This window comes from Lygodium microphyllum, chromosome 8 (genome assembly GCF_053477565.2).
Source record: "Lygodium microphyllum isolate KBCC chromosome 8, Lygodium_microphyllum_v1.1.10, whole genome shotgun sequence".
NCBI classification, from domain to species: Eukaryota; Viridiplantae; Streptophyta; class Polypodiopsida; order Schizaeales; family Lygodiaceae; genus Lygodium; species Lygodium microphyllum.
In genome coordinates, this window is record NC_141142.1 from 114,195,689 (window position 1) to 114,267,777 (window position 72,089).

Sequence of the window (72,089 nt, forward strand, 5' to 3'; positions counted from 1 at the left end):
TCATTATTGATAGCAATATCCAAACTAGGACCACAGTTGAAGAAAAGATATTCTTCATAAGCAAGATTTGCTAGTGAATCTACAAACTAATTCCAGTAATGTGGAATCAGCTGAAAAGACACTCTCTCAAACTCCTCAAGTAGGGTCATCGCGCAGTTCGATGATATAAATAAAGGATGGGATTCTGCACTATGTATATCCCATCTAGCTGATTCAGGATCAACTGGGAATCCCCTTTTACTAACAACCACTGAATACTACCTTGCTTGGCAATATACAGTCCCATAATCAAGGCTTTATACTCTTCCATATTGTTACTGAATCCTACCCCGAGATAAGCAGCTAACTTCATCGTAACTCTACGTCCGGGATCTCGGATTACTACTCCAACACTCCCTTTTTTATTAGGGCCCCTGGATGCTCTGTCAAAATATAATGTGTACATCCACAATGGGTTTACACAACCTGCCATCATGAACTCCTCTGTTCGTAATCATGATAGTTAAAATTTAACATGTTTAGAGGATGAACTGACGGCTCCATCCCACCTTCTTCATTAAACTCAACAGGGATACTCGTCAACACTCGTAAGCAGTGATGGCAGAAGACTTTGATTTTCCACACAAAGGTTCCGTCTTCTTGCTCAATCACTTTGTATCCTTTGCTCCACCAGATAAGTTTCCCTTGATGGTATCTCTGCTCCAAATATGGGTGCTCCAAATATGGGTGCTCCAAATAAGGAATTAACCGCCCCATCAACCAACTTAAGCTCTTTTGCAAGTCTCAAATCAGCCCCAGCATGGACCTGCAATGCATGTTCTGTGTTAGCATACTTAGAAATAATAAGGTTTAATCTTATTAAGATTAACCTTATTATTGAATTCTACTCCCTGCAGATCAGCTAGTAGAGCCGTAGACCTATTTTTCCCTATCCTGACAATCTTATAGGGGCCATCCCATCTAGGTTCCAACTTCCCTGGAAACAGCTCCCTACGCACATTGTAGTACAGAACTAATTGCCCTTTTTTAAAGGTATGCTTCTTTGCTTGAAGGTCATGCAATTGCTTCATCCGATGTTTAGCTACCTCCTGGTGTAACAAGCTCTGCAATTTCAGTTCATCCAGGTTGGCTATGGTCGTGAAACGTTCAAAGAGTGAATCCTCATCTCCCAAAGAGTGGTTAATTGCAAACCGCATGGTTGGCAACTCGATTTCGAGGGGTAACATACACTCTTCCCTATAAACTAATTTAAATGGAGTATGGCTTGTAGCTCGCTTGAACGTTATATTGTATGCCCATATTGCCACATAAAACTTCATGTCCCAGTCTCGTTTCTTCTCAGAGACTATTTTAGACAAGATATCCACAAGTTGCTTATTAGTACTTTTGACTTGCCCGTTGGCTTGCGGATTATAGGGGGTCATTTTATTGTGCTTGATTTGCCAAGGCTTTTGATCACCTTATTCAAAAAATGGGTTCCATGGTCCAACACTAGTTCCTTCGGTGGACCGAAACGGCAAATAATCTGCTCTAAAAGAAAACTTGTAGTCTCTTTTGCATTGTCCTGCCTCTTCGCCCTCGCTTCTGACCATTTTGTAAAATAATCAGTTGCTACTATAATGTACCTCTTCTGAGTAGGTGACAGGGTGATAGGACCCACAAAGTCAATTCCCCACTTCTCAAATGGAAGGATAGCCATGATAGGTGTAAGTGGGCATTTCCTATTCTCTCTACTATCATGTCTTTGATAGAAATCACATCTCTTAACATACTCAAAGGAATCTTGGAAGATGGACGGCCACTAATATCCAGCTCTTAAAGCTTTCTGCACCGTCAACCGTCCAGCGAAGTGCCCTCCACATGTAGAGTCATGGCACTCTTCCAAGATGAAACGAACCTCATCAGGCATCACACATGGGTGGAAAATATCATCGACACCCTGCCAATATAGTGTTCCTGCGATCAAGGAAAACTTCAAAGCCTGTTGTCTGATTTTCCTCTTTTCAGATTTTGATAAACCAGCTCTAGTCTCTCTCGTTGATAGATAATGTGTGATAGCAGCATACCAAGATGGGATAGAAGCTGTATCAATTTTAAACATCTCTTCAATATCACTTCCTCCAACTGACGTCTCTTTCAGCTCCCCGAAATCCACAAGGCATTCCACAATACCCTGCAACCTCGGTGGCTTACTCTTAATATCATAATCGAACTCGTGCAAAGTGATTAACCATTTTGCCAGACGATCAGACGGTTGTAGCTTGTTCATAAGCAATCTAAACCCTTCTGCCTTCGTATAGAATACTACCTTCTCATAGAGGATGTAGTGCCTAAATTTTCTAGTCGCAAAGACCATCGCCAGGCACAACTTCTCCATATAGGTGTAGTTAATTTTTGAAATGCCCAATTTTCGACTAGCAAAAGCTATCGGATGACACCACTTTTCCTCCCAGATTTGGGCTAAACGGCAGCTGTTACTATGCATGGTGGTTGTGCTAAAAATATGTAAAATGCCTCGCCTCTTTTAGGTGCTTTTAAAACTGGTGCTTTTACTAGCTCCTTTTTCACATCCTCAAAAGCTACCTTACAAGGGTCGCTCCATACAAATAGACAGCTAAAGGATAATAAGTTCGTCAATGGCAATGTCCTTTCTGCCAAGGCATTTATGAACCTCCGATAGTACCCTATCGATGACAGAAAGCTATGTACCTCCTTCGGAGTGCATGGTGGACTCATAGCAACTATAGCCTTGATCTTTTCAGGGTTAGTTACGATCCCTACTGAACTGACCACATGGCCTAGCATTAGCCCATAAGGCACTCCAAAGACACACTTCCGTGGGTTAAGAGCGATACAAAATTATCTGCAGCACTCAAAGCACTTTCTTAAGATAATCAACATCCTTTCCCTTACAATGGCTATCCCCAAGTCATCGATAAATACTTTCAAGTCATCTGGGGAGATGTCACCAAAGGTCTTTTCTGCTGTTTGTTGCCATGATCTAGGTGCATTGCATAAACCAAAGGCCATCACATGGTATGCAAAAGTACCAAAGACAGTAATGAAAGTTGTTTTCAACTTGTCCTCTTCTGCAATTGCCATCTGGTTGTATCCCGTAAAGCAATCCATAAATGAATATATTTTCCTACCCGCTAATTGATCCAAAATCTGGTCAATAAATGGCAACGGGTAGTAATCCTTAACCGTCTACTTATTCAGCTCTCTAAAATCTACACATAGTCAGATCTGGTTATTTTTCTTCTTCCTAATAACAACTGGTGAACACCATTCTGTGTGCCGTACAGGGAAGATTAAACCAGCTTTCCGTAACTTCTGTAACTCCTCAAACAGCCCGTCCCACAATTCAAAAGACATACATCTTACCTTCTAATGCATAGGACAACTGCCTTCTTTTACGGGAATAGTATGAACAGCCAGGCTGGGAGGAATATCTCTCAGCTCGTCATAACTCCAAGCAAAGATATCACGGAATTCTTGAATCAAGGACACATAGTCCTCCCTTTTTTCTGAACTAAGCATGGAACCTAATTTAATTGGTCGTGAATCATTCAACATGCCAAGGTCCAACCCAATCACATCCACGTCTCTTATCCTATCTTGCGGCTCTATCGGCTCGTTTAGAGTTATCTGATAAATATCATCTATAGTGGACCCCTCTCTAGATTCATCACTGGATGATGTCTCACTACCAGATGGAACATCTGATGTCTCTAATTTAGTAGAGGATAAAGGAGCTCTCTCACTCTGAGGAGACTCAAGGTAAGCATCGACTATTACTCGATTAGCACCTCTACCTAGAACCACTCGACCGGTGGATATATCAACTTGACAATCTGTTCGTAAGATCCAAGGCCTACCTAGCAAGACTCGATAGCTAGGACATCTTGCAAATCTTATCACCCTAAAGTCCAAGAAGCGTTCTACACTTGTAACTGTAACATGGACCTTAGTAACGCAACCTTCTAGTTGTCTTAGACTATCATCAACCATTCTAAGAAGGGTGGAGCTATCTTTTTGGATGCCTAGACCCAACCGCTCCATCAACTCTAAACTCATGATATTGACGGAGAACCCAGTGTCTACGATAGCATGCCCTACTAATATTCCATCCACGTATGTTGGAACCCTAGGGCAATTCTTTTTAGCATGCTCAAACCAATCTTCCCTTACTTGTGCTATGCCCAAAGGTTCTACAATGTACCCAATACGCAGGATCTTCTTGAATTCCTTGCGTACTCTTGGCGATAATTTAATCAACTACAAGATGTTTACATCTAGTTTGACTTCGCAAAGAGAACTTGCTAAATCAAAATCATGATAGGTAGCCAAAACTCTCTTTTCCCGCCAAACCATCCTTTCTTTTGGTCTCGTGACCGGCTTTGGTGCTTCTTTTTTAGCTCTTGCCTTCTTTCTTGGCACTTCCTCATCCTTCTTAGGATCGACTTTTTTGTCAACAGGCCTTAGAGGTCCACCTTCCATGCCAAGATTCAGGACTTGCATCCCCTTATCCCCTTGCTTAGGGTTTTCCTCGACCGGTTTTGCATTATCTCTATCACCCTCTTTAGCCCTTTGGCCTCTTGTCACGGCTCGTAGGTTACAGGTTTCAGCACCATTGACACATACAGCCTCGATAAAGCTAACTCCATTGCCTGGTGGCAACTCTTCTATAGTGGGCTTTCCCCTTTGCAATATTTGTCTTGGTCCATCATTTTGCTGGAGGTTACTATCTTGCGCTCTATGATTAACTGGACCTGGCTGTTTACTCCCTTGTTGGAGGAAACTAATCTTACTCCAACAAGTAGCGGCTAAGTGGCCCAACTTCCCATAAATATCACATTTAAAATTTGGACAGTTTCTAGGGAAATGTTGTCTGCCACACCACTTACAACTGAATCTTGAGGGACCACCCTCTTCAGGGCGTCGACTCCCTATCAGATTCTGTTGTTTCTTCAGGAAATTCACATCAACAGCTATCTGTCGATACTGTTCAGAAATCATGTCAGTGTAGTGCTTCATCATATCCTTAACTTCGCCAAGGACATTAGATGCACTCGACTCATAGCCTTGATCGTGTATCCATCATTCCATTGGGCTAACAGTTTCATTGGGCATTGGTTGTTGACTCACAGGAACAACATTAGGGTTCGAAACTTAGCCTCCCACATTTGGTGGAGCCACCTGACTAGCCATAGGCATAGTCACATTGGGAGGAGCTGGCAACAAAGATACATTTTGATCCATGCTTCCTCTCCCACTAGGGTTATTCATAGGCATCCCTTGACTTCCATTTATCAGTGGTAAATTGCCTCCAAGTACTAAACCCACATTAAGATTTATTCGAGAGGAGTAGGCCATTTGTAACCATGACTCTACTCCTTCTGCCCGCGTGATGGCGGTGTTTATATCAGCCAAAGCCACACTGCTCAATTGCACCTGAATATTGAAGTCCAATCCATGCAAGAAATATTGCAATTGGGCAGCCGGTGGAATAGGAATGTAAGTTTGTAACTTACGAAACACTTTCTTAAGCTTCTTGGCATAGGCTTGTTCTCATGGGGATCTTGGTGTGTTACATTCAAAACACGCAACCAATGTTGGCCACCTCTTTCAAGGGCATATTCTCTTTAGAAATGTGTATAAAATTGGTCGAATGTGGTTATGGTTCTAGTCTCTATGCTATGATATCATACTGCAGCCCTTCCTTTTAACGTCATGTTAAAGAACATCATAAGATGTCACTCATCTTGGATACGGTAATTAAACATTAGTCTTTGGAATTCACAAATGTGAAACTCCGCATCTTCTTCAGCTAACCCATTAAAAATGAGCAAAGGAACTCCTAAACCTGGCAAACCCAATGTCCCTGCAGGAATTGCAATGGGTTGTGCCATGGCGACAATCGGATTGACAATAGGAGTTTGAACTGGTGGAATCACACCCCCACTTGAAGTGGGTTGACTTGGTGGAAGAGAGGAAGAACTTGTGCTTCCTCCTGCACCTAAAGGACTATGTGCAGTAGTTGGGTTACTAAGACCACTGCCTCTTATGTGTATCGGGCTACTCCTTTGAGGAGAATAGCGACTTACAATCTCCAACCACCGTCTAGCCCTCTCAGCACGTTCTGCTTTTTGTATTTCGGCTTGACGGTCCTTGTCAGAGGACATAAACCAAGTTTTTGGTCCCTAAAAACCCTAAATTCGAGAACCACCACTTGTTGGCAACTCCCAGCAGACGCACCACTAATGGGACCTAAAATGGGCCAGCATTGGCCATGGCACTAGCCGGACCTCATGCTCATGACAGACAAACACACCTTCACGGCCTCGCAGACCAGGAGCGTCAATCTACTGCTAAAGGACAAACTGTCCTAAAGCCTAATCTATGCGTTTATAGTTTTGTAGTTTTGTAGTTTTGTAGTCCAACGTTTCCCTTTCTATAAAAACCTCATATGGATACCCCTTACACATTGGCAATAAATACCACGATAATCACATACATAGGAGGCAACCTCTCAGTAGAAACACCGCGGCCCCACTACAGCTCTCCTACATCACAGGGATTAGCCCCTATGTTGATACGCTGCTCAACATATAAAACAAACGAACAAACTCCACTCTTCATTTCAAACGTCTCCAAGAGATATACCATGTTTCCTCACCAAATAATCCCCCAAGAAATGAACGTATATCCTACGGCTTAGGACACTCAACGTGGGTCATTGTCATTGAAAACAGGTGCTATGCATCCAGGTTTTTATTCCAATACCATGATCGTCATGCACATGCAAAGGTGAATGATTCTAAAGTGCTCAAACATCATTTTCAAATCAGCAACACGTGCTTGTGCACAATCAGGCTTTCCATTCATTTCACTAACCCGTTGCGGCAATGCAAGGATAGCACCGAAATAACACTCGTGCTACTATCCTCTTAATTAACATGCATGAACTCCATGATATGATGTGCATCAGAAAATCAACCACAATCAGCATGCAAATCACACCATTCAAACATCCCAACCCCCTACGTTTAGGTATTGCTTTCGTTGCATAGGTGTAGAGGTTCATTTTGCCATGTTTTCATGTATGGAAAGCAATAAATCACAAACTTTGACAAGGAGATATGGAAAACTGAGGCTAAACCTCATGCTTTACCACTACCATACATCCACAAACAATCATTATATTTTTTCTTATTTTTCCAAGACGTATTTCTACTTTTCCCCTTATTTTTCACATTTTTTGATTCATTTAGCAATAAAATATACTATTTTCTAATTTTAATTATTCTAATCACTTCAGCATACTAACATTCAATAAATATTCCATATTCCCCCCATGGGAACATCTTTTACCCACCCGAAACGGAAAAAACTACCAATTTGCCACTTAAAAACCGCATTTTGGGTTTATGAGAATTAAATAAAGCATGTAAATCATTGCAAAACCAAGATTTTTTTATGAATAGCAATTACTCATAATGCAAACAGCACACAAATAATTTTTCATCCAATAAGAACATAATTATCATCATAAACTATCAAAAATCCTTCATTTTCTTCATAAAAATGATCATACCATGTTTTTTCGTAACCCGAGACGCCTTGAATGACTTCATAACCAGCAGATGGAGCCTTCATTGCTCTCAATCCAATGCTCTGCTTCAATCTTCACCATCTCCATCAATTTCCTTCACCATTCTCTTCATTCTCCTTCCCCGGTTCCTCAATCAAGAGGGTACACATGAACAGTCCATAGAGAAGAGAGAGAGGGAGGAGAGAGAAAGACTAGAATCTATTCTCTTCATCCACACAGCCATTCCACGCGCGAAGGGTGGCGAAATGATCAGCCAAGAGGGAGAAATTGAGGGGCAATGTCTGTCAGATGGGTTGCTTGCAACCCCCATGCATCATCATGAGGAATCTTGGCACATTCTTTGACGCATCTTGGCACCATGGCTTCACACTTCATCTCCATGATTTGTTCCTTCTTTTTCATCGAAAGTTAAAGGGGGGTTTAAATTCCAAAGGGCACCCCTTTTGGTCCTCTAAAATATCCACCTTTTCATATCTTGCCCATCTTATGGCCTTTTCCTTGTCCGGACTCTGATTCGAGCTCTGAAAAATCCTGGGTGTCCGGCTTAACATCCTGCATTGACTAGCAACTCCTGACATCCCACACGGCAGTCTGAAAATGTCAGAGAGAGAACCAGGGAGAGAGAAAGAGGAGAGAGAAAGACTGCAAAGGAGAGAGAAAGACTGCAAGAAGAGAGAGAATAAGAGTGACGAGGAGAGAGAAAGACTAGATTTAGAGAGAGAAAGACAAGAAAGATGAAGAAGCCATAGAAGCTGTGAGAAAGAAGGGAGAGAAAGATTGTAATTGTATTGATATGTCAAAAAAAGATGTGAAAAATTACAACTTTTCTCCTTATATACCAATCTCTGTGTGACATGGCATATTATCAACATTCTAACTATTCCCAACTTCTTACAATCCATCCCTTCCCAAAAGTTTTTGTCCTCAAAAACAAACCTAGAAAGAGCTAAAGAAGAGATGGATAGAACAGAGTACTACTCTGTTTTACAGCTTTACAAATGGGCTGAATTTGAAGAATGGAAAGAGGACCCAACTATATACATGACTTGAAGTACTTCAGAAGCAAATGGAGCCATAGAGTCTTCAACAAATAGTTCCAGAAGAAAGTAGACAGCTTGCTGAATAAACAGTCCCTGTTGGACCAAATCTGCCATAACTTTTGATAGAAGTGTCCAAATAAGATGTACCACATATCAAAATGAAGCTCTTGAAGAGTACTTTAAGCTCATGTAGATAGCTTAATTCTGAAAATGAGGTACGATAAAAACTGTTCTAAAACAGCGTGCTGTCCTGACCCAGTCAGCATCAATACTAGCTCCATAAGCAATAGGCTTCAGCCACCAATGTATCCCTCAAGTATGGATACTCATCCAATACTGAATTAGGTCTCCAAGAAGCCTCTTCAGAGGGTAAACCTCTCCATTTAATCAAATTTTCCACAATAGAATGTGATCAAAACTTCTTTTTGTGCTGACCTATAACAGCCTCTGGGATGTACTGAATAAGACCATCTTCATCAATAGGTGGCAGCTCATCAACTATATCCACTGGATCACCATAATAGGGCTTGAGCTGACTAACATGGAAGACGTTATGAATCTTTGTAGAAGAGGGAAGTGTTGAGATATCGAGCTCCACTCGTGATATGCCAGGGTGACCGTTGTGTATTTATGTTACCGACTTGTCGGTTGCAGACGCGGTTGGTACACTGCCCATGAATAATAGCTACATGATAGCTATCCTTATCTACTCTAGTTCGTGGCTCAGTTAGTATGCCACCTTAGTTAGTTGAGTTTGGTTTGAGACCCATATATAGGGTTCTTCTATTTCTTTGTACTTTAGTTCTTTTTGGCTTACACAACTAAGAAGAGGAAAACTGTTTTCAGCCTCCACCCTTGTGTGTCTTCCCCCATTGTGCAAGCAAGAAAGCTTCAAGCGAGACTCCTTCCTTCTCTCCCACAATCTTGACATGGTATCAGAGCCTTGTTCGTGGTAAGGAGCTCAAGAAAGCAAGCCAAGCTCGCGGTGTTCTGGTAAGAGGAGCAGTGTTGCTTTCATTTTCTGTTTTGGGAGCAGATCTCTGCAGGTAGCACAGCCGGAAAGTGCAGGAGTGCATTGTCTCAGGTTGAGACGCCCTTCGCGGTGAAGCAAGAGGGCAGTATATGCTGCGGGTAAGGGCTTTAGCCCTTGGCGACCTTGTTTTTTTTATTTGAGGCCATTTCGAGGCCTGTTTTGGAGGCGGAAGTTTTCTGTACGCACTCAGGAAAAGGCCCAGTTTTATGCTGTGCAGCCACTGTTCTACAGGTCGGTGAATAGTTACTGTAAAAATTGCATTGTATGCTTCTGCGCAGAGACATTGGGAGTTACATAATCATCCCTGTTCCCTGTTGATGCAAAATCGTCACTAGGAAGTGACTGTGTGGTCAAATACCACTTTCGCCACTTTTGCAGATTTTCCCTTGTGAGGGTGAAGCTGTGGTTTTTGCAGTGACAGAATTTTTTGCAGTCTTCTGTAATGGCATCTGATTCTCTTTCACAGATTGTCACTGAAAAGCTTGACAAGAACAACTTCCAAGCATGGAAGTTTAGAATGACGAATTTCCTTATGGGAAAAGGATATTGGGAATTTGTTGCAGGAAATGAAGAAGAACCAGTTCTTCCTGATGTTCCCAATCAACAGCAAATGCAAGCATTTAAAGCATGGCATGAGAGAGCCAGGAAAGTTATGTATTGGCTGTCTATCAACATTTCAGACTCTATGATTGTGCATATTCAGGATGCAAGTACGCCAAAGGAGGCATGGGATACTTTGTCAAAAATGTATAGCACAAATACGCAAGCCAGGAAAATGCAGCTCAAGCAAGAGTTGCACAATGTGCAAAGAGAAAATATGAGCATCAACAACTACCACATGAAGGTGAAGAAGATTGCAGATGCACTTGCTTCCATTGGGTCACCAGTGGAAGATGATGATTTAGTTTCTGTGACCTTGAATGGTCTAGGAAAGGATTATGCACAGTTTTGGACATCCATTTCAGTTCGTGAAAGATTTCCTGATTTTGAGGAGCTGATTGCTCTTCTAATTTCTAAGGAGCAAAGAAATGGTGGTGCATCTTCTTCAGGAGGAACTTCAAAAGAAGCTGTCTTCTACTCAAATGCTGGAAGAGGTAGAGGCAGAGGTAGAGGAGGCCGATATGGAGGCCGTGGTAGAAATCAGAATATGCAGCAAACTCAAGAAAACCAGTCCTATGGAGGAGGACGTGGTAACTCTAGAGGCAGGGGGAGCCAAAGAGGTCGTGGTGGATGGCAAAGAGGCCAAAATGCAAACAGTAATGTTGAATGCTACTATTGTGGTAAAATGGGTCATATGGCTAAAGACTGCTATAAAAAGCAGAATGACATCATGAATGAAAAACTACAACAAGAAAATTATGCATCCTCTAGTAGACAGGGTGATGACAGAAATGAGCATCTGTTTATGGTGCAGCACATGAACAATTCTGTGACAAGTGTAGAAGAAAGCAACGATGTATGGTATGTTGACTCAGGTGCATCAAACCATATGACAGGTCATGCAGAATGGATGGAGGATGCAAGGAAAATGGAAAAACTAGGATTTGTGGAGACTGGTGATGATACTGCACATCCTATTGTGCAGATTGGAAAAATTCATTTGTCTATGCAGGATGGGAAAAAGAAATACTTGTCCGATGTATTTCATGTCCCGAATATCACCAAGAATCTGGTTTGTTGAGCAGGGCTTGCAGGTCAGATTTAATCCTCATGGATGCTTTGTTGAGGATATGAAAAATAAAGGTTGCTTGATAGCAAAAGGAAAGAAGAAGGGCAGAATGTTTACATTGGATGCAGACATGTCTGAATTGAGTGCAGCAATGTTTGCACATGGGACCGGTGTAGTTGCAGATATTGATATCTGGCATAAACTCATTGGTCATGTTAATGTACAGCGACTTAAATCAATGCAGGCCCAAAATATTGTTGCAGGTTTGCCGAAATTCAAGGTTGCAAAAATGCATAAGGTATGTGAAGCCTGTCAGTTTGGAAAACAGGCAAGGAAACCATTTCCTAGACATGTTCAAGAGAGTAAGAAGCCATTGGAATTAATCCACTCTGATGTGTGGACAACTAAAGCTGCATCTCTTGGAGGCTGTCATTATTTTGTCAGTTTTATTGATGACTATAGCAGAAAAGTTTGGGTGTATTTTATGAAAAAGAAAAGTGAAGTTTTTGGGCATTTCAAAACTCTTAAAGCTATGGTTGAAAAAGAAACAGTCTTGCAGATAAAATGCCTAAGGTCAGATGGAGGGGGAGAGTACCTCTCAAATGAGTTTGCAAGGTTCCTGCAGGAGCATGGCATAAAGCAGCAATATTCATGCAGTCATTGTTGAGTGTTGAAATGACTTGTTTTTTGGCTGATTTTTGTTGTTTTTGAGAGCTGAATGGTTGATTTTAAGGGATGATTGATTGATTTGGAAGTGGTTTGAGAGGGTTTTGGATGATATTGATTGTGTTTTGGAAGATCATGATGTTTGTTGATGATTCTGTGATGTTCTGATAGGTTCTGAATGGTTCTGTATACCTTCTGTTTTGTTCTGTTTTGGTCTGTTTTGTTCTGATTGTCTTCTGTAAGGAGGGATGGAGTATTGATTGATGAAGAATGAGATATTGTGAAAGCTTAGTGAATGGTTTGTGAGAGTTTTGAATGGTTTGAGAGTAAGTTATGTGGTTTGGATAACCTTCTGTAGGTCTTCTGTAGAGCTTCTGTAGACTGTTCTGTTTCTGTTCTGTCTCTGTTCTGGTACTGTTCTGTAGACTGTTCTGTATGCTTCTGTAAGTGTTCTATGGAATGTATGTGTGATTTTGGGGAAATTTTTCTAGCCTTGGAAAGAGGTGAATACAAGTGCAAAAGATCTGAAAGAAGTGGAAGAAGTAGCTGCTGAAGACTCAAGAGAAGACTAGAGTGAAGTGACAGTAGTGAGCTGTGAAGAGACACTGTAGTGGCTCTGGTGACCTTTCATATCAGACATACCTCTTGGGAGGGGTATCCACGACCTAAGAGTGATTTTTTGAGAGTAATTTTTGAGAGATTGTAGTGAGGATATGATGTATTATTGATGGAGTGTGTGAGAGAGAGTCAGAGATAGCCAATTCTACTAAAACAGAGTGATTGTATATGAGAGATTGAGAGAGAAGACTATGAAGATATTGAAGATGAATACTATGTGATGTATTTCCATTCCAATATGGTGTATTTCTTTGCTTTCTTTGTTCTATTGATGGATTTTGTGAAGATGTTGAAGAATATGGTTGATTCTATTAAAACCGTGGGAGATTTACATGATGCTGCATGAAGATTTGTTGTGCCTGGTGTTCTTTTCTTCGTTGTGATGATATGAAACATGATAAACAAGCTTGTTGATGTTACAAGATAGATTTTCTTGCAAGAGAATTCCCTTTTCCTTGGTGTTCCTCTCGGGGCTCCATGTTTTTGGTGCGCAGCCGGGGAAACTTGCCATTAACAAGCACCAAAAAGAGGCTGAAAATGAAGGAATTGGCATTGCCAAGAAGAGAAGAATTCAATGGATGTTTGTAAAGTTCCTTCTTCTACTGAAGAATTGGAATTCCTCATAATCAAAGCCACTTTTCACAAAAAGTTCATCCCACAATGGCGGAAACACATCACCATCATGATGCATGCTCTATGTGGTGGACAGTTTCCTCTTCCTATTGAAGCAGCAGAAACTTGCATCTTGGTGGCAAACTGTTTGGGAACAAACTGAAGAGCAGAAACAGAGAGAATGAACATCCATGGAAGATTTGGCATTCATTGAGAAGTTTCCAGACAACATCAAGTGGGAGATTGTGAAGAAGCTTCAGGAGTCTTGGTCTGTAGAGGTTCACAAGGACAAGAAGGAAAAGAGTTGGAATTTGTTCGTGGATGCTCAACAGCAAGATACATGGGATGCTTGGTGTACTGATAATCTTCTGTTTGTTCAATTAGCAACCCACTGGAAGTTGGTAGACAGAGTGTTTTTCACAACATACACTGTTGAAACCATCAGAAGCTGGCATTACTATGATGATGGCACCACCACAATGCTCAGACGTATGCATTTTGACACCTTCAGAACCGAATACCTTCCTCTGTGTAGTGGCATGAAAGCAGAATTCAGGGACGTTGAGAGGAAAGAAGTAGAAGAAATGTTGGCAAGAGAGTCCTCCAGAGACTGAAGCCTTCTGTTAACCCTCTGTGGAGCACTAACAACATAGTGGAGTCAACCCCCTGATGAATGACGCAATAAAAAGGCAAGCGTTGGAACGAGTCCAGAGGTACGTGAGAAGAGAGAAAGCAAGAATCAGAGCCGAGAGCGAGCTCGCAGCAGAAGCCGCCTTTGATGCCCTTGCGGAACTCTTTACAGAAGTCCCAATGGCACATCAAGCCCTTCCTCCTCCTGCTGGAGGTCCACTTCCAAGCCAGATCCGTCCTGGAAATATTGATGACAGGCCAGCGAATGTAGTCCCATTGCCAGTTTTTAAGGGAGAGTACAATGAAGACCCTGATCTTCATGTAGCAAAGTTTATGGTAGCGTGTGTGGCTAACAATGCCAGAACCCCTGAGCATTGGTTAGCGATATTCCCCGCCACTTTCAAGGGCGCGGCGTTTCAGTGGTATGAGAGACAAGCAGCAGGAACTTTTGGCACATGGGACGACCTGAAGTTGGCCTTCCTCACTAAATTCAGGCGTGAAGGTTTTGAAGAGCGGATGAGAGAGGAATTCATGAACCTAAGTCAGTCCTCTGGAGAAAGAGTAGAAGCCTATGTCTCACGAATGGAATCCATCCTGAAAAGATGGACTAACCATAATCTAGATGATGGCATTCAAAAGGGGGTATTTCTCAGAGGATTACAACCAGAAGTCCGTAAGTTTGTGGAGCTACAAAGACCAGCCACCCTGCAAGCTGCAACAGAAGGTGCAAGACTGTACGATGAAGTGGAAGCTAGACTAGCAATGAATACAGGAAGAGGAGTCCTACCTCCTCTGGTGCCAGGAATGATGTACCCACCAAATGCAGTCCCAGGGACTGTTCCCTATCCCTACCAACAGATGCCCCCGGTATCACAGTACAGTGCACCAAATCCACAGTGGCCACAATCCATACCTCAAATGGTGGTTCCACCACAACAACCATGGTCTCAACCAATTTCCTCAATGCCAAATCAGCAGCAACAGTGGAACCCTACCAACTGGAGTCAACAGCCAACAGTTCAAACAGGAGCTCTGAATCAGAACCAGAACAGAGACCCCTCTGTACCAGCCCAACCCGTTTATGCAGTGATTACAGAAACTCCTCAAAACCCTCCTACCAGTACGTCCGGAGGAGAAAGCTTGAAGGATTATTTATCCAACTCAGTTGCAAACATCAAAAAGGAGTTGATGGATGTGATTATAGAGCAACTACAGACGCTGAAAGTGAACACAGCGAGCATATCCAATGTTGCAGGAGCAGGAAGAGATGTGATGCGGTCAAATACTTGGTGTGGTAAGTGTCATCAAGCAGGCCATTTAGCCACTGAATGTACACAGAAACCAACCATTCCTGGGGCCTTCTGTTCCTACTGTTTGCGGAAGAACCATACAGAGGACATTTGCTCTCTGAAGGAGATGCATGATAGGAGAAGAAAGGAAGAAGACGCAAGATTTAACTTGCTGGAATCCAAAATGACAACACAAGATATTGGACCCAAGCCTAGAGAGTTTGGTCCTAATTTCGGACCCAGAAGATTTCCTTCTCAAAGTTACAGAGGAAGACAGTCTGGCGGTGGTCAGAGATCAAAAGTGGAGTGTTACAAATGCGGGGAAAAGGGACACATCTCACCAAACTGTCCAAATCCTCGAAGGTCAGTGGATTACAAGCCTTTATGCAGTCGATGCAAAGGAGAAGGCCACACTGCAAAAGACTGTCCAAGCCCAGCCCCAGTGAAAAACAGTGCTACTGATAGTCCGTCCAAGGTCCAAGAGCCTACCTCCAATTTGGTAGAATTGGAAGTTGCTGCCATCACGCGTGCAAAGCAGAAGGAACCACCTACCTAGAAAGAAAATAACCCTCCGGCCAGAACAGTGAAGTTCAATCTTCCACCAGAAGAACAGAACAGAACAGAGCTTAACAGTGCCGTACAGAGCCCTACAGAGCCACAGAGAGTTACAAAGACAGTTACAGAGATAGGACCAGAGGTCCAGGATACAGAAGAGGAGGAAGTGCCACAAGTGGCAGAAGAAGTTCCTGTAATTCCTCTGTTGGAAGAAAGAGGGAAAATGAAAATGGGTGTTGCCCCATTCCCTAATCGATTAGAAAAGCCAGTGGATCCTATTAAGGAATACGATCTAGTTAGAGATCTAGATACCTTTAAACCAAACCTCACATTCCGACAATTATTGTTGTTGTCTCCCAGTTGCCGAAAAAGGTTCAAAAGTATACTGACGAAAAGACGTGGTTTAAGGATTGCTCCCTCAACAGTGACAAAGTCCAACAAGGCTCCAGAGCCTGTAAAAGAAGTGGATGTGGCTAATGCTTTTTTAGATCCGGGTACCCCAGAGACTGGCGTGTGGATAGAAGGCTGCTTCATTGCAAATGCACTGATTGATGGTGGTTCATCAGTGAACATTATGACGGATGTGACGATGAAGGATCTAGGCCTACAAGGTGTGCAACCAACCCAATGGCTCATCAGACTGGCGGATCAGAGTAGAATCAAGCCTTTGGGAATTCTTCCATATGTGAAGACTACAGTGGCTAGAAAAGATTATTGGCTGACCTATTTGGTGGTGAAGCCAAACTCTTATGGTACATCCTATCCTCTGTTACTGGGTAGACCATGGCTTTTTGAAGCCCGAGCAAGGACGGATTGGTTCAAAGGAACTTTGACCTTGGGCAGAGGACCCAACAAAGTGGTGCTGAAACTGTATGGTTCTCAAAAAGGACATGGATCCACCTCCTTGGAATTATCTTCTGATTCCCCTAACGAGGCTACAGATGGAACATCAGCAGACAAAGATGCTGTCAAACAAATCCTTCCTAAGAAAACAGTGGCACATTCCTTAACAGTGGATACAGTAAGCCGACTTCCAAAAGATGCAAAGCCATTATCAATGGGTAAATACTTTTTGCCTGAACCAGAAATGACTTCGGAAATCACTTCTGACAGTGAGATAGAAGCATGGATGTACTGTTCTCCCTGTTACATGGCCATAGCAGAGCCAGAGACAGAGACAGAAGAGGAACCAGAGAATCTGTTCTTCTGTTATAGAGCTCCTACAGAGACAGAAGCAGAAGCAGAAGCAGCAACAGGAACAGAAACAGAGACAGAAGCAGAAGCAGACGCAGAGACAAAGACAGAGACAGTAGAGGATGAATATGATATGGACGAAGAGAATGATGAAAGTGAGCCAGAAGAATCTATCCCACTTGAAGAGGATACATTTGAAGAAGAAGTTCCAGAAGTATCAGAAGCCGATGAGCTCATGCTATGGGACAGAATGATGATGATACCATTTGGTCTGGTAAATGGATCTTCTCATATGCAAAACCTTTATAAGAAATGGATTAAGAGGAGCAAGCCGTCTTTTAAGTGTGGCTCCTGCCGTCCTAACCCATCCTTGCCAAAGAAAGATGATGATGATACACCGTGCCAACAAGTTCCAATCCCACAAATCCAACAAGCATTAGAGGGTCCCTGTTATGTGACGTTTCTGGATGTGTCATCATCAGAAGATGAGTCTTCAAGCCACGAGGTAATTAATCTTGAGACCAAATCCGAAACGGCGCTTATCCCATTCCAACGTCTTAAGGAGCAACCTAAGTCTCCACCGAAAGAAGAAGTTGGTTCTAGTGGGACATCAGAAGAGGACACCACTCCCTTGAAGGAGTCGGATCTGTATCCAGAAGCAGTCCGCGGGACCTTCATCCGTGAAGTAGAAGGTGAAAGGCAGTTAACCTTTGTGGATGCAGAAGGCACTGAACGCCACTTGAAGGTGGGTAGCAGTCTCCCAGAAGAGGAGCTGTCAACCTTGTACCACTTGTTGAAAGAAAATTTGGACGTGTTTGCGTGGTCTTACAAAGACCTAAAGGGGATTGATCCCACAATATGTCAACATCATATTGACTTGGAGCCTGATGCCAAGCCAGTACGGCAACGACAGAGGCGAATGAACCCGAATTATTCCACATTGGTGAAAGCGGAGCTGCTGAAGCTTCTGGAAGCCGAGTTCATTTATCCAGTGGCAAATAGTGAATGGGTTTCACCCATCGTGGTTGTACCCAAGAAGAATGGCAAATTGCGAATATGTGTGGATTTCCGAAAGCTTAATTCCAAGACAAAGAAGGATCACTTTCCAATCCCTTTCACAGACCAACTGTTGGACACAGTGGCAGGACATGAGCTTTATTCTCTTCTGGATGGATTCAGCGGATACAATCAAGTCCAAATCGCAGAAGAAGACCAATCCAAAACAACCTTCACCACAGAATGGGGGACCTACGCTTACCGAGTGATGCCATTTGGGCTCTGCAATGCCCCTGCTACTTTCCAATGAGTCATGATGGCTGCATTTCAAAATCATCTGCATGACTTTATTGAGGTATATTTGGATGACTTCTGTGTCTACAGTTTGATCAGTGAACACTGGGACCACCTGGAGCAATGCTTTGATCGATGCCGGGAGTACGGGATTTCCCTCAACCCCGACAAATGCATCTTTGGGGTCTCTTCTGGAGTTCTGTTGGGCCACATTGTCTCAGCACAAGGGATATCAACAGACCCTGCAAAGATCGAAAAGATTGCAGCTCTGAAAGCACCCACCAACCTCAAACAGTTGAGGGGATTCCTAGGCCATGTGGGTTACTACAGAAGGTTCATAGTCCATTTTGCGACAAAGGCAACCTCCTTGCACAAGCTCCTGAGGAAAGATGCAGAGTTCACTTGGACGGAAGAATGTGACAAAGCCTTCCACACTCTGAAGCAGTGTCTGATAGAGGCACCCATTCTGCAACCTCCTGATTGGACGAAAGAGTTCCACGTACACACTGATGCATCAATTGAAGGTTTAGGTGCTGTCCTTTGCCAAAAGGGCTCCTCGAAGTTGGATCAACCGATCTATTACGCAAGCCGAAAAGTCACTGATAGGGAACGAAACTATACAGTGACCGAGCTGGAGTGCTTGGCAATGGTGTTTGCCTTGGAAAAGTTTCGCCATTACCTCCTATCCACCCACTTTAAATTTTATGTGGATCATGAGGCCCTGTCCTTCTTAATGAACAAAGCAGATGTGAAAGGACGAATGATGAGATGGCTCCTTTTATTCCAAGAGTTCGACTTTGAGGTGATTACTAAGCCTACTCGTTCCCATGTTCTGGCTGATCATCTGTCGCGTATCCCACAAACTGCAGACGAGGAGCGGGATGATCCAGACCTCCCTGATGCTTCCCTATTCTTGGTGGAAACTGTAACTCCCTGGTATGCGGACATTGCCAATCTGCTAGCAACCCAGCAGTACCCTCCTGGTATTTCTAGTCGGGAAAGGAAGAAGCTCATGCTAGAATCAACCCCATACACCCTGCTAGGCGGTGCACTGTACAAGAAAGGCAAAGATGAAGTGCTCAGAAGATGTGTTGCAGGAGATGAGATTGGGATTGTTTTGAAGGCTTGCCACGACGAGCCATGTGGAGGTCACTTTGCAGGAGAAGCTACGGCCAGGAAGGCTCTGCTAGCGGGATATTGGTGGCCTACCATTCATAAGGATGCCTATGATTACTGTAAAAGATGTGATGCTTGTCAAAGAATGGGGAAACCCACCAAGACAAGTGCCATGCCACTGCAACCTATCCTTCCCTTGAAGCCATTTGAGAAGTGGGGCATCGACTTCGTAGGTCCAATCGATCCTCCTACCAGAAGGAAACAGAACCGATACATCCTCGTATGTACGGATTATGTCACAAAGTGGTGTGAAGCTAAAGCCCTAAAGCGGGACGATGGTAACAGCGTGGCCCTGTTCATGTACGAGAATATCATCACCCGTTTTGGTAGTCCCTTAGAGCTGGTAAGTGACAGAGGCACTCATTTCCTTAACAAAGTCATGGAAGAGTTGACAGAGTTGTATAAGATCCGCCATCGCAAGTCCACTCCTTATTACCCCAGAGCCAACGGCCAAGTCGAAGTCACCAATCGCATCCTCTGCTCGATTCTGACAAGAACAATTGCCGCACATCGTCGTGATTGGGACAATCGACTTACAGAGGCCCTCTGGGCGTACAGAACCTCCCATAAAGCAGCAACAGGACAGACACCCTTCCAGTTGGTGTATGGAACAGAAGCTGTTTTTCCTATTGAACTAGAATTACCCTCTTTGAGAGTGGCGATCAAAGAGCGTTTGGGGGATGACGATTCACTGCAACGCCGTCTCTTGCACTTGGAATGTTTGGACGAAATTCGTAGGATGGCTCTACAGTGCATGGAAGCCACACAAACTCGACGCAAGGCTTACCATGACAGTTTCATCAAGCACGAAGAGTTCAAAGAAGGTGATCTGGTCCTAGCCTATGATTCACGCTTTGGCAAGTTTCCTGGCAAGCTCCAACAGCGGTGGATGGGCCCCTATAAGGTACTTGCCGTCAACCCTAATGGTTCTGTCCAAGTGCAGACCGTTGATGCCTCTGATGATCCCTTTCTGATCAATGGATATCGCCTGAAGAAGTACTTTCCTCCTTGGGGATCTTGACAATTACGGACACTTGATCTTTTCCCTCGTTGGCGCGGCACTGTACTTCTTATGATGCTACTTCTGATAGCCGTTCTTCAATCACTCCTGCTGAAGTGGATGCAACCCTCTGTTCCCTCAAAACCTCCTTTCAGCCTTGATCTCTTATCTTCTATTTTCCACCAGCGACAATACAGAGGTTGGTTCTGACACATGGTCTTTCTACCATTCCCTTGCTCACTTTGAAAAAAAAAAAAGAAAAAAAAAAAACAAAACATATCGGTCATGGGAGAAAATGACTTAGGTCCCTGTCATGCCGACCTATTCTTCGAGAAAAGGTGGAAACACCCTCGGGAATAGGGGAAAATAAGAAAAAGAAAAAAAAAACAAAAGAAAAGAAAAACAAAAAAAAACAAATAAACAAATCTGTTATGAGAGAAAAGGAAGCAATTCCCTGTCATAGCAGGCCTCGTTCCAAGAAAAGGTGATAAACACCCTTGGGCGGGAAGCTGGCTGTGGAAAAGGTGGTAACACCCAGCAGTCCAGAAAGTGGATTCATTGATTGATATCCCTCGGATCCAATTCCGAAGCTGCCTCCCTTGGTACGCTGTGTCATGGGTCTCTTTGCAAAGTAACTAACTGTCCTCTAGTAGACGACATATTCCTATCCAACACAATATTCGATTTGATGGCTACCTCCCTGGGTACGCCTCTTCAACAACTGATGACGCGATCTTCATCGACAACCCCTTGAGTGATGTGAGCTTTCATCCTAACCGGATGGGGAAGTGAGTATGGTTGCCCTCTGTATCTATCAACAGAGAGTGAGACAGAGGGTGGGGCGAGAGACCAATCTTTTCCCTTCAAATCAAATGAGAGGTGAGAAGTGTGAATGAAGTGTTGCACGCACGGGATGGGCCTCTCAAAGTACAAAGCACAATTTGTTTCTGTGCACTGCACTATAAGGCTCCCTGGCCTTCATTCTCGCACCGTATGCCGGCACAGGGCGGGATGCACTGTTGCACCATCAAATGCGCACAAGGCATACACCCTTTGCACAAGTGATTGTGAGGATTACATCAACGGGTTTTAGGAAAAGGCTGCCCTCCTGTATCCATCAACGGAGAGTGAGACAGAGGGTGGGTTGAGTGTGACTGGAGTTTCTTCAATCAAATACCGAGAGGCGAGATTGAGGGACGTTACGACACTTGGAGTCAGGTATGTTCCCGTTTCCCTATGCACCCACGGGATGGGTCTTTACCGTCAACACAAGACACATCACCCTGTTCTGTGCAATGCACCATAAGGCTCCCTTGCCTTCCTCCTTGCACTTATGCCAGACGGGTTGGACGCACTAATGCACCATCAACTGTGCACCCTGGCATACTCTTTCTGCACCAATTCCCCTTTGACGATTCCTCAACCGGGTATGAGATATGGGTTTTAATCATGCTTCCTCAAGTGATATTAGTCATGGGGCGAGTGACTGATCTTTCATTCCAATTGAGTGACTGTGAGTTGAGTGTAGTATCCCTCAGCATCGATGAATTTCCTACGATTCCTTCCATCAGCTACCTCCCTGGGTGCTGCTGCGTGGTCCCTTCCATGACGGACGTGTGCCAAGAAGATGCCTTGGTTCCTCCAGCGCCGACAACCACACTGGACGTGCCATCGACACTCAACCTTGATTCTTGACGAAACGGGCCAAGTTTTTCTAACCCTACAACTTCTGTTTCTTAGTGATGGTCATGTTTTAAGTGTGGGGACGTTGGTGGATGGTCTGTGGCGTGGTCCTAGGTCCCTATTGTTCGGTTAACCCTATCCGTTAAGGTCTTAAGTGTGGGGACGCGTCCCTGCGTGTCTACATTGCATACCCATCTGCCTATGCCTTATTTTGCTCATGCATGAATGCCTTGCCTTGCTTTTACCCTCCTGGGGTCCCTTCCCACCCGACCGGTTATGTTCCACCCACCCTTGGGGCTGTTCCCTTGCAGTTTTCCTTCATTCCCTGATTTTGAGGTTTTGCCATGTGAATGCATCCTACGTTCACTTAAATCCAAATCCAACCTTATAGCCCTGTTTCTCCCATTGAACGGTCCATTTTTCCTTTTTACCTACCCCTATTCCGGTGCACGGTTTTTGAGTTATTAATTTTTGAAGCATTTTACGCAATTTAGCTGGTTTCCCATGTGAACGCGCCTTTCTTGCTTCGAAACCATGATTTGACATCATAGCCCTGACCAAAGCTTTTCCCCTGATGGTTTTCCTTTTTATTTCCCATCATTCCGATGAATGGTTTGTCCGTTATTAATTTTCCGGGGTTTTCACGACTTTTTCGTGCGTATTTTTGACATTTTTCCATGTGAACCTGCCCTATTTGTATCGGAATTCCAATTTGATTTGATAGCTGTGTCCCCTGTGCCTTCCCCTACCTTTTTCCTTTTTCCTCTACCCTTTTTCGACTTCTGGATTTTTACTTTTTAAATTTTAAATGACTTTTCGGGAGTATTTTTGGAGTTTTTCACATGTAAACCCCTCCTACTTCTACCGAAACTGCGGTTTAACATGATAACCCTGTGCCACTCCTTCCTACGGACATTTTTCCTTCTTACTGCATGTTATTCCGATGAACGGTTTGTTCGATATTAATTTCCGATCCCATTTTCGGGTTTGTTTTTTGGGTTTTTCCCATGTGAACGCGTCTTATCTTAGTCGGAATTATGTTTTGACAAGATAGGATTGTCGGGCACATCTTTCTGCCTAGTTTTCCTTTTTGCTGCACCTCATTCTGATGCACGGATCTTTCGATATTAATTTTTCAATTGCGTTTTTGGTTCGTTTTTTGTGTTTTTTGCACGTAACTACCCTTTACTCCTCCCGGAACCCCCGTCCCATATTTTTCTTGTTTCCCCCCTGTCGTCCTGCCCACTTTTCATTTTTACGGTATTTCGGTTTGACATCCGGATTGGGAATTATTAATTTTTCTTTATTTTTATGTTTTTTCTCGCGCCCGTTTTGCGCGTCAACGCGCCCGTTTTCGATTTAACGCGTCTCCACGCGCCCCGGTCGTGTCCGCGTACCCCGTACCGTCATCCCTGCGTCGTTTCAATCCCGTCACGACAAATTTTTTTACCCCGCCCCGCGCACGAGCGCGGGACGGGGATCCGCCCTCTTTTGACCCCGCCCATCCTCCCTTACCCCTGCCCGCCCACCTTTTATTGAAAAAAAAACAATTCAAAAAAAAAAAAAAAAACCCAACCAACGGACATCCTTCCCCCCCGACTCTCAACCACCTCTCCTCTCTTCTCTTTCTTCTTCTTTCTCTCTCTCTCTCTCTCTGCGTAATTTCTCCTCTCTCTCTCTTCCATTCCTTCTCCTCTCTTCTCCACTTCTTCTCCCTCTCCCTCCTTCTCTCCTCCCTCCCGACGGCCTGCTCCTCTCCCTCCCACTGTCTTCCTTCCCCTCCCTCACTCCTTCTCCTTTCCCTCTCCTCCTTCCTCCCCCCACTCCTTCTCTTCCCCCAGCCCCTTCTTCTCCTCCTTCTCCCGCGCCTTCCCTCCCTCCCTTCCTCCCCCCGCCACCGCTGTCTCCTCCCCAGCCCGCCGTCCCCTCCTTCCCCTCCCTCCAGTGGCCGCTGTCCTCCCTCGGCCATCCTGCTGGAGACTGCCGTCGATTCCGCCGCCGCCAGCAGCCGCCACGCTGCCAGAAGCCGCTGTCGCCACCCGGTGGTCGAGTCGCCCGCCGCTTGGCCTGTGGCCTGCGTCTCCTCCCCGTCGACAGGCAGCGCGGCCCTGTCTCCTGCGCCTCCCTCGCCCTCCCTAGCCCTCGCCTCGTCGCCGCCCGGTTCGCCGCGTCGCTGCCACCTCGCCGCCGTAGCGCCGTCGCCCGCCAGGCCGCCGCCGCCGCCGGCTCGCCCACCTCCACCTTCCCTCGCCTCCCTCCCACCCTCCACCTCCTACCACACCTCCTCCTTAGGTTAGTAACTTAACTAAACTAACCTAAGTTGTAACTTAACTAAACTAACCTAAGTTGTAACTTAACTAAACTAACCTAAGTTGTAACTGAACTAACTAACCTAAGTTACACCTTAACTTGACTAACTTAGTTAGACCCTGACTAACTTAGTTAGACTTAACTAACTTAGGAAGACCTAACTTAACTAACCTAGGTTGACTTACCAGACTAACCTAGGTAGATTTACCTGACTAACATGACTAACCTGACTTAAGTGACTTATGACTAATATGACTAATGTGATTAATGTGACTTAATTAATCACAACATTAATTTTTCCCTAAAAAAATTTCTAAAAATTTCTAAAAATTCCTTCTGTCTTTTGCCAATTTTTGGACCTTTGTCTGCTAGGAATTGCCTTTCCTAAAATTTCAGAAAAATCCATCTTTCCTAAATTACCCATAAATTGCCAAAAAAATATGAAAAATCATTTTAAAAATTGTAAAAAAATTCTAAAAAATTATCAAAATCTTCTAAAAAATTTCCCTCACCTCCCTTGCTCATTTTCCATTTATTCCACCATAAAAAATCACACCTAAAAATAAAATAAAATAAATAAAAATAAAAAAACCAACATCAATCAAATTAACACATCTGCTAAGGTGTTGTTTGTTGTTTCATCAGTGCTTTTTGCTTTTCCTTTACTGGGACTCTTCTGTGCGCATTCCTGCATTTCATACACACCCTTCCAGGTATTTATTTTATGTTATGTTATTTATTTTCCCCCTTAATCACAATTAATTGTTAAAATAAACCCTTTAATCCACCCACAGTTTCCATGTGCATTCGCGCTAAACACATATTTTTTTTAAAATTAAAATCAACCAGCCGTTCACTTCGCACGCGCTACGTGCGCTAAAGAGGCACTCTAAAATTTTAAATTAAAATCAACCAGCCGTCACATGAGCACGCGCTGGCAAAAAAGCGCTCCACATCACCTTAAATTATAATCAATGAATTGCATTTAGAGACCCCGTCGGGAATCGAAGTCCGGGAATCGAATAACTGCACCGTTTAACCTAATAATTGGTAAATAAATTTATAATAAGGAACCGTCGTTTTCTTATTAAGGTTTATCACCTAATAAAACTTCACCCATTTTTAATAATTGATTAAAATCAACCCTTCATTAAATTAATTCCCCCCTCACTGCACTTAATTCCCCTTTTCAATGAACCGTTTCGTGGGATGGGTATACGCAGTCATTAGTGTTATTTTCCATGGTCCAGTCTTGGTTCTATCACAGATGTCGTACAGATGATATATTGCTATGGTATGGTTTTGGTTTCCTGTTTTAGTTACGGTTACGGTTACGAGTACGGTATGTAGTTTTTTTCTTTTATTGCCTGATACGGGGTTCAGGGTGTTTGTCTGATGCATCGCATGAAGCTTTCGGTCGCATTTGTCTCGCGGTCATGTCAAATTTTTTCTAGGATGTGGTTTGCTTGGGGTTAGTAGGTCGGGTCATGTCTTATTTGGTAATCATCTTATCCTTGGTTTTTGTCTGTTGGTTTGCAGGCATTCACCTTGATTGTCTGTGTTTGTGGTGTGTGTGTAACCATCTGAATGCCGCCTTCTCATGCTCCTCCCCCTATCCAATATGTCCCATTAGTTAGTAGGGATTACTCGTCCCTACTTACTTTTGAGCCCCTCACGAAGGCAGGACTTGCTGCTTTTGTGGCCACTCCTTTTCCATTACTTCCAGAGGATCCGTCCGTATGTGATGAGTTCCTGGCCTCTTACAGCAAGAAGACAGGAGTAGTCCAAGGCATGTCTATGACATTGACGTCTCGCGGCTTAGGGAAGGCTCTGTCTTTACCCTTCAAAGGAGAACCTTTTGTGACCACTCGACAGCTCTTCTCTAATGAAGAGATTCTCAAACTGTTGCAGAAGCAGACAAGGGAGGTCCTTGATGTTAAGAAAGTGATAAACTCTTCAGGAGTTTCGTTTTCTATGATCACTGATCCCGTCTGGAAGACGATGTGCCAGTTCCTTCAGGACAGGTTCATGCCTGCCAAAACACCATCACACTATTTGTTCAAAGAGCTTTTCACAGCTTCCAGGATGGTGCTAAAAGGAGTTGCCATTGATTGGAGCACATACCTCCTTACTAAGATGGATTAGCATTTCGTTAAAGTCACGAGGGGTAATGTTACCAATGTTACCTATGGATCCTATTTGTCTGCCTTCTTGACCTATTCAGGTTTACAAAAGACTGTGCCTCCACCTCCTCCATCAGATCCAGTACCTCCTCCTCCACCTTCAGAAGAGTCAGCACCTATTGACATTGAGGATGATGATTCTCCGCCTCCCCTGGTCATACAGCGCAAACGCTTGAAGCGGGTAGCGGATAAAGCCCCTGCTGTACTTCCCTCAGTGCCTATCCCTACTACTTCTGGCAGTGACCTCCCTGGGTTTCTCACTTGCAATAACCTATTCAAGGCACATAGAGAAGGATCCTTGGAGATCTCAGTTCCTTCCCTGAACAGTCTCGTCTCAGGAGATGCCATTCCTTTCCTCTGCAAGGATATTCAAAGTTCCATTGAGTTGTCAGTGACAGCCTGTGTTCAACAGCTGTACGCGTCTTTCTATGAGGAGCTCATGCAGTCCAAAGACCAGTTGCATAAGGCAACATCTGAGTTAGCATCTGCTAAGGATACCCTAGCAGATCTATTTAAGCAAATGGAACAGCAAACCCAACTGGTTGCCACCCAAAGCGATGAGATTTCTTCATTAAAGACCCAGTTATTCGAGGCTCAGTCACAGGTTACTAGCCTTTCAGCAGAGAAGGAGAGGATATCCAGTGAAGCGAAAGAATTCCAAGTTCTTTTAGATGACAAGCTTTCAGCTTTACAGATGGCTAATGACACAGTGACCAACCAAGCCTCCCAAATCCAGCAGTTGCAAGATCAGCTTGCAAAGTCCCGCTCTGTTCCTCCAAGCCCTCCTGTTCCATTAATTCCCTTTCTTTCACAGCAGGACTTGGCTGCCCTACAGAGACAGGCTACTTTGTGCCCTCTATTCCAAGACAAAGTGGAAAGATTGCAGTCCCGAATGGACTTGTTATGGTCTACCTTTGAACAGTTTCAGGAATATGTCTTACCTGACCATTCTTTCTTTGTCCACTACCACTTACAGAAGTTGGTCTTCTATATGAAGCTTTCCACGATGGATTTACCTTTTCCCGAGGATGGCTGGAGTGGGGCTTGGTCTGCTGAGTTGTTGACAGAGGTAGTCCGCATGCTCTTTGAAGATTCTGTCACGCCAGACACCATGCTGATGTCATACATGTATCTCCGAGGAGATTTGTTAATTCCAGATGAGGTAGATATGGCATGGTATGTGGGGGATGTGGTCTTACAGGCTGTTCTCTATGTCAATCATTTGGAGTTGCGCATAGCTGATATGTTCCAAAGTTATTCCTCCAAAGTGGCTGATTGTCAGGATAATTCGTGGCATCCTATGATTGATTTGGTGGTCCTCAATCAAAGACAAAACACAGCTCCTACCTTTGTACAGAGTACTAACCAACTGAGGATGGATCTCTTAACCTATCTTTCCAAACATAATCCGTTTGATGCTACTTTCTTTGATGCCTATCATAGACGATCTCTCTTAGGACCTTCTGTTCCTACTCTCCTCTATTATCAACAATTGGCTCACCGCTATGCTATATATTTTTCCCTTTGTCAAACAAATTCCACAGTAATTTTACCCCTTCTTTTCCAACCTTCCAATTTCCCTCAAATTCCTATTTTCACTTACTGTTCCTTTATTGAGGATAGGGTATTTTCCCCTTCTCCACCATGTCCTTCACCCCTCATAAATGTACCTTCTACATTTCCTATTTATCAGTTAACACCGTTTCTTAGTGATTCCTTACAAATTTCTGCCACTCCTTCTTTAACCTTTTCTTCCTTTTATGATTTTTCCTATCCTTCCCTACATCCACTTTCTCTTATTCCATTACCCTCTCCTAACACTTCCATATCTCAACCACCTCAGTTGGTTAGTGACTGTGCCGGTTTTGATACTCAGATTTCCAGAAGAAGGGGATGGAGTTCGGATGATTGCCTTACAGGACCGCAGATTAATTGGCCAGTAATTCCAGGGGAATGGACAGTTTCCAGTCAAGCTTATCAAAACTATGTTCATTTTTCCCAACAATATTCACAGTCTGCAGATCCCTCAGTGAGATTAACTGCTCACTTTGCTTGGTACCTGGCGTATATGCATAGGCATTCCCATACTGATTCAAAGCCTATCCCAAAGTTGTGCATGAATGTCAATGTTAGCATTGATTCCCAACAGTTGGAGATACTGTATTTTCATGCCCTCTGTTTGCCTAGCAGATACTTGGTCCTGTTGGAAAGGATGTGCTGTCTCCAATTTTTTCAAAATCCTCCTAAAAACTTTGTAGATGAATCCTTATCTATGGATCGATTCAGACAACATCAATCTTTTAAGAGGGATCATCTTCATTGATACCTTTCCAATGTATGGTGCAAGCTTTTTAATGCCAACCTCTTCTTTTTGAGGAAGTCATTCAGATGGTTGTGTTGTGTATTAGTGTTTATGTTGTGAGTTCATGTATGTCAAACGACTGTGGTGGTTTCCTATTGGATTTTGTGTACGAGCTATGTTTTGGAGATTTGTAGAGATGGGGTCGTGGTTGGAAAGTTGAAGCAGATGATGCTGATGAAGAAGAAGCAAACTCTTATATCCTTTACAAATTTGTGGTGATTTTTAGTTTGATAAGAGGTGTTAATGTCAAAAGAGTTTTCCTTTCTTTGTATTTTTATATCAGAAACAGGTTATAAGATGGGGTCGTGGTGGATGGATTCTTTGTAAGAAGCTATTGAAGATCAAAAGTGAAGCTTTTAAATGAACTTGTATTACCTTTTTTCTAGGTCGCGAGGACGCTTCCTTATTAAGTGTGGGGATATGTTGAGTGTTGAAATGACTTGTTTTTTGGCTGATTTTTGTTGTTTTTGAGAGCTGAATGGTTGATTTTAAGGGATGATTGATTGATTTGGAAGTGGTTTGAGAGGGTTTTGGATGATATTGATTGTGTTTTGGAAGATCATGATGTTTGTTGATGATTCTGTGATGTTCTGATAGGTTCTGAATGGTTCTGTATACCTTCTGTTTTGTTTTGTTTTGGTCTGTTTTGTTCTGATTGTCTTCTGTAAGGAGGGATGGAGTATTGATTGATGAAGAATGAGATATTGTGAAAGCTTAGTGAATGGTTTGTGAGAGTTTGGAATGGTTTGAGAGTAAGTTATGTGGTTTGGATAACCTTCTGTAGGTCTTCTGTAGAGCTTCTGTAGACTGTTCTGTTTCTGTTCTGTCTCTGTTCTGGTACTGTTCTGTAGACTGTTCTGTATGCTTCTGTAAGTGTTCCGTGGAATGTATGTGTGATTTTGGGGAAAGTTTTCTAGCCTTGGAAAGAGGTGAATACAAGTGCAAAAGAGCTGAAAGAAGTGGAAGAAGTAGCTGCTGAAGACTCAAGAGAAGACTAGAGTGAAGTGACAGTAGTGAGCTGTGAAGAGACACTGTAGTGGCTCTGGTGACCTTTCAGATCAGACATACCTCTTGGGAGGGGTATCCACGACCTAAGAGTGATTTTTTGAGAGTAATTTTTGAGAGATTGTAGTGAGGATATGATGTATTATTGATGGAGTGTGTGAGAGAGAGTCAGAGATAGCCAATTCTACTGAAACAGAGTGATTGTATATGAGAGATTGAGAGAGAAGACTATGAAGATATTGAAGATGAATACTATGTGATGTATTTCCATTCCAAGATGGTGTATTTCTTTGCTTTCTTTGTTCTATTGATGGATTTTGTGAAGATGTTGAAGAATATGGTTGATTCTATTAAAACCGTGGGAGATTTACATGATGCTGCATGAAGATTTGTTGTGCCTGGTGTTCTTTTCTTCGTTGTGATGATATGAAACATGATAAACAAGCTTGTTGATGTTACAAGATAGATTTTCTTGCAAGAGAATTCCCTTTTCCTTGGTGTTCCTCTCGGGGCTCCAGTCATACCCCACAACAAAATGGAATTGCAGAAAGAAAAAACAGGCATATTGGAGAGGTATCTCGTGCCATGCTCAATGAAAAAGACTTGCCAGATTTTTATTGGGCTGAAGCAGTTGCTACAGCAGTCTACATAATGAACAGGACTCCCACTGCAGCAATACATGGAATGACTCCAGAGGAGAGGTATACTGGTAGGAAACCAGATATTTCTCATTTGAAATTTTTTTGTTGCATTGCCTATGTACATGTGCAAGATGAGTTGAGATCCAAGTTGGATCCAAAAGCTGAGAAGTGCATCTTTATTGGTTACTCTTTGCAGCAAAAAGGGTATAGATGCTATAACCCTTCTAGTCGTAAGTTTACAGTGAGCAGAGATGTTGTTTTTTATGAGATGAGTAGCTGGTATAAACCAGTAAATGTGATTGATGATGTAGATGCACAAAATGGTAATGCTGCACAAAATTCACAGCAGCAGTCACAAAATATTAGTGGACCTGGAGCGTTCTCTAGTAGTGGTTCACATTCTTCACCATGGACAGGCAGATTGAGATCAGGAGAATCTTCTCAAAGTAATGCAAATAGTGGTATGCAGGTATCACGAAAAGGAAAAGAGAAGGTTGATCAGCCCATGTTTGATGTGAATGCAGGTCGCTCTTATGTGGATGGTGAATCCAGTGGCTCAGAATAGAGCATTGATGATGAGTTGGGTATTCCTTCTATTGTTACACCTAGAGTAAGGAAGACCAGGGATGTTTTGAGAGCACCTGGGAGTGAACCTACTTTGCGCAGGTCTACGAGAGCTAGGTATCCTGTGGATAGGCTGAAATATGATGGATTTACAGCCATTCACTATGCATATATGGTTAAAGTGATACAGTAACCAGAACCCACTTTTTTTTAGGAAGCCATGGGAAAAGAAAAATGGGAGAAAGCCATGGATGAAGAAATGGATGCCTTGGAACCAAATGCTACATGGGAATTGGTACCTTTGCCTAAAGGTAAAAATGCAATTGGCTGTAAGTGGGTTTATAAGGTGAAGCACAATGCAGATGGTTCTGTGAATAGATACAAGGCAAGATTAGTAGTCAAGGGCTATGCACAAACATATGGCATTGACTATGAAGAAACATTCAGTCCGGTTGCAAGGATGGCAACCGTAAGAGCAGTCATTGCTATGGCTGCATCAAAGGGATGGTCTTTACATTAGATGGATGTAAAGAATGCCTTCTTGCATGGTGATTTGCAAGAAGAGGTCTATATGGAGCAGCCACCAGGTTATGTGCATGTTGTTCATCCTGAGTTTGTTTGCAGGTTGAAGAAAGCCTTGTATGGCTTGAAGCAAGCACCTAGAGCATGGTCTGACAAGATAGGACAGTATCTTGTCACTATTGGCTTTCAGATTTCCAAGGCAGATTTCTCACTTTATGTGAGAAAAACAGAGAAAGGTATTATGCTACTTGTCATTTATGTTGATGATTTGATTATGACAGGTGACAGTGATGAAGATATCCTTCATGTGAAAATGCTATTGAAGCAAAAGTTTGAGATGAAGGATTTGGGAGAGCTGCGTTATTTCTTGGGCATTGAGGTGATTAGATCACCAAGTGGGATACAGCTCTTGCAGAGGCAGTATGGATTGGACATGCTGTCCAAATATGGGATGACAGGTTGTAAGCCTATTTCAGTTCCTTTGGAGCAGAATGTGAAGCTGAGCACAGATGTAGGTGAGCTTCTAGAAGACCCTACTATGTACAGACGCATAGTAGGAAGTTTGATTTATATGACTATTACCAGGCCAGATTTGAGCTATGCTGTTGGATTGGTAAGTCAGTTTATGCAGGCTCCAAGGAAACCACATTTGGATGCGGCTAGACGCATACTCAGGTATGTGAAGTCCACATTACAGTATGGACTATTTTATGAGACTGGGGTTCAGATACAGTTGCATGGATACACTGATGGTGATTGGGCTCGTAGTATTTCTGATAGACGATCTACCAGTGGATATGTGTTCTCTTTTGGGAGTGCTGCAGTCACTTGGAGCAGCAAGAAACAGCCTACAGTTGCCTTGTCGAGCACAGAGGCTGAGTATAGGGGTGCAGCAATGGCTGCATGTGAGGTAGCTTGGTTGCATAAGCTACTTTATGATATGCATCAGTCTACAGATGGACCAGTTGTCATTTATTGTGACAACATGAGTAGTATACACTTGGCAAATAACCCAGTCTATCATGCTAGAACAAAGCACATTGAGGTGCATTATCACTATGTGCGAGAGAGGGTTTTACTAGGTCTTATTGATCTAGTTTATGTCAGCACAGAGGATCAGGTAGCTGACATATTCACGAAGGCATTGGGCGCAGAGAAGCTGCGCAAGTTCAGAGACCTGCTTGTGTGCAGGAATTGGGATTGAGCTCGAGGGGGAGTGTTGAGATATTGAGCTCCACTCGTGATACGCCAGGGTGACCGTTGTGTATTTATGTCACCAACTTGTCAGTTGCAGACGCGGTTGGTACACCGCCCATGAATAATAGCTACATGATAGCTATCCTTATCTACTCTAGTTCGTGGCTCAGTTAGTATGCCACCTTAGTTAGTTGAGTTTGGTTTGAGACCCATATATAGGGTTCTTCTATTTCTTTGTACTTTAGTTCTTTTTGGCTTACACAACTAAGAAGAGGAAAACTGTTTTCAGCCTCCACCCTTGTGTGTCTTCCCCCATTGTGCAAGCAAGAAAGCTTCAAGCGAGACTCCTTCCTTCTCTCCCACAATCTTGACAGGAAGCTCTAGTCTGTATGCCAAATCTCCAATCCGCTTAAGGATCCTGTAAGGGCCATAAAATCTGTGGGCAAGCTTATTACTGGATCCATCTTTCAATGTAGAGTACTTGGATTTGGGCACCTTCAACAAAACCAGCTCTCCTTCTTGAAACTCTAAAGGCCTCCTCTTCTCATCGGCATACATCTTTATCTGATCTTGAGCCTTCCTTAGATTCACCTTGCATTGCTGAAGAAGGATCTACATTCTTTCCAACTCTTCCTTCCCATGAGGGTTGATCTTTTCATTAAAGATGACTGTGGGTAAGGGCATCTTGTAACCATACAAAGCCTCAAAGGGTGAAACTCCTATACTCGCATGAGTGGAATTGTTATAAGCAAACTCAGTCAAGTGTAACCAAGAATCCCATGAGGTTTTGACATCATAGCAAAAATGGCGAAGATAAGTCTCCAACCATTTATTAACTCTCTCTGTCTGTCCATCAGTTTGGGGATGATAAGCCGTAGATGGAGCCAACTTAGTGCCCATAGATGTAAATACCGCTTGCCAAAAGTTACTCATAAACTTTGAGTCCCTATCATGGACAATCACCTGCGGTAATCCATGTAATCTGAAAATATGCTCCATAAACTGGTTGGCCACTTGAGAAGCAGTAAACTGAATCTTTGTTGGGATAAAATGAGCTGCTTTGGTGAGTCTGTCAACCACCACATAAATACTATTCCACCCCTTCTTGGTAGTAGGTAAGCCAATGATAAAGTCCATAGTAATATGAGTCCATTTACCCGTAGGAATAGGCAATGGCTGCAACAAACCTCCTGGCTTATGGGTGCTATCCTTATTTTGTTAACAAGGCATACACTTCATAACGAAGTCCTTGACATCTTTCCACAGTCCTTTCCAATAAAAGCTCTTGTTGATCCTGTCATAAGTCTGGAAAACTCCCAAATGTCCAGCTAAAGGCAAAGAATGTAACTCCTCCATAATTTTCCGCTTGAAAGAAGAAGTAAAGGGAATAACAATCTTGCCCTTCCACCAAATAAGACCATTTTTAAGCTAGTAATGTGAGTTTTCTTCTATAAGACCTTGCTATAATTTCTGAAAGATTTGGCTGAATTCCTCATCTAAGAGATAGGCCTCTTGTAGTTCTTCAATCCAATCACTATGTAGTTCTGTCATGGCTAACACTTTGCAAGCCCACATACGAGAAAGAGAATCAGCCACTATGTTATCTTTGCCCCTTGTATGAGTGATGTCAAAGTCATAATTTTGTAATGTTGCTACCCATCGTCGTTGCTTTGGAGTGAGATTTGATTGAGTAAGGAAATACTTGAGTACCCGATGATCACTATGTACTCTGAATCGGCTGCCATATAAGTAATGGTGCCATTTCTTGATTGCATGCAGGATAGCCAACATTTCCTAGTCATAAACATTCATGGCCATCTCCTTATCTGTAAGCTTACGGCTTTCAAATGCAATTACTCCATGCTTCTGAAGCAAAACAGCCCCAATTCCACGTCCACTAGCATCACACTGTATAGTAAACTCTTTAGAGAAATCTGGGCATACAAGGATAGGAGCAAAAGTAAGTAATTCCTTTAACTGTTTAAAGTTGCTATCTGCAAGAGAATCCCAAAAGAAAGCCTCTTTCTTCAACCTGTCAGTCAAAGGAGCTGCAATTGCTGCATAATGATTTATAAATCGGCGATAGAATGAAGATAGACCAAGAAATCCTCTAAGAGAGATAGTAGTAGGCGTTGGCCAATCTCTTATGCATTGCACCTTCTTGGGATCAGCCTGTATTCCTTTTTCACTGACTATATGTCCCAAGTATTCCACTTCAGTCTGCATGAAAGAACACTTCTTCTCCTTAGCAAAAAGCCTATGATGTCTCAACACATCAAAAACCTTCCTCATATGTGACAAATGATCCTGTAAAGTCTTGCTATAGATCAAAATGTCGTCAAAGAACACCAAGACAAACTGAAATAGGAAAGGTTGCAAAATCTTATTTATCAGGCTTTGAAAGGTAGCTGGAGCGTTTGTAAGCCCAAATGGCATCACCAAGAAATGGTAGAGCCCACCATCAGTCCTAAAAGCAGTCTTGACTTCATCACCCTCTCTCATGCGAATCTGATGATACCCTGATCTCAAATCAATCTTCGTGAAGAATCGAGCCCCCTTAAGCTCATCAAGCAAATCATCAATCCTGGGTATAGGATACCTGTTCTTCACTGTTATCTTATTGAGATCCCTGTAGTCAATGCACATTCTGAAAGATCCATCTTTCTTTTTTACTAACAGGACTGGGGATGCATAAGGTGAAGAACTTGGTTCAATGAATCCCATTTCAAGAAGCTCTTTGATTTGCTTGGCTACTTCCTCTCGTTCACATTTTGATAGTCTGTAAGGTGGCTTATTGATTGTCTTTGAGTTGGGTTCCAAATCAATGGGGTGATCCACCGCTCTCTTAGGAGGCAATGAAGTAGGTACTTCAAATAAATCTCTATACTCCTCAAGAAGAGCTGTCAAGGCTGGATGGTTTGCTGAATTATTGGGTTGATCATGTGTTTCTTTGTTCAAATGCAAAACAAATATCTGTGAGCGCTTCTTGTACTCTTTCTTGAGTTGTTGAATGGTGATAAGCTGAAAATCAGATCTACTAGGGATTCCCTGTAAATGGATGAGCTGTCCATTGGAGAAAAACTCCATATATAACTGTGAGAAATCCATAGTAATCTTGCCTAAAGTCATCAACCAATCACAACCAAGTACAATATCTATGGGCCCCATTTCCAAAGTGATCAGCTTTACTTTGACTTCAAAATTTTCAGCCATTTGCAAAGAAACCTGTGGGCAAATCTGTGTGCTGATTTCCTCTTCACCATTAGCCACTTGTACTCGAATGGGCTGCTGTAAGTCGGTGGGAACACAATTCAACTTGTACATAATAGATTTATTGACAAAACTGTGAGTACTGCCACTATCTATCAAGATGAACACTGGCTTTCCACATATGCTTCCCTTCATACGAAGTGTATTAGGGCTCTTAGATCCCGTCCAAGTATCCATAGAGATAGAACAATTAGTGGCAGCAGGCAACTCATTACAAAATCCACTAGGATCAAATGGAGCATCTCCGCCTGGATCAAAAGGAAAAGAGTCAAATGGATCATAAAAGTACTCCTGTCCACCATCATCCTCGAAATCTTCATTTTCAGCATTGATTGTCACTGCATTAGCTTCATCTATGTCATTTTCAAAGTCCTCAAGAACTAGCATACTCTGAAACTTTGGCTTGGCATTTTTGTATACACACTTTGAAGCATGGTCAGGAGTATACTTTTCTCCACACTTGAAGCATAAGCCTTTGTCCTTTCTTTCCTTGTAAAGATCCATGGGAATATTTTTGGAATTTGTATTGGCTGAAGTAGACTTAGGCTTATTGTCACCCTGCTTAAATTCAACCTTTGGAATGTTTGCTGTCCTAAAATTGCTTTGAAGCCTAGAAGCATTAAATGGAGGATAAGTTGGTACTCGTAAGCTCCCACTAGGCATATGATTGCTGCCATAAATGTTACCAACTTGCCCTTGCTTTAAAACAGTCCTTGGCTGTCCATAACTTGGCTGAAATGAAGATTCTTTCTTATACTTTCTTCCATAGCGCTCTGCAAGCTCAATAGCCTTGAAAAGTGAAGTAGGATTCTGCGCCATAACATCAGCTGACAAGGATGGTTCTAAACCATACATAAACTTGTGTAACTTGGCCTCATCACTAATGCTTTCCACATACATGGTCAAGTTGAGGAATTGGTTTGTATATTCTCTTACACACTTAGGCCCCTTTTTTCCAAACCATACCATCTTCGTTCTAGCTTCTCTTTTTCAAGAGGCAAAACAAAGACTTCAGCCATAAGTGCCTTGAAAGCTTCCCAATTCTCAATAAGTACATTCTCTTTCTTGATATACCTCCACCAAGTGTGGGCAAATCCTTCTAAGTGCAATGAAGCAAAGTGTATCTTCATATCATCAGTTTTAGGGAATATGTCAAAGTAGGACTCCATCTTAGAGGTCCATTCCTCTAATTCTGATGGTGAAGATGACTGGCCATTGAATTTGGATAAAACAATTTTGTCCTTGAATTCTCTATCATGAAAGGGTTGCTGTCCCAAAACTGGCTAATCAGGATTTCTAAGTACATAACCTCCCAATTGAGACTGAAATCTTCCAACAGGTGGCTGAGAATTACCATGTAATCTTCTTGTTGGTAAAGCACCCTTAGAATTCTGAGTATGCAGTCCAAAAGTTTGAGTATTAGCTCCATTCAAACTGCCCAAAGAGTCATCATGCCTTTGTGAAGCTTCCCCTACTTCATACTGACTATTTGGAATGCCTCTTCTTCCAATGATTCCATCTCCATGACCATTTTGGTTGGATGGCTGAAGTGGGACTGAAGGGCCACTGTTTGAACAAGCCTTCTCATTGGCTTCTTTTGATCCCATTTGCAACTGCATTAATTGAGAAAATTGTGCCATAAGTTGAGCATTAGATTCTACTAATTTATCAATGGAAGCCTTGGTTTGAGTAGTTGAATCCATCAACTTATCAATGGTAGACTTCGTTTGACCATGAGATAAAATCATCTGCTCCATTGTAGACTTTGTTTGAGCTTGAGATAAAATTATCTGCTCCATTGTAGACTTCGTTTGACCATGAGATAAAATCATCTGCTCCATTGTAGACAAAATGGCCTCATGACGTTCCCTATATCTTAGTTCATGGGCACACAAAGTATCAGTGAGTATACTGATTTCTCCTTGTTGTTGAAGCTCTTCAGGGTTCTCTTGAAGTGTGCTTTCCATCATGGAATCCCTGATTTGCTGTGCATAATCCTCCTGAACCTTATTTTTGCCTTTATGTCCTGCCATACTAGTGCAGTCCTGCAGTACCCCCTATCAGTAAAACGGCTATAACTTTAGGCTGGAAACTCCGATTTTAGAACTTTTTTGTGCGAATCGAAGCTAACAATGCCCTCTTCAAGATGAGCTATAGCACGCTATAATAGGTTTAGGAAAGAAAATTCTGTAGCTGAATTTCAAAGTCTGAACTGTCCAGTCCTGCACCCTATCTAGACCTGTAAGTGCCATGTTTTAACCCTGTAATGCAAGTGAGTAACCTCAAATGGCTACCAAATCCTGTAAAGGGGTGTATAGGACCTGTGGGTACCCTGTAGTACCTGCACCTGTGCTTCAGCAATGAAGGGTGTACCTGTATCCACCTGTAAATACCCTATAAGTAACCTGTAAATTCCCTGTTTTAGTCCTGTAGGTACTTGAGTCCTTGGAAAGTCTTCAATCTTCAATCCTCCACTCGCTGTACCTGTGTGAGGGATAAAACGGCATGACATGCTCCCTACACGGGCTCCGAATCATCGGGAGGTGGGCAAAGTTCCCCCTGGATCGGTTGGTTGCACCCCTTCGGGATCTTCGATAGTGAGGGAGGGTCACCTCTCTTTTGTCCTACTATCTCCCCCGGCATCCACCTTTTTCCTTGGTGGGAAGAAGCTAATATGCATTAAGCAAGCATTGCACTCATGAATAGATGGATTCAAGCAAAAGTTGGCTGTGAATTTGAAGAAAATGTTCAATTCTTTGATCTCTCAGTCAAATGGCTTAAGCTTAGCAATTGGATTAATGAGAGAGATTAAAAATTGAAGAGAAATACCTTGACATGGCTGAAAATGACTTGCCAAATGCTTGATAAGGCTCCCGGTTGTCCAATGTTAGCAAAATAATCCATAAGGCTTGCTTATCTGATGGTTGAGACCAATCTTGAAGCTTCAAATGCTTGAAATTGAAGCATTAAACCCGTTTCCCCCAAATTTTTGCTCCATAGAAGCTCTTGATCCTCAATCTTTAACCATCCCATGCTTAATCCTTGCAATTTGTTGAAGAATCCTTGCTGAAATGATTCCACGGGCCAAAAGGATGAAGAATCTTCAAGAAATTGTCAAGAAATGGAAGCTTGGGCTGAAGCTTTCATGGCTGCCCATGGACTGTTCACCTAGGGTTCAAGAAGAGCTGAGGAATCATGAATGGAGCTGAATCTTCCCTTCTCACTGAAGATTTCTCTTGCCAAGGATCAGGAAGAATGTCAAGAGCTGGAGATGAAGCAACCTGAGCAGGGGCAGGGCTGGAATTAGCCCGAAAATTGCACCGCAATTTTTGGGGCTGCTTCTGGCTTGAATGCTGGCCCAATCTTGAGCAATCTGGTGCTCAACCTGAAGCTCCTGATGAGTAGAATCTATTCCATGTAGTTTTGGATCAAGAAGATCAGAGATGAGAGAGATATGAACAAATCTTGGAGCTGAACTTCCATGGAACCTGCAGGAATTTCCAGGAAAGGGGAAAGAGAAACCCCTCTTTTCAAAGTAACCACAGTTTGTTCCCAAACTAAGCCCGATTAACCATTCTTTACCCTAATTACCTTCAATTTTGCATAAAATTTGGTGACGTCCAGCCATTTAAGCCTTTATCCGCCATATTTGACCTTGGATATCTCCAGATGTAGTCATTTGCTAACTGTAGTTGTCCTGCAGTACTCCACTAGTCACTGTCTTGTACCATTTTTGTCTGAAATTGGTTTTGAAATAGGAAAATGAGATTGAAATTGGGAGAAAATAATGGATCAAAGACTGAAGCTCTGATACCACTTGTCAGAGAGAGAACCAGGGAGAGAAAAAGAGGAGAGAGAAAGACTGCAGGAAGAGAGAGAATAAGAGTGATGAGGAGAGAGAAAGACTAGATTTAGAGAGAGAAAGACAGGAAAGATAAAGAAGCCATAGAATTTGTGAGCAAGAAGGGAGAGAAAGATTGTAATTGTATTGATATGTCAAAAAAAGATGTGAAAAATTACAACTTCTCTCCTTATATGCCAATGTCTGTGTGACATGGCATATTATCAACATTCTAACTATTCCCAACTTCTTACAGAAAAATTATCAAAAATCCACAAGTGTCGCTTGGGCGCCTTTTAAAAGCTGTCTTTCACTTGGTGCTTAAAATTGTCCTAACTGCAACCTCCGCCTTCGATGTTAAATATTTTTCCCCTAAATTCTGGATTTTTTGGCAAATTTTAGGCACATCCCGAGCTCAAAACTCCGCTCTCATACCATAATTGAGTTATATCCTCCTTGTATTGGGGGTGATCCAACTATGAAGTCCATACTGATATATTCGTCCATATGCTGATATATTCCATTTCATTTGAGGAATGTCAAGTGGCTAGGGCTTGCTTGGCAATTTGACACATTCAACTTTAATTCATTGGTAGTCTAGGCATTCAGTAACATACTGAAGTGCATCGCCCTTAAGTATTATGGCAAGAGTTTCTACTCTAGAGGGTTCCTCTAGGATTAGAGTATTGAGAAATGATTTACGCCTTAAGGCATCTACAACTACATTCTCCTTGCCTCTATATTTGATTTCAATATCAAATTTGAACAAAATCTCAATCTATCAGTGTTGCCTCATGTTGAGGTCTAGCTGAGTGAAAATCCGCTTTAGGCCTTTTTTTATCAGTGATTAAGAAAAACTTGTTACCGAGTAGATAATGTCTCTATAATTTGATAGCATGAATAACAACAAGTAATTCTAAATCATGTCTGGCATTGTTCATTTCATGGATTTCTAATTTCCATGAAGCGTAGGCTATTGGATGTCCTTTTTGCCTAAGCACGCATCCCAATGCAAGAGAGCTTCCATCAATTATGACTTTGAACTCCTTTTGCTTGGGTTAAGTAGCCTTAAAATAGGGGCAGTTACCAAACTATACTTAAGCTTTTCAAAGGTATATTGTCCGATAGACATCCATATAATGGTGACTTGCTTATTGAGTAGGTCAATGAGAGGTGTAGTGATCAAGGCATAGTCTTTGATAAAGACTCTATATCAACCTATTAACCCTAGAAAGCTTCACACTTCTTTGACCGTTGTTGGAGGTGGCCAATCTTGTAAATCTTTAACCTTGGCTAGATCCATTGAAATGCCATCCATTGACACTATGAACTCTAGATATTCAACCTAGTTCTTAAAGAAATTACATTTCTTATTTTTAGGATACAACATATGAGTTCTCATTGTTTCAAGAACTATTCATAGCTATGGTTCATGGTCTTCTTCATTCTTGGAATATGTTAGGATATCATCGAAGAAGACAAGGACGAAATCATCAAGATAACATTTGAAAATGTATTGCATCAATATATTGAAGGTGGCAAGGGCATTCATTAATCCAAAGCACACCACAATAAATTGACAATGACCATACCTTGTGTTAAATGCAATTTTGGGGATGTCTTCCTCCTTGATTCTTAGTTGATCGTAGTATCTTTGAAAATATATTTGCTCCCTTGGGGTAGATCAAGTAACTCATCTATCCTTGCTAGTCTATTGTATTCAAAGAAATTCTTTACCATTTGCTAGCTCCATGAGTAATTTAGGTGTAGGAATAGTGTTTATGCCTAGCTTTTTTGCACATCTTGGTGATATGAAGAATGGGTACTTGAGAGTAATTTAGGTGAAACACTAGCGAAATTGCCCATTCTTGAGACCCCTATCACAGAAAACTTGAGAGAGGCAACATCTTGTCAGTTTGGAAAAAGTTAATATTTTATAAGCTTATTACTTTATGTGTCTTTAAACGATTATAAACACATTCTAATGAAAATGCATATGAACTATTGCGTAGGAACATAACCTAAGTGATATAATAATTAAATATTCAATAAAAATGCTCTTTCAATTGGAAAAGAATTCTATACCTATCATTAAGAAAATATTTTAATTATGGTTTATTTCATGATATTTATTGTTATTTAGTTAAAGACACATGTGATCATAATAACAAAAAATGGTAAATGTTATTAGAGAAGGGAATATTTTATAATTTCTTTCTAAAAGTGACTACCTCTATTTCATTTTGGTAATGATAAATAGATGCATATGAATTTTATAATAATTTATGGCAATTTATTTAGATAATATTATGAATAATTATTGCATTAAATCAATGAAAATTTGTATAGGAAAATTTATACCAGATGCACATAAATTAGGTGTGTGAAAATATAATTCAATGTCTGAGAGATGAAAGAAAATTTACATTTATGATTTTTGATACTCAACAACCCTGAAACTATTAGTATCACGAAATTAAATAAATATCAGAAGTCTATAAAACTTATTGGACATTGATAAGAATTTGTTGATACAAATTCTAAAGTCTAAACAGACTTGGAAAAGCATTTGAAATCTTGCTAAGTACGGGTTAGGCCAGGGCAACACATGAATTGTCTTCCATAGGTATAAATGCCCATATTATCTTTTAGGGAGGAAATACCAAAATTTTCATAAGGATAAAATAAACTTCTCATAAATAATTAGATTCATGAAATAACTTGCAGATCCCGAAAAAGAGTTGCAAGTAGGAATCGAAACCCTAAGAATAAGGTGCGACCTTAAAAGAGAAGCCCTAGATTTGGGTGGGGTTGCTTCCTATGCTAAAACCACTTGATGTTGTTTATTTTTTATTTGTGCATGCATTGATAGTTGCACAAGAAAGATTGATTGTGCTTGCAGAAGTTAGATCTAATCGTAAATATATAATCATGATAATAAGAGGAAAGATCACGTTATGCCTCCCCTACGGCTAGACATGGAACCCTGCTCATGGTTGCCCTAATCTAGGACTCTTACACCTTATATACATTGGTCGGTGTGACTAGGTGTCTAAACCCTAATCGGTGTGTATCCCGCTTATTACAATCCATCCCGACTTTGAAGGTTTTTGCCCTCAAAAACAAGGAAAAGTAGAGAGGAGTAATGGGTGGGCTAAGGGAGAGTTACAGAGTACTACTCTCAGCCCTTCGACAATGAAAATTGGGTGGGTAAAGATTAGGGATAGCATGATGTCCAGGATCGGCGGCCTACTCAAGTAAATGGGGCATAACTTTTAATAGGCTACTCCAAATGGGGCTACCACATGTCGAAATGGAGCTTATGAAGAGTACTTTCAAGCTATGTAGGATGCACATGCCTAAGATTTGAATAAGTACAAAACTGTTCTAAAACAGTGTGCAATCTGCAGGCAGAGGATGGTCAAATGGGGCATGACCAGCTAGTCTTCCAATTGTGGGGCCTCTTGGAGGTAGGGGACTTTATTGACAATGGTTGCTAGGTGCCAAGTGGCTTCTTCCAGGGGTAGGCCTTTCCATTTGATGAGGTATTCTTTAATGGATCGAGACTATAAGTGCTTATCTTGCTACCCAATGATTGCCTAAAGGATATACTGAGTGATGCCTTCTTCATCTATGGGGGGCAGCTCTTCCACATAGTCTACTGAGGAGCCCATGAAGGGTTTCAACTGGCTAACATGAAGCACATTGTGGATTTTGGTGGTAGGGGGAAGTTCTAAGCAATAGGCCAAGTCACAAACTCTCTTCAGAATCCTGTATGGGCCATAGAAGTGGTGGACCAGCTTGTTACTGTTGCCCTCTTTGAGAGTTTAGTTGTGGAACTTAGACACAAAAGGACCAATTCCCCTTCTTGGAATTCCAAATTCCTTCTTTTCTCATTCGCATACAGTTTCATGTGTGTTTGGGCCATTTGAAGGTTCATTTTACATTTCTAAAGTAAGGCTTGCATGCGATCCAACTCAGCCTAACTTTGAGGATTAATCTTATCATTAAATAAGAATGTGGGAAGGAGAACCTTATACCCATATAAGGCCTCAAAAAGTCTAAATTCAATGCTAGAGTGTGTGGAGTTATTATATGCAAACTCAGCCAAGTGGAGCCACATATCCCATGTTATACATCATGGCAAAAGTGCGTCAAATATCACTCTTTCAATTTGGCCATCAGTTTGAGGGTGGTATGCAGTGGATGGAGCAAGCTTGGTCCCCATAGAGGTGAAAATTGTATGTCAAAAGTTACTCATAAACTTTGCATCCCGATCATGTACTATGACTTGTAGTAAGCCATGCAACTTGAAGACATTTTCCATAAACTGAGTGGCCACCTGAGAGACACTATATTGGGACTTAGTGGCAATAAAGTGGGCAGTTTTGATGAGGCAATCAATGACCACATAGATACTATTCCACCCTTTCTTGGTCTCGGGAAGGCCAGTGATAAAGTCCATTGTGATGTGAGTCCCTTTCCCTTTAGGGATAGGGAGAGGCTGCAAGAGGCCAGTGGGCCTGAGAGTACCATCCTTGTTCTGTTTGCATAGAACACATTTGGTCACAAAGTCCTTGGCATCCCTCCATAAGCCTTTCCAATGAAAGATCTCTGCAATCCTGTCATATGTTTTAAAAACACCCAAGTGACCAGAAGTGGGGCAAGAATGCATCTCTTCCATGATCTTCTATGTGAAGGGGGAAGTGTGGGGGATGACAATCTTGCCATGGGACCAAATAAGGCCATGCTTGAGCTAATATTGGAAGTTTTCAGCCATGACCCCATGCTGTAATTTCTAGAATATGTGGTTGAAGTGATCATCTAACAAGTAAGCCTCTTGAAGCTCTTCAACCCAATCACTATGCAATTCAGAGATAGGGGATACTCTGCATGCCCACATTCAAGAGAGTGAATGAGCCACAATATTATCCTTGCCCCGAGTGTGCAAAATGTCAAAGTCATAGTTTTGTAAGGTTGCCACCCATTGCCTTTTCTTAGGAGTCAAACTAGACTAAGTCAAGAATTACTCGAGGACTCGGTGGTTGCTTTTCACTTAAAAGCGGGTGCCATACAATTAGTGATGCCATTTCTTGATGGCATGGAGTATGGCCAACATTTCCTGGTCATATACATTCATTTGCATCTCCTTCCCATAAAGTTTGCAGCTCTCAAATGCAATCACACCATGCTCTTGCAACAATACTGCACCAGAACCCCTACCACTGGCATCACAATGAATGGTAAACAGCTTAGAGAAGTCAGGGCAGACAAGGATGGGGGCTGAAGTAAGCACGTTCTTTAACTATTTGAAGCTATGATTAGTAGTGGCATCCCAAAAGAATGGCTCCTTTTTTAAGTGATCAATCAAAGGTGCTACAATGGTGGCATAGTGCTTAATGAAGCATCTATAGAATGAAAAGAGACCAAGGAAGCCACGCAAAGAAGTGGTGGTGGAAGGAGTGGGTCAGTCTCTAACACCTTGCACCTTATTCGGGTTAGCCTATATGCCATTTTTGCTCACAATGTGTCCCAAGTACTCCGTAGATGTCTGCATGAAGGTGCATTTTCTCTCCTTAGCAAAGAGTCGATCCTCTCTCAATATGTCAAACACCCTTCTCACATGTGTCAAGCACTCCTTGGATGACTTGCTATAAATAAGGATGTCATCAAAGAAAACAAGCACAAACTTGTACAGAAAGGGTTATAGGATTTTGTTCATGAGGCTTTAAAATGTGGTGGGGATGTTAGTCAACCCAAAAGGCATCACTAGAAAATGATAAAGTCCAGGATCATTCCTGAATGCCATTTTGACCTCATCTCCCTCCCTCATACAAATCTAATGGTAGCCAGATCACAAGTCAATCTTAGTAAAAAACATGTCCCTTTCAATCCGTGGGATGAGGTGGCGGTTCTTCACCGTGATTTTGTACAAGTCTCTGTAGTCAATGCACATGCAAAAGTAGCCATCTTTCTTCTTGACTAATAGGACAGGGGATGCATAGGGGGAAGAACTCAACTCAATGAAACCCACCTCTAACAACTCCTTGACTTGCTTTGCGACCTCTTCACACTCACACTTCAATGAGATGCATTGGAAAGGAGACATTGGGTCTTTTCGTGAGATGCAACAAATGGACAAAGTTTGGGGTAGGGGTTAACTTGCCTTTACAATGGATATTGTTCACTTTAAGGCTTATCTCGGGGACACAAGACAAAATGGGGGTTAATGTCAACCAATACAATGAATTTTTAGGATTAGATATGATGCATGCATGCAAAGGGAATTTAGCTAACTGATCCTATGCAATCTTGAATCCCTCCAACAAGGGATTAAGCTCTACAAGTGGCTAAAATTGAGAGATTAAGATCAAATTGGCATACCTCTTCAATGCTTGGGGAGACCGTTGAATCATAGCTCATCATGATGCCCATTTGCTGCATCAATCAAGCCCGATTGGTTGGGGCATTCCCATGGAAGAAGCCTTCAGCATTTGAATGCTCCTGATGATGATGATGGCTCCCATGCTTGAGCTTCAGAGAGGGAAAGCTTCAAGTGAAGCTTTCATGGCTGCCCACAAAGCTCCCATGCAAGCTGAGCTCCATGTCTTCAATCTAGGTAGGGAAGGGAAAAAGGGACTGAGAGCTCTCCTGATGGGGCTGAGCTCCAGAGGTTGTGGGCTAGAGCAAGAGCTTGGAGTGAGTAGTAATGGCTACCCATAGGCAATGTTTAGTAGAAAATTCAACCAAGGTTTCAATGTCGGAGGGGAAGGGGTCAAATCTTGTTGAAGAGGGTTCAACCCTTGCCCCAAGAGACCAAGAGTGCCAGGGCAGGAAGAAGCCAGGGGTAACATCGTGATTTGCACCACAATTTGCAAGCTCTTGCATGATGCCTTTTGGTAAGGATTCCCTAGGCACCCAAGTCTTCAATTTGTAGTTGGGGATGGTGGGGATCAGCTTTTGAGATTGGTTGATGGTGGAGATGGTTGAAGCAAGCTTGGAGGGTTTGCATTGGTTGCCAACCATGGCAGCTTGCAAGAAGGAGAGAAAAGGAGGGCTGAGGCAAAAAGTAGCTAGGATTTTTGCCCTCTTCCAACTCATGGAACTCTAGACTTGGCATGGGACCCCTAAATTTTGCATGAAAAGAAGTGATGACCTACTATTTTAACCATTTTACCTCTAGATATCTCTGAGTATCCAGTCATAGCTTTTGCTTGCTCCAAAAAGCTGAAGTTAACTATAGTCCTTTGTAATATTTCTATGCAATTAAAAGTTAGTTGGTTAGTTTGAAAGTTAGTTAGTCAATTAATAAGTTAGTAAGGTTACTAACTAAAGACTAACTAAGGTAAAAACTAACTAACATTAATAACTAATAATTTTTATTTAATTAGACTATTTTATTTAGAAAAATTGAGAGTCGTAAATCTAATATTTTTCTCGGATGTACAAGGACCGTAGCCACCATTCACGAAAGTTACAACGTGAACAAGACTTATGAGCTATATTAATCACGAGTATTAATGTATATAGTTTAGATGGTAAAATAATATTAGATTTTGAGCATAACTAGTATATTTTAGATATTTTAGATATTTTAAATATTATCCTAAAAAGATATGGAGATTTCTAGAACTGGATGTCATTTTTAAAAAAAATACAAGTGTTGTATTAGTTAGTTTTGAAGATTTTATCAAAATAAAAAATAAAGAGAGGGATTTTGTGAAATCGTGTGCGCCGTGATCACAGTCTACAGACAAGAAACAACACTTCAAACAGAGAAAATAAGAAGGAGTAAACTGAGAGCTTTTTGAGCAAGTGTCTTGAAGTTTTTATCCCCTTTCAGAGCCAATGGAACCATCAGATTTATGATATGAGCATCAAATCACTGATTTTTCCAAGATCTCCCTCCACAAAGAGCTCCTCTTCTCAGTCATCACAAGCCTCTTCTCTAATTCACTATAAATATGAGGCATGGGGAGGCACAAAAAAGATAAGGAGACCTCGAGAGTCTGCAAGAGAGAGGTAGAGAGAAGGATACCCCTCCAAGAGATTGTAAGAGAGAGTTTGAAAGAGAGAGAGAGAGAGAGAGAGAGAGAGAGAGAGAGAGAGAGAGGGAGAAGAGTCACCTCGAGAGGCTGCAAGGAAGAGAGTTAGCTCAATTCCCTCTATCTCGATCCACGACTTAACCATCTTCTCTTACACTCTCCCATCTCGAATCTATTCCACTTCTTTATCTTTTGAATCTACTTCCGAATGATGGCCTCCAAGCAAAGAAACCAAAAACAAAGCTTTAGGCAAAGGCATCACTGTCAATCCAACTACGATTTTGGTTGTAAGTAATGTATTTCCAAATTGATAGATGCTTGTTTTGATTCTCGTATGAGATACGTTAGGCCCCACACTATGATGCACAAGTATAGGTCATTTCATCCCACGTATTCAAAAGATCGAGCTTGCAAAGTGCATATATTAAGGAAAGTTAATTGCACCTAGTTGCATATGGCTTATTCGTTGATAGAGCAATTACAAGGAAGAATTGGTTAGGGGTTATGGATGGAATAATCATGACATTAAAAATTGTGCATACAAGAGTTAAATAAATTTTACGTAGAATCACTCATTGATCCCAAGGGGAAGAGCAAATATGTGATGGAAATATTATCGCAACTATTATTTTCATTGTTTGTGAAGAATACAATTGGTTTTTTTGTTAGTTGATCAAACAACATCCTAAATGTTTTTACATTCAACTACTTGTTAGTTGTAATTTGGATGATTGTTCCAAGTGCTTGTGATTTATGCTAAATGCATGGCAAGGGTCTATGATGAAAAGTTGCCATGGGGATAAAGGAATGTTTTCCTAGAAACTGATATTAGGGTTGAATGCCTTATTGTGCCAAATTCTTAAAGGATTTAGTTAATGAAGGATATATTGCAGGGTGGATCACCTCCATGATTGCACCGCGAATTAACCCGAGAGGGCACAACTTGATTCATGGGCCAAAGGTCGAGTAGTGAAAAGGCCAACCATGGGAATGATGTTTCGCTCCTAGACAGCTTGTGGGTCAGGTGGAGCTCTGGACACCCCTTGCTAGGTCTAGAATGGAGTTGAAGACCTCCGTGGCCCCCAACGTATGGGCATGTTGGGAGATCCTATTCTAGATAAAGGATTGAATTTGTGGTGCCATGTGATTTGGACCAATTACTTCTGTAGGGCAGAAGGAATACTTATGTTGGACAAAAGGGATGCATAATTTCTTATGTATGGGTGAGAGACAAAGATTAACTTGGAGATAAGTTAAGGAACTTGTTTGAACTTGTTTACCAATAGATTGCTTGCTCTATTTTCGTGTATGTGCTATAAGTTATGCGAATAAACCATGTTCCCTAAAAGGCTTAATTAATGAAGCTGACTTTAAGTGTCACACATAAATGTGGTAGGACCTAATTAGAAAACTAAAGCTATTGAGGGAAGCAGGTGGGCGGAACCCCCGACGGGTCCGTCCTATGGCAGGGTGGTCCCAGAGAGCTAGGAGGCTTCTCACAAGGTTTATCATCTTCAACCTTAGAAATTGTTAGGATAGAACCTCGATTCATGCTGTTTTAGGGGACCGGACTGGGACTATGCCCTACGGGCAAGAGAGTCAAGCAGCACATTCCTCTTATTTTGCATTGTCTTTGAACCAAGTGTGGCATGGGTCTGCTACAACTTGGGTATCTCTATGTAAAGTAGGATGTCCACAATCTGACACTAGAATGTTGTTAGGAGACCTTGGCCACTAGAAGCCCAAATTTCAGGTTGATCCTAGTGGGTTCGAACATTCCGTTGCGAGGCGGATTCGAGAAACCCTAGGCCACAAAACTCGAAACATTCCATGGGAGTGCCGAGTTGGGACGCTTAGATTCGTTTCTCGATAGACTGTTAAAAGTGTTCCTAGATAGCGCCTTACATCCTTCTTGTTGTACATGTACCTGTAAGCTGAGTAACTAGGGTTTTTGGGATTTGAAAAGGAAGAAAGGGGAAAGGAGAAAAGGACCAAAGCTTGAAGCTATGATACCACTTGTAATGAACAAAGCTGAGAGGAGAGAGGAGAAGAGTTGAAGAGAGAGAAAGAGAGCAAGAGAAAGAAGAAATAAGACTACAAAAGAAGAGAGAGATAGAAAAGAGGACAAAAGAAGAGAGGAAATCATGGAAGCTAGAGATGAAGGTGAAGAGTATGTTCTTGTTGATAATGATTGGTTGCCCTAATCTAGAACTCTTACACTTTATGTACCCTGGTCAGTGTGACTCGGTGTCTAAACCCTAGTTAGTGTGTATCCCGCTTGTTACACACTGCCGCAAGGAGCTTTAGACTAGCCCCGACTTTGAGAGGTTGCTCGGCTAGGAATTCATCGATAAGAGGAGGCGGGAGTGCCAAGGGGGCTCTATTTGTAAACCTCTCGATCGCTCCTAGGAATTTATGGACCCTCATACGAATCAGGATGGGATCCTGGAGTCCTCGGTACTAGTGAAGGGATGAAAATCTTGAAGGGTTTTTTTTTCTTGTGCATAAATACAAGGGATTTTTCGGTGAACAGAGATTTATCTTCTGTGTAGGCAGAAGGAAAAAAATCATTGTAAATAAATTTTTGAAATAATAAATAAATATACTTTGCTAAAAGAGAGTTTTCTCTATCTTTGTGTTGTGTCGTAAAATTACGCGAAGGAACCTGTGATAATGGGTTAGTTGTTGAAGTTGCTTTTATATTACATAACTTTATGTGATAGGTAATTAGAAAACTAAAGAAAAACATTTGTGGAAAGTGGGTGGGCAAGATCCCTGATAGATACTCCTACGAGTGGGTGGTCCCGGTAAGTTGGGAGCTTCTCTCACAAGAGATTGAACAAAATGTTAATTAGGAAAAATTAGGTAGAGCCGAGTGTTGACTTACCTAGGGTCAGGTCTTAAAACCCTAATCATAAAGTATCTTTGGGGAAATGTGCAGAGGTTGTGCCAGAACTCTGTTAAGGTTCCTTAAATCCTAACCAGTTAATTGAAAAAAAGCATTGCACCCTATGAACTAAGGGTAACTACGATCACTCCAGTCAGACAAGAAGCCCTTGTGGGACACCTCCGATGGAGCTAGCTGATATATCGAGACCTCAGTTGTTGTCAAATTAAGACCTTGAGCTTGCAAGTTGATCCTATTGGGGATGGCTAGTACCTTCCGTTACGAGGTGGACTCTGGGAAACCTAGATGATAGACCCCTTTCATTCTCGTGAGTGCCGGGAGAAGTCGTCTAGGATAGTTCCCTAATGAACCACTAAAACATGCTACCATGGAATTGTTAGGCAGGCACATGACACATGGTATCAAAGCATAATTAAACTTAAAAATATCTATGGTTTTTAAAACCAATTGTTCTAAGTAATAATTAGCCTACTAATTGTTAAGGGATAAACTTTGATAGAATAATGAAGCTTGGAACTAGTTTCTTGTTTTTCGAGCAATGTACATATGTGTGTTGAACTCCATGATTGATGAGTGGAGAAGAGAAATGATAAGGATACTGGATCGCCTATACAATCCATCCCCTGTGAATCAAAAAAGATGATGGTTCTCAAATGAGAGTTATTGTTACATCGAGGCTAATCAATTCTTCAACATGCAGACTAATCTAAAACACCTTGAATGGACGGAAAATTTAAAAGTAGTTGAGGCCTTTTATCATTTGTTCGTGCAGAACGAATTCACTTATGATTACCAATGGTCAGTAGATACGTCTAGACCGTTATGTCTATGACAAGATACTAAAGGTAATCTTAGCCAGGCCGACAGTATCATGATCCAAGGGCGTCACAAGTATCAAGATTATTGTATCCATGGTTTTCCATATGTGCCATCTCCACAGTATAAGTTTCTGGACATAGACAGCAATCAACCTACTTTCTCTTATATAAATATAACTGATATCCATCCTTGAAAAAGAAAGATATAATGATATCCTATTTTGAAAATTGTACATAGCATCCATCCTAACCTATCAATGCTAATGTATCTCTACTTATAAGCATCTGCCATTTGTAAATATCCCTTGTAAAAATCATAGCTTATGGCTATTCATAATAAAAGATAATAACGGCTAGATTTTCTAAAAATATTGTGCTCTTTGGTCCATCATTGTTTCACAAAACTAGCAAGATATTTTAATGTGGAAACAAAGTTGAAAAGTTTAAGCGCTAAACTAATTCATGAAACTTATGTTAACCTAGGGTAATATAGCTATTGCTAGTTTGACTGAAATTCAAGAGAAGAAGTGTCTCCTTAAGCAAGTTAAGCCACTTGAAATCGATGGCAAGGGCAAAGACATTGAAGTCAAGGCACAGATGTGGATTGAGACCATGGAGGACTACTTTTCTGCTATGGGAACTACCCTTGCTAATAGGCTATGATCACCAAGTTGAAATTGATAGGTGAGGCACACCTATGGTGGAAACAATGGTGTAAAGACCAGGGACTTACTGAGATAGCTATTACTTGGGAAAAGATGAAAGAAGCTATGTGTGGTTGATATTTGCCATCAACTTATCGCACACTAAAAATGAATGAGTTCTTTAACTTGAGACAGCTGGAAATGAGCTTGGAGGCATATTACTCAAAGTTTATCTCACTGCTTAAATATTTGGCTTCCATGACTATTCCTAAGCAAGTGTCTAAGTTTGATGCCTTGATTAGCGCAGCACCTCTTGTTCAGGAGATTCAATCAAAGCCAAGGAATAATAGGCTCTAGAATCAAAACAAATGGACTTCAAGGGCTATATTAAGCAAGCCCAAGGTTAGTCTCCACATGGTTAAAGAAAGAGGACCAAAACAAATGCAATCGAAAACTTCATACCTACGGGAAGTAATTCAGGAGTACCTAGGTATTTCCACTATAATGAGCTTGGGCACTTTAAAAGACAATGCCCAAAGCTTGGCCAAATTCCTCGCTGAGGATAGTACAAAGGTCAAAACCAAGCTTCAATTTTAAAAGGAAAATCATTTGCTATAATTCTTAAAGAGCTTGAAGAAGAGGGAAACCCAACAATGGAATCCAGTATGGAGAGGGCATCAATTTATGCCACCCTCCATAAAAAAGGCCCAAATCGCCAATTTTTGGTGATTCAAACACCAACAGAATATCAAGGTAAGTCCTTTAAAATTCTGATTGACTGTGGAAACACACACTTGTTCATGCCACCAAAGTGTGCCAAGAAATTATGTATAGACACAATACCTACATCTAGGTTGCTTGTGGAACTTGCCAATGGAAAAGAAATCCTATCTATTTAACAAACTTGCAAAGTGACATTTAGCATGGAAAGCAATCTCTCTGAAATGGGATTTAGGATCATGAATTTAGGGGCCTACGAATCTCTATTGGGTATGGACTGGCTAATCCCCAATGACACACATATTTAGTGCAAAAAAGGCGAGGTGACTTTTCAAAACGTAAAGGGGAAAAAAGTGATGACCCAAGGTGAGGCAAGAAAACCCAAGGTTCAACTAGCCAAATCATCTCGCATAATAAAAGGGTTAATGAAAGGATTACATGTGTATCTTGTCAAGAATCGCGTGATGGGGGAATTTGCTTGAGTTGCTGCACCAAACACACGCTGTATACACAAGAAGAAGCTCACTCAAGAACACAAGAAGAGAGATGGAGGTCAAAACGTTTTCTTGCTGGTTTTTTCTTCTTCTTCCACACACTATACAATGTACACAAAGTATAGATAAGATACAACATAAAGGAAAGTGGCCTACTAAGTCAAACAGTGCATAACTGACTACATTGATTGATTGGCGCTATATCTTTGCCAACTGTAGGTAGGTGTAACAAACTAAATATAATAAGTGATAAGTCAGTGGCTATGTGAGTATCATAATGACCACCAACGTGCTACGTGTAGACGTGCGAACCCATCTAGCCAAGCAGTCCATCATCAATGTCCGCACATGTTGAGCTTGCCATCTCAACATATCTCATAAAATTAAATAAGATTGAGCAAAATAATCAAGACGAGGGAGAGCCACATTTCTGAAGGAATATGATGACATCTTTCCAAAAGAGCTTGGCTGAATTACCACCTTGAAGATAAGTGGATCACGAGGTTAGACGAGCCAGGAGTCGCTCCAATCACTAAGAGTCCATATAAAATATCTATCCCAAAAGTAATTGAGCTAAAAGAGCAACTCAAGAAGTTACTAGATCAAGGATACATAAGACCCAATAATTTACCATGGGGATCCTTATTGCATTGATTACCGAGGACTTAACTAGGTAACAATCAAGAATAAGTATCCAATCCCAAGAATAGACGAGCTACTTGATAGGCTGCAAGGGGCAAAAATCTTTTCCAAGATATCCGATCTGGTTATTACCAAATAAGGATCAAGGAAGAATATATCCCCAAAACTACCTTCAATACCAGATAAGGTCATTTTGAATTTCTTGTAATGTCTTTTGGCCTAATTAATGCCCTTGCTACATTTAACAGATTAATGCATGACATTTTTCGACCTTATCTTGATGAGTTTGTCCTACCCTTCTTTGATGACATCCTAACATACTCCAAGAGAGATGAAGACCATGAGCTACAATTGCACATTGTGCTAGACACAATGAGGATGCACAAGCTCTATGCGAAGAAAAATAAGTGTACATTTTTCAAAAGAAAGATGGAATATCTCCAATTCATAATATCTACTAAAAGAATCTCTATAACCCAGCCAAAGTTAGAGATGTTTAAGAGTGGCAACCACCAACGACACTTAAGGAAGTGAGAATTTTTTTAGGGCTGATTGGATGGCATAGAATTTTCATAAAAAATTATGCCCTAATAGTTGCACCTCTTTGTAATTTGCTGAAAAAGAAAACTACTATTGTGTGGACGTCCATTGAGCAAGCCAATTTTAAGCAGCTCAAGAAAAGTTTAGTAACAACACCCATTTTAAAGCTACCTAGCCTAAGTCAAGAGTTTGAGGTTGTAATAGACACAAGTTCTCTTGCACTAGGTTGTGTGCTTATGCAGCAAGGTCATCCGATAGCCTATTCTCAAGGAAGCTAAAAATCCATTAAAGGAATTACACCGCCCATGATCTTGAGCTGTTAGCTATGATCCATGCTCTCAAATTGTGGTAACACTATATGCTTGGAAGCAAGTTTACTTTGGTCATCACTAACCACAAAAGTGTCAAATGGATCTTTACTCAGCCAGACCTCAATATGAGGCAACATTAGTGGATTTAAGTCTTGCAAGAATTTGATTTTGCAATCAAATTCAGACATGGAAAAAAGAATGTGATTGCTAATGCATTAAGTCGTAAAGCTTTTCTAAATGCACTTACCATGGAAGAGCCATCTAAAGGAGAGATTTTAGCTACCATGATATTGATGCCTAGCAATCCAATCATTGAGCTAGCCAAAGAAAGGCAGACAAGGATCCTAAGTATTAGCTAATGCTTAGAAAAATCCTAGTTAAGGTGATGGACTTGTCTATTTCAAGACAGGGCTTTGCATTCCTCTCAATCAAGTGCTGAAAAGAAGATATTATGGGAAGCCCGTGACTCCCCGTTCTTAGGACACTCTAGCTATGCAAAGACTCTTAATGCAATCAAGAAAAGTTACTACTAGGAAAGATTGAAGCATGATGTACTCATATATATTACTGAATGCCTAAGTTGCTAGTGCGTGAAAGCTGAGCATGTCAAAATGCCAGATAAGCTCTAGAAACTTGACATTCCACATATAAAATGGGAGTTCATCAATATGGATTCCATAGTTGGCTTACCTTCTATTCAAGGAGGGTATAATTCAATCATGGTGATTATGGATATGATGACAAAGGTTGCTCATCTTATCCCAATCAAGACCAACTACAAAGCTTCAGATATTGCACGACTATTTGTGAACGAAATCTTTAGGCTTCACGGATTGCCTAAACGGATTGTTAGTGATCGTGACTCTTTATTTACGTCACATTTCTAGAGAAGCCTATTTGAAGTAATTGGAATCTAGGTTTGCTTTAGCACATCTTACCATCCCCAAACTGATGGTCAAACATAGTAGGTTAATTAGGTCATTGAAGATATACTGAGAGCTTACTGTTCTAGAGAATCGACAAGGTGGATATAGTATTTACCCTTAGTAGAATTTTCCTATGATGCATCATATCATCAAAGTATTCAAATGACTCCATTTCAAGCATTGTATGGACAAGAAATTTTTATGCCACTGAATTTCTCTAATCCAACCCTAAAGGTTGGGGCTTCTAAGAAAATGCTAGAAGACATGCATGATCATGTCAAAACTATTGGACAAGACATCCAAGCTGCCAAAGACCACTAGAAAGCTTATGCTAATCTAGGATGGCAAGAGCGTATCTTCCAAGAGGGAGACATGGTTTTCATCCATGTATGCCCAAATAAGAATTCTCTATCATTATAAAAGTTCAAAAAGTTGAGTCCAAGGTATTGTAGACCATACAAGGTTCTCAAATGCCTAGGAGCTAATGCCTACAAACTGCAACTTCCTGATCATGTGAAAGTCCACAATGTATTTCATGTTAGTCTTATGGAAGCTTATGTGGCAAATCAAGATCATATTCTTAATGACCAACAAATTGTAATGCCTAGTCAAGGAGCCCTTGAACTCCAGAGCCTGATAAGATTCTAGATGTAAAAGAGAAACCTCTGAGAAACAGGACCATTAGAGAGTATCTTATCCGATGGAAAGACTATCTTGAGGAGGATGCCACCACTCATATAGAAGAAGCATCTCTAGAAAAACAAATTTCCCAATTCTTTTTGAGATGAGGACATCTCGATTTCTCTAAGGAAGACAGGATGTAATATTCCCGCCACTGTGCTTCATATCAAGAAATGAATTCAAGCTTGGGGCATTTTAAAAATTACTCGTCAAGCTATCACATAAGTGATTGCATGTGATTTTCTTGATATTGAGTCTCACATTAAATCAATTCTACAATCCAATATGAGAAGACACCTCAATGATCCCAGTCAACAACAAGTAAAGAGGCCTCGTAAATAATATTATGACGGCTTGATCATATAATTTTTATTGCATTATATTTGATTTGGCATTCTTAGTTCCATTCGAGGATCACATTGATTTTGTAACCACAAGACAATTCACAAAAGCATCATCGGTAGATAAAGAATGCACAAGAATGAGAATGATATTGAGTAAGTTAAGTATTAAAGAGTATGTCATAACTTTATATACTAGATAAGTCATGAAGTAACTAGGCCAAAACCACCAGAAGAAGTTGTTTCGAAGAAGAAAAATACGCTTTTGAAAAAATAGGCCAAAATACATGACCTTTCTTACACCTAGAGGGAGAAAGCATTAAAAAATCATCCCCATGCCACCATCCAATAGATAAGCAATCAAAATGAATATTTAATAAAGCTCAATTGGCTCTTGACAAAAAGTATCCAAATGAATCAGTCTGACTACATATTCACCCTCCTGCCTATAAATACACCCCCTCTCCTTCACAAAAAAAGTAAGAATGAAGACCTCTTGATGATGGAAAATTTCTCTATTTCTCTTATCCATTGAAGCTTTAAGCCTTGAAAGAGGAAAATACCCCCCCCCCTCCCCCCCTTCTACCGCATTTTTATTTTCTCTACCCCATGTTACACCTTCATCCCATATGACCAGATCACTAGGCAAAACACTAGTGAAACTTTTCTTGATGACTATCAACACTCCTTGAACTACCATGTCAATTTTGCCCCACATCCAATGGCTCCGCGAGGTCGTAGAAACTCAAAAAGCACATTAAAAGCAAGGAAAACAAGCAACATGGCTGATGAAGAAAATGACGCGGTAGGAATTGGCGAGACCCGTGTCACAACAAACCTGAGAGGGGTAACATCTCATCGATTTGGAAAAAATTAATATTTAAGCTTATTGTTGTATTTGGCTTTAAACGATTATAAACGCATTCTAATGGAAATGTATGTGAACTGCCATGTAGGAAAATAACCTAAGTAATATAATAATTAAATATTTAGTGACAAGTCTCTTTCACTTGAAAATTTTTATATTCTTTTCATTAATAAAATATTTTAAGTATGGTTTATTTCATGATATTTACTGTTATTTAGTTAAAGACACATGTGATCATAATAACAGAATAATGGTAGACGTTGTTAGGAAAGGGAATATTTTATAATTTTCCCTTGAAATTGACTATCTCTATTTCATTTTGCTAATGATAAACAGACTTATATGAATTTTATAATAATTTAGACAATATCATGAAATAATCAATGCATTAAATTTAAAAAATTATATAGCAAAATAAATACTAGACATGTATAAATTAGGTAAGTGGAAATATAATTTGATATTTAAAGGATAAAATAAAAATTGTACTTATAATTTTTGCATTGCCTGGAATAAAAACGGAGTTTTGACAAAGTCGAGCATTAACTTACCTAGGGTCAAGTCTTAAAACCCTAATACGAAATTATCTTAGGGGAAAGGTGTAACAGCTATGCCAGAATGCCATTAGGGTTCCCTGAATCCTAACTAGTTAACTAGAAAAAAGTGTTGCACTCTATGAACCAAGGGTAACTACGATTGCTCTAATTGGACAAGAAGCCCTTATGGGACACCTTCGATGGAGCTAGCTGATGTATTGAGACCTCAGTTGTCAAATTAGGACCCTGAGATTGTAGGAAACCTAGACAATAGACCCTGTGTATTATGAGTGCCGAACGAAGCCGTCTAGGATAGTTCCTTGATGAACCACTAAAACGTGCTGCCAAGGAATTGTTAAGCAGGCACATGGCGGCACACTCGAATCAATGCATCTTGTAAATCTAACGGTCACATTGACTCAAGATGTATTTTTAGGGGGAAAGTTAGACCATTGCAAAATTTGGATACTTGTTGTGAAATATCCATCAATGGTGCATATATTACAAGTGTTACGAATTTGGAGTAGTAAGCTTCTAGGCTTAGGCTTCGCTTCTTTAAATTGAAAAATTCATGTGTCTTTTCCCTTACCACTGAATTCTAATGGCTTGTACTATTTGAGAAGAAATTTCCTCTCTTGAGCTTCTATGCTATTGAGTTTCAAAGTAACATCTTGGGAATTTAAAAAAAATCATGATCAATTTTTTCTCTGATAATAATATTCAAGAAATTTGTTAACTTGCTTAATGTGATAAAATTAATTTTGGAAATGAAGTATGAATCATTCAGCCTTTCACATAAAAACTAGGGTTTGTATGTCAAAATAAAGTTCTCATTATAGCTAGAAATTATTTCTGTCTTTCAACTTATCCATGGATTTTGCACAGCTTCATGGTTTTATCATATGGGATTTCAGTGTGTACATCCATATTTTAGTATTTAGTGGGAAGGTCTAGACATCCTTCTATGTACTAGTTATGACTAGGGTCACTTATTAGAATAGCAATTCTATTGGTTAGGATGAACATAGTTAGTTTTTCATATACGTAATGACCTTGGTGATCTAGTCGACTATTAATATGAAGAATGGGATTCTATTCAGAGTCATCAAAGAGAAATAGTTCAATGATATTTAAACTCTCCATCCATTGGATTTGATCTTTATATAGTCGAGATGATCAACCTCAATGTAATTAACAATCTCTCCCAAATTTCCCCTAATGCCATTCTAGACAAGAGGAATAAGGGCCGTACATTCTCTCTAAGATAGTCATAAAATTATTTCACTATTCATAATCCAATGAATGCATGGTGGATATACACATGACTTGAAATAAAAGGAATTTGTTCTAGCTTCATTACCTTGAAATAAATTGGTATTAGTTTGCAATAACCCTATCCCCACTAAGGTTTAACAAATCTAGAATTCTTGAAACTTTTTGCACATTGCACCAAAATGGATCATCTTTTTTTCCTTATTTTTAGTTGCTAAGATGGCAACCAATCTAGATTACAATCGATGGATGAAAATAATTCCTTACATCAATAGGAAGGAAATACATTATTAGAGTAGCTTGAAGGCTTACATTGTTCATGGAAGAAGATTCCCTATTACAATCTAGGCATGGCACTATGATACATCCATTAAATAATAATTAGAGTTATGGGAATGGATATCCAAAAATCTATATTTTAGGGGAAGATCTGGTAATCCATCTTTTTTGAAGTTACAATGACTAAAGTGACCTACAACCATCACTCGATTTGCCAGTATAACCTTTGTGAACTCCTCATAGATGTACCGGTTTAATTTGACTTGTTGTCCTTTGATTAATATTTTTGAGTTTACTTTGGCCTTGTAGAATAAATAAATATTGTCAATCCTAAGGGTTTCCATCCATTTCAACCTCTTTAAATTGTTCTGGATGTAAGCAATGTTGAAACATGGATCTAGGACATGGCAATGCGGAAGCTATGGAGGTTGAAAAATGAAGACCAAACTCAAGAAGACATAGATACAAACAAGACTAACTATCACACAAGTGAATTAGGTTCCAAGATTGAGACTTGGACTCATAAACACAATCTTGTGTGTGGATAATGACATTGACACTTTACTGACAAGAAAAGAGTACAATCATATCATTAAAGAAATGGAAGCAAGTACAATGCTTTATAGGAAAGTCTAGGTAGCACATTCTCCTACTATGCTTATGGGATTCTTGTCCTGAGCCCTCGTTGCTCCATCTAAAGAGACTAAAGTAGGTGTGATTGCAAATATCTTAACACCCCTCCTCAATAACAACCATAAGTACAAAGTGTGTAGAGGCTTTAGTGAAACCAACACTTGCAAAGTGTGGGCACACCATAAACATGTCAAAAGACCAAAGGTTATCACAAAAGATACTAAGTGTGGGTACCACAAACATGGTTGACATATAGAGGCTATAACAGGGGCCTCACAAAGTGTACAGAGAGACTATAGTACAAGGCTACATGAGGAGTTTACAAGCTTATCTTAGAAGCATTAGGACTAGGCAATATAAGGCTAAAAAAGTCTATCAGAATAGAAGGATTGATGAGGTTTGTCCTTCTCCTAGTGGTCTTATTCTTCTTCTTCTTCTTCTTTTGCTCCATGGACTTCTTCTCCTTTTGCTCCATGGTCTTCTTCTTTAACAACAACTAGATAGGCCTTTTGGGACCTCTTTTTGGCGTGGCAAAACTTCTCGGTGTGTCCTGTCCTTTTGCAAAAATCACAAAAAGCCTGTCCTTCTTGCCTTTGTACCTGTTGCCAACATATAATGCTTGTTCATCTCTAGAGGTGATTGGTTCTTCTTTAGTTTTTAACTTCTTTTTCTCCTCTAACAGTGATGCCTAGATATCAACAAGCTTAGGGTTTAGCATATTGATTAAGGTTGTTGATACATTATTATATGCAAGAGGTGAACTTTTAAGTAGAACACCAATGAAAACATCTTCTTCCATTTTAGTGCTGATTCCTATAAGCTGGGTTAGAAGTCATTCCATGTAATTTAGATATGTGGCAAGTGATGTGATGGGCTTCATGTTAAGCTTTAAAAATTCAATCAAGAGACCATACTTTGATGACTTAGACTGTGCATCAAACAAAGTGTCAAGTCTCTTCCATGTGTTATGTGAAGTATCGCAATTATCCACATGGTGGTTACAACTGTCATCTAGCTCCAATTTCATAATGGCCTGAGCCTTATCATGATTATTTTGCCAAGTGACTTCTAGGTTTGCATCACGAGGCTTCTTTTCTTTGCCACTTGTGATGGCCCATAGACCCTTCTTCATTAGGATAAGCTTGATGCGGGTCTACCAGGTTCTTTTTCTAGAATCTTCAGTGTTGTCTTCCCCTCCTTGATTTGATGGTGGAGTAGCCCCAAAAAAAATTCTCAAATCTAATGTAAGCCAAAGCTGACATGAGTGACAAGAGTCATTGGATAAGTGTTAAGAGACACTATATTTGACTCTTCTTGAAATGCCTACAAATCTACCAAGAACTCCCTTCCTCAATGATTTGATGGGTAATCAATGGATTTGAGTGGCAGTAGCCTGGTCTAAGTGGCAAGAATGAGAGAATGAGTAAACCTGAAGCTTTTGAGAAGTCGACTATGGCTGCCAACTCTAGGGTTTCTGGGAAGCCCTGGTTTTTCTACTCCTACAACTCGTAGACATAATTATTTTGCGCAATACTTGATGGGAAGGAAGCTTGGGTAATGAACTTCAATTGTCCTATGGACACTAGATAAATCACAACACGCAGAGGCAACGCGGACTGTACAATTAGAATATGGCACAAAATGGGCAGTGACCTCCAATTTTTGAGATGCTGACATATAGATAAGTAATGTTGAGTTGTAATGTGACAGTGAGTTGCACCAAGAGTAGAAAAACATTTTCTTATAAGAGAGCTTGTGAAAATATTGCTTGGATGGAGAGATCCAGCTCCTCCAAGTGAGAAGGGTCCTGTCTGGCTATGGCAGCCATTAAAGCTTCACTAAAGGTAGAGTGAAAATTGGAGGCATGAGTTGACGTGAGGTTAGGAGAAGCTGGAAGAGTAGAGAGAAGAGCTAGATTGAAGCTAAGGCCATGCCCAACTGGGCTCTGATACCATGTTGAAACATGGATTTACAACATGGCAATGCGGAAGCTATGGAGGTTTAAAAATGAAGACCAAACTCATGAAGACATAGACATAGACAAGATTAACTGTCACACAACTGAATTAGGTTCCAACATTGAGACTTGGACTCATAAACACAATCTTGTGTGTGGATAATGACATAGACACTTTACTAACAAGAAAAGAGTACAATCATATCATTAAAGAAAAGGAAGCAAGTACAATGCTTTATAGGAAAGTCTAGGTAGCACATCCTCCTACTGTGCTTATGGGATTCTTGTCCTGAGCCCTCACTGCTCCATCTAAAGGGACTAAAGTAGGTGTGATTGCAAATATCTCAACAAGCAAGATGATTTATGTTAATGTAACAATATCTTCCACTTAACATCTATCATCTTTCACAATACAAGGATGAAGGATTGTATATTTAATCTAATATTTGTATCATTTGGTTTCTCTAATTGAAATTAAACGAGTGCATGGCTGACATAAACGTGACTTGGAAAATTAAGAATCCTTCCCAAGGTTTGTCTTTCTGCTAGAAATAAAAAACATATACTAACAAAGAGAAGAATTCGCAACTTAAGGAAAATATATCTTAAGCTATAGTTACAAATCTTTACTAGTTTTTATACTTGCACTATATCATGTATTAACATAGGCTCTGATACCAACTGTGGCATACCCACCTGAGCTTGCTTTCTAGGCTTGCTTGAGCCTATCTTGCAGTGGAAGTTTTTTTGCCATTCCCACGTCGGGTTTGACCTAAGTTTTAGGGCTCCTAATATTGGTCAAGTCACTTGTCAATTAGCTAGCATTAGTATTTTGAGTTTCCACTTCTCACATGATCACTCGAACTAAGACGGACTTTTATAAGCAAAAACTTCCGTGATGATCTTTTTCTTTTTTATTTTAACGAGATTCTATTGGTTCTTATCTAATGATAACTCACTAGATCCAAAACCCATAGTTATTTTATTACAAAAAGTATCTTTTTTCTTTTTCTTTTTTTCTTTTTTTTTGGGAAATGATAAATAGGCCTAATTGTCTTCATCGGAATGAGGAGGAGAAGGGGGTCGGATAGATTTGCTCAAAAATTAGCGACTTTGCATGTAATCTTTCAGATTCATGCGGACATGAAGAGAAGTGGTGGAGAGGAAAAGGGTGATTGCACCTAGTGAATTGGCTGTCATTTATATCTTCTAGGAGGGCTAGGCAAAAAGAGAAAAGGAGACTAGCCCTCATCATGAGACTAGCCATGGTACAGTTGTCTATAGCGTTAGGATCAAAGAATAGGGGAGGTAGGCCACGCTCTTGTGGAGTCGAGTCCTGCTTAAGAAGTAGCTTAAGTACCCTAAGATAATTACAAGTTGTTACAAAAGCAGGGTCAGGACATGAGGAGAAATCTACAAGAAAGTGCATCATAGACTCATCTAGGCTTTCGGCAATAAAAAGAAGGGCATACTCGAAGGATACTACAGTGGAGTTATAAATAATGGGAAAGTCATACCGCCCATGGAGGGTGGCATCAAAATCTACCCCTACCCTTCGAGGGTATGCCATGTAGGTAGGGTTGTTTCGCTCGAATGGCAGGGTGTTACAAAACGCCATCCAGGCAAGCATGCTGATGTCTCATACTCGCAATGTGTGGGACTTCAAAAACTTTATTTTGCCAGTAGTCGACCACTTCTGTGCCCCAAGAGGTCGGGGTCTTTTCCCACTCTTCTAGCCATCTTTGCCCCAGCTAGCCACCAACCTCGATTACCTCGTACATCACCTTGAGCGGCAGGACCCTCCGCAGACTATTGGGTAGGAGGAAACTAAAGCGGAATGGATCCTTCCCTAGTTTCTGTATCTCCCACAACACCAGTTCTGTGTGGAATCCTGCGGGAAGATCATCAGGGCACAGTGGGAGAGGTGCGGATGGTAGCACGGCTGGCTTGGCTCTCAGTTTTTTTCTGGCTTTCTCCACCAGCTTTTTGCATCTTTCCCTAGAGGTGGCTTTTCTTTCCGCAGATGGGTCCTCTTATGGTGGCTCTTAAGACTACGGCAAGGGGGTTTGTGGAACTACATCCTCCCTGAATCGATTCATATCGATTTCCAGTTCTACTTCTTCCCCCTGTCGTTCTACATGTGCTGCTTCTTCCTCGAATCTGAGGGCATCGAACTCCTGGGGGGTTAGGCCGGCCAGCATTAGGTATTTTCGTTGCTCATCCAAGCTCAGCCTAACCTCCGCAGGTAAGGGTGGCATCTACAACCTAGCGTGTAGGGCTCTTCGTGCCATGCTGAGCTTTCTTTGCATCACCTCCAATGGCTCTCCTTGCGTTGTGTGGGTGGTGTCCAGGATGGTGTCGAGGAAGGCCTTCTGTTGAGTGCTGAAGGCCACTTGGGCCGCTTTTGCCTTGCTCTCTACGATGATTTTCTCCTTTTCTGCCAGAGCAAGGCGCCGCGCCAGTGTCTTCACCCTCTTTTCATTGTGCGCAGCCCACTTCTCTGCTCTTTTGTTCATCACCTCCAAGATCTCTCTCTATTTTAGGGTTAACATCATAAGTTTCTGCTCATAGTCTTCCAATTCCTTGACTAGCCTCTCTTGCTCTTCTCTTTCAGAGGTTAGCTGGTCTGTCAGGCGCTCGATTTCCTCCTGCTGTTCCTTCATGCCTTGTTTTCTTTCTTCGTCCCTAGCATTCAGCTCAGCCACAAGTGCATCAATCTGAGCAGATTTCACAGCAAGCTCCTGGTATTGCACTATTAGGAGCTTGTGCTCTCTTTGCATTTTTACTAGCTCCTGTGTCTCATTTTCAAGCTGCTGCCTCCAGTGCTCTTCCCTCTCATCCCTAGCCTTCATTTCTTGTCTGAGATCTGCGATCTCCCTTTGCTGCAAGGCTATCATTCTTCTTTTATCCAGCTGGAAGGCGGCCATTGATTCCTTCTCGACTGCCAACTCAGCCACAACTATCTTGCGTTCCTCCTTAGCTTTCTCCAATTGGGAGAGCAGCTCGGTGACGTAGTCGTCATAATTATCCAATGGCGTCATCGTTTTGTGGATGGGCAAGGTTGAGGCTTCGACTTTCTGCCTTTTGGGCTCTTGCTTGGACTCCGCATCCGTAGCTGGCCTCTTCTGTCCTGTGACCGTGGACTCTGTGCTCTATCCCTGGCCCATCTCTTTGTTGATGAAATACTACATCCACGCCACGAATTTTGACACGTCTGCACTGGTTGGGATGTTGGGGGTGATGGTGGTGAGTTCAGCGGAAGGCACCAGGAGGGTAGGAATCGGATGAATCGGGGCCTTGCCCTTGCCCTCAGGGACTAGAGGTGGCATAAACTCAGGCACCTGCGTGCTAGACCCTGGCCCCTCTTCTCTACACGGGCTTAGGCTCCTCAGTTCATCTGCTCATCTCTGTTGCTCGATGGACCGGCGGGTGGCTTCCGCTAGGTCCTCTTCCTCCTTCCTTCGTAGCTCTTTCTCTTCCTCATCCACTTTTATCTTCCTTTCCTCCTCCGCTTTTCTCTGCTCTTCCTTCTTTTTTCCTTTTTCTTCTTTTTCCCTCCTTTTCTTCTCTTCTGCTTCTTGTTTCGATGCCTTCTTTGCTTTTTGTAATTCTTCCTTTTCCTTCTCCTCCTACTATCTCTTCGTCCTCTCTCTCTCCTTTCCTTCTTTTAGGGACTCCTTCTTCGTCTTTTCCAAGTCTTCTCTCTCCTTTTTTCTGCCTTCGTCATCCTTCTTCTTCCTCTGGTCGTCTTCTTCTTGGTTTTCCTAATTGTCTTTTTGCTAGTCTGTCCCTCCCCTTCTTCTTCTGTTTCAGTTCTGTCGGTGGACCTATCTTTGTCCTGGTGAGGAGGTGACCTCTTTGGCATTTCTCCTTCTCCCTCTTCCACCTCCTGCGCTTCCTTCACTGCCTCCTGGATGAGTGTAGTCAAGACTCCTCCATACCCGATGAAGGAGGCTTTGGAGGAGGCTCTCTTTCTTTCCATAACTTTAGAAGCTGGAGATTCTCCTCCTGCTGGTACACTTCCTAGGGCTAGTGCTTTGGCTGCTTGATCAATCGTTTTCCGCACACCCATTCCAATCTACTTCATCTAGGGTATGGGCTGCTACATTCTCCAGCACCGGTATGCTAATTCAATGCATCAAGGAATTGTAACGTTGGCTAGAGAAGAGCACATGTACCAACTTGGCCTGCAACCTGGCTTTTGTGTCAGGGATGTCCTGGATGCTTATGCCATCATTTGTGAGCACCTCTTCCTTCTTCATTTTTGAGCATGGCATAAATATCCCTTTTTAGTTTCCTTTCTGTCTTTGGTACCAATCCCAAAGCCTTCTCCACCAAGGCTGGATCCAACCAGACTTGTACCTACTTTGCACCTTCTCCTCTGCCCACTATTACAATACCACTTTCTTGGTCTGGGTTGTATGTTCTGAGGAAATCCACGCACTTTAGGTGGTCCGGCTCCTGCAAGAATTTTTCAATATACTTTGTGAGGTTGCATTATTCCACCACCCTCCTGGCAGCTTCCTCCTTGGCCACCACGACTTCTATGTTGTGGATAGTTTGGAACTTGAGCTGGCTGAAGGCGCGGTTTGCTAGATGGATGCAGTATTGCTCCCTTTCCTCGTCTGTGAACAGGAGTCGATGGGCGCGGTCTTACTGCGACATTTTATGCTCCTGCCATAATTCGTAACTTTCATTAGTGTTTTCCACATATCAATTCGCTGGTTGCGTGAGAATAAAAACTCTTGAATTAATTTCTTAGGAAGCCATTTTTTTCATACTATATGCTTATGCTCTTCACTACCTTTACTTTACTGTGTCCCTTTTGATTCATTTCCCATCTGATTCCTTTCACCTTCACCATGCCCCCTCGCCTTCCATCTTGAAAAGAATCCTTCCTAGGATTGGGGGTCAAAAGGTTAGGGGCTTTCGGCATGTTGGGGTAGGAGTTACTTGTGAAGGAGCCAAGTGTAGAAATTTGGATTATATTCCAGTTGAGCTGCGCGGTCCAGATCAAAGGGTCGAATTTCTACATGTGTGGCGTATGTGAGGAGATCTATGAGGAAGTCACCAGAGTCGACCCGACTCGCGATGTGGAGCTCTTCCTCTGTTAAGAGGCGGTCAAGGTAGGGATGCCCCTTGATATGCTCGTCCATGGGTCGGCCCCAAAGAGTGGTTAACACTCTATACGAGGTAGGCGCGATGTAAGTGGGATCATACTCTGCTGTTTTGATGGCTCAGCGTTGGTCATTATGCAACATCCATCAACTTCCCATTGCAACCTAAGAGCGTACCACTGCCTCAAGAAAGGTGATCCAGTGTCAGCAAGGTGGGATAACCTTGAGATCTCTTAGTCAGTGATGGCAGAAGTGGTCCGTGGATCGTATGACGTGATGAGACGTTGTTTAATGGCTTGCTCTTTGGAGACCCCGCTATCGAGCAACTCAGCAGACAAAGCGAGAAGCCTTTGCAAATGCGAATTCAAAAGTCTCCCAAGAGCAAGGCATATTGCGCACTTCCGTTGCAAAGGGTTCTTCTAATAGACCCAAGTCCAAGCGGTCGTATCTGAGGGCTAGCGATACAAAGGTGGCATCGAGTCATTTAATGCATTCCACTACGTCATCCCCAGTGTCCTCCGCAAGGTCAGCGGCTAGTGCCAGAAAGGATTTTCGTTCGTAGGAGGGCGTAAGGCCGACAGGTGGTTGAGGTTTGGCAGAACAAGAGTTTTTTACAACGAAGATGGGCGGTTGGAATTTTCCTTGAGCTTGCGGTTGGGCTGCTTGGAACATGGGTGGATTAGGGTTAGCCTTAATAGATGGACTGCTATATTCAGCTTTGATTTGGGGAGTCGGATTGACTTGGTCAGGTGATGCCTCCTGTGACAGTGGCTATTGCTTGGGCCGATAGGTTTGTGCGACTCTCTTGGGCCGAAGTGTAGATGAGTCGGATGGTTGGGGCTCTGGAGAGCGCTGCAGCCTATGGTTTTGCTATGTTGAGGGATGTGGGCTAATCAAGATCGGGGGTGGCGTACGAATAGTGCCTTTGGCCGTGGGGGCTTTAGGGATCCATAGTGAGGTATTTCCCTCATAGTAGCCTTGCACATGCAAGAGGGCTTTAGGGACCCATCTTTGCTTGATCACGCGGCTCTTATTTTGATTGCATCTTGGCCTCCTAGGTTTAGAGTGCTGGGTCTTATGAGGATAGGTGCGTCTAGTCCTAAGCGGTTGTCGCGACTGTTTAGGCACCCACTGGAGGCGAGGCTGTTGGACCCTTGCTTTGGTCTCTGCGGGCTGCAGTTTATGGAAGTCGGGGAGCGGTAGCCGTGCTACCCCCTCCTTAGTCTTGCCTACGGATGTTTCTACCGGTGGCTTTGCAGATGGTGATGGTGTCGCGCAGCCCTTGCTGAAAGCTGTGACAATGCGCACGTTGCCTATTGCTAGGTGGATGCACTACGACTCATAATCAACATTGCAATGAGTCTGCTTTTTGAAGGTTCGCCCCAACAGTGACTCCGTGCCTGCATCTGTAGCACTTGGCAACACGTAAAAAAGCATTGGAACAGTCTCAAACTCGATGGAAACAGCGACCTTGCACTTGCCAAGAAGTGCGTATGATTGAGCTCCATATGGGTTTAACTTGGTAGTTGTGGGTTGAAGTAATGGTTTGCCAAGTTGGATCCAATGATTGTGGGTTAAGACATTGACATCTGCTCCCTCGTTGATCAAGGTGTTGAAGGTGTATGTTTGCTTGGCAGTGTGACTGTGGCACGGAGATAAGCGGGTTCTATGGCTTCCTCATCATCTTCGTTGATTTCAGTGATTGTAGCTACTCGTACGTTGAGCGGCGGTCCTAACATTGGTGGCTCATGCAAAGGATGCGTGGGAGGGAAGTACTTCTTGACACGATTGCCATTGAAGAAGCCTATTCCTTCACCGTCTAGGGTCTCAAGCTCGACATTGCCGGTTCGGCTGATTGCACGAACCTTGAAGGGTCCGAGACCTCTGAATTTCATTTTTTGCTTATGCCCTTTCACTAGGTAAAGGAGCATTAAGTCACCCTATTCAAACTCACGCTGCTTGACATGCTTGTCAAACCAGCTCTTGCATCGGGCTTTCTCGCAGATAAGTGCGTGGGTGGCTAGAAGACGAGTCTCTGATAGGCATTCGAGCTCGACCAGGCATTGCGTCCATGCCTCCTTCCCTTCCCATCGTTCTTGAAGTGCTATTCTTAGGGCTAGGAACGAAGAATTCTAATGGTAGAATTGCATCAATCCCATAGGTCAGCCCACAAGCCTGCCATCAACTTGTTGTCCCAGTCGCTTCGTGAGGATGAGACTATTTTAGTCAGGACATTGATAAGAATCTTGTTAGTTGATTTTTCCTGGCCATTAGCCTGAGGGTAGTATGGTGAGGTTTTGCGATGGATGATGAGAAAGGTGGACAAGAGATGTGCTATCACTTCATTGATGAAGTGCGTGCCTTGGTCGCTAACCAGTTCGATGGGGCAACCGAAGCGCCAGATCACTTGCTCCCATAAGAACTTAGCGGTCGTCCTAGTGTCATTTTTTCGTATGGCTCTGGCCTTTGCCCATTTCATGAGGTAATCTGTGGCCACTATGATGTACTTGGCTTGTGAGCACTGCATCGTAGGACTGATGGGTCCTATGAAGTCAATTTCCCATTTTTCGAAGGGTTGGCGAGTAATAATTGGGGTCAACTCCATTTAATCTTTACGAATCAAAATTTTTGTCCGTTGGCACTTGTCACAATGCTTGACGAATCGCTTGGCATCGCGAAAAAGTGTGGGCCACCATAGTTGAGACTGCACCACCTTCCGTGCTGTCGTGTCTCCGCTAAAGTGTCCTCCTGCAATGCCGTTGTGCACCTCCGAGAGCACATCATGCATCTCATATCTGTCTTGCCCTAGTCTATAGAGTTGGCCTGCAATCAGCTGGTAGGGCTGGATCTTCAGGATCAAGCACCTAAGTCAAGCCTTTTCTATTGGTCGCTCAGGTAGTTCGTGCTCGAGCACTTGGACTATGTCGTCCGCCCAATATGGCGTTAGATCAGCCTTAAATAAATCTCTCTCGTTGGACAGGTGGAATAAGTGGGTGTCAGGTAACTCGTCAATGATGCCTTGTCCAACGACTTCTCCTGTGGGGATGCGTGACATGTGATCAGCCATGTAATGATATTTTTCCTTTCGTACTACCACGGAGAAATCGAACTCTAAGAGCAGGAGGAGCCATCGAGCTATGCACCCCGTAGTGCAAGGTTTGTTCGGTAAATAAAGCAGGGCTTGATGGTCCACGAAAAAGATGAAGGGTGTGGCCAATAGATAATGCCGAAATTTCTTCACAGCGAACACCATGGCTAATCCCTCCCTTTCTGTTGTCGAGTAATTCATCTCCATCTCAGTGAGTTGTCTGTTAGCAAAGCTCACTAGGTAATCTAAGTTATACTCACCAGGTTGGCACAACACTGCCCCCACCACAAACTTAGAAGCATCGATATGCACGTGGAAGACAATGGTCCAATCTGGGGCTCGTAGAATTGGTGCTATTGTTAGAGCCTTTTTCAATTCTTCGTATGCCCGTTGGCATGCCTTGGTCCACTCGAAGACAATCAACAGCTTGTACAATGGCCTGGCAATCAGCGTGTAGTTTAGTACAAATCGTCGATAGTATCTTGTATGGCCTACAAAGCATTGAACTCCCTTGTAATTAATTGGGGGTGGAAGGTCAACAATAGCCATGACCTTCGAGAAGTCAGTGGCAGTGCCGTTCTTCGACACCACGTGTCCTAAGATGCATCCGTGCTTTATCCAAAACTGACACTTCAAGGGGTTCAAGGAGAGACGATATAAGCGGCACCGTTCAAAGACTGCGCGGAGTTTGTCTAAGTGTTCGATCCAGGTCGAATGGACACATAGGTCAACGACAAAGACGTCTAACTCCTTGCAAAGCATGTCCTTGAAGATGGTGCATGAGGCGTTGGAAAGTGGCGGGGGCATTGGTCAACCAGAAGGGCATGATTATGTATGCAAAGACGCCCCACTCAGTGGCAAAGGTGGTCTTGTGCTTGTCAGCAGGATGTACTTGCACCTGGTTGTACCCTGAGAAGCCATCCAGAAAACTGTAGGCTTCCTTGCTTGGCACCCTCTCAAGCATGTGCTCAGTGTACGGCAATGGATAGTTGTCCCTCTTCGTAGTAGCATTCACCTTCTTGTAATTGACGCACACTCGGATTTTTCCGTTCTTCTTTATCACAATGACTATGGGTGATACCCAATCTGTGTGCTCAATTTCGTAAATGAATCCAGCTCTCATCAGCTTGTCAATTTCCTCTTTGATGGCATGAGCATGTTTTGGATTCATAGGGTACGGTCGCTGCTTGAACGGCATTGCGTCCGATGTCATGGGTATGCTGTGAGTCACAACACTCGGATCTACCCCATGTAGCTCCTCTAAGGACCAGGCAAACATGTCTATGTACTCTCACAAGAGAGTG